General features: G+C 35.0%; 5 protein-coding genes and 2 long non-coding RNA genes across 8 annotated transcripts in view; 5 read left to right on the top strand and 2 right to left on the bottom strand.

The window, feature by feature from the left end:
* LOC106444560 (paraxanthine methyltransferase 1-like) overlaps positions 1-1,303 on the top strand; it is a 1,536-nt gene extending 233 nt beyond the window's left edge. Inside the window, exons 2-3 of the mRNA XM_013886015.3 lie at positions 18-671; positions 785-1,303. Of these exons, the coding sequence (XP_013741469.1) occupies positions 18-671; positions 785-1,120 (990 nt within the window). The 3' untranslated portion in view covers positions 1,121-1,303. The remainder of the gene's footprint in view (positions 1-17; positions 672-784) is intronic.
* A 19,196-nt stretch (positions 1,304-20,499) lies between these two features.
* On the bottom strand, positions 20,500-21,031 carry LOC125582078. The gene is made up of 2 exons (XR_007319931.1): positions 20,914-21,031; positions 20,500-20,797 (listed from the first exon to the last, which is right to left on the bottom strand). It is a non-coding gene; the product is annotated as an uncharacterized LOC125582078 (long non-coding RNA).
* Positions 21,032-21,173: 142 nt separating this feature from the next.
* LOC106444558 (paraxanthine methyltransferase 1-like) lies at positions 21,174-22,749 on the top strand. Its single transcript, XM_013886012.3, has 3 exons — positions 21,174-21,365; positions 21,463-22,116; positions 22,231-22,749. The coding sequence occupies exons 1-3, from the start codon at positions 21,291-21,293 to the stop codon at positions 22,564-22,566; spliced, it is 1,065 nt and encodes a 354-aa protein (XP_013741466.1). The 5' UTR covers positions 21,174-21,290; the 3' UTR covers positions 22,567-22,749.
* Positions 22,750-35,644: 12,895 nt separating this feature from the next.
* Positions 35,645-43,995, top strand: LOC106444557 (paraxanthine methyltransferase 1-like). 2 transcript variants are annotated; one of them, XM_013886011.3, is made up of 4 exons: positions 35,645-35,792; positions 35,890-36,543; positions 36,658-41,452; positions 41,612-43,995. In XM_013886011.3, the coding sequence occupies exons 1-3, from the start codon at positions 35,718-35,720 to the stop codon at positions 36,991-36,993; spliced, it is 1,065 nt and encodes a 354-aa protein (XP_013741465.2). In that variant the 5' UTR covers positions 35,645-35,717; the 3' UTR covers positions 36,994-41,452; positions 41,612-43,995. The 2 variants fall into 2 exon arrangements, with proteins under 2 accessions (XP_013741465.2, XP_048604203.1); XM_048748246.1 differs by having other exon boundaries at positions 36,658-41,457.
* On the top strand, positions 40,354-41,056 carry LOC125582208 (glutathione S-transferase T2-like). The gene is made up of 2 exons (XM_048748784.1): positions 40,354-40,945; positions 41,031-41,056. Exons 1-2 carry the CDS (start codon positions 40,354-40,356, stop codon positions 41,054-41,056), a joined length of 618 nt encoding a protein of 205 aa, XP_048604741.1.
* On the top strand, positions 41,613-42,575 carry LOC111203596. Its single transcript, XM_048748783.1, has 2 exons — positions 41,613-42,174; positions 42,313-42,575. The coding sequence occupies exons 1-2, from the start codon at positions 41,613-41,615 to the stop codon at positions 42,573-42,575; spliced, it is 825 nt and encodes a 274-aa protein (XP_048604740.1).
* Positions 43,996-50,822: 6,827 nt separating the features above from the next.
* On the bottom strand, positions 50,823-51,510 carry LOC125581957. The gene is made up of 2 exons (XR_007319766.1): positions 51,342-51,510; positions 50,823-51,266 (listed from the first exon to the last, which is right to left on the bottom strand). It is a non-coding gene; the product is annotated as an uncharacterized LOC125581957 (long non-coding RNA).
* Positions 51,511-72,089: the final 20,579 nt, after the last annotated feature.

Below are 72,089 nucleotides of genomic sequence, written 5' to 3'. Positions count from 1 at the left end.
TTAATTTGGTTTCAAAGAGAGCACTGTTAGAAGCGGCAAAAGAAAAGATGAGCGAGGCTATCAAGGCCAAACTCAGCCTTGATTTGATCTATGATCGCTTCAGTGTGGCAGATTTTGGTTGTGCGAGTGGACCTAACACTTTTGTTGCAGTCCAAAACATCATTGATGCAGTTGAAGACAAGTACCGCAAGGAAACCGGACAAAACCCGGCCGAGAACATCGAGTTCCAAGTCCTCTTCAACGACTTTACCACTAACGATTTCAACACTCTCTTCCAGTCACTTCCTGCGGGCAGAAGATACTATAGTGCTGGTGTTCCTGGTTCCTTCTTCGAACGTGTTCTTCCTAAAGAGAGTTTCCACATAGGAGTTATCAATTACGCATTCCATTTCACCTCCAAAATCCCCAAAGGGATCACGGACCGCGACTCTCCATCCTGGAACAGAGACATGCATTGCACTGGGTTCAACAAAGCGGTCAAGAAAGCATATCTTGATCAGTACTCAGCCGACGCCAAGATTCTATTAGATGCTAGAGCCGACGAGCTCGTCCCCGGGGGATTGATGTTGCTTTTTGGATCGTGTCTGAGAGACGGAGTTAAGATGTCCGAGACCTCCAAAGGAATAGTGTTGGATGCTGTCGGAGCTTCTCTTAACGACCTTGCTCAACAGGTACATATTCAGTTTTCTTTTTTTGTAACATGGCTTGCATATTCAGATTACCTAATTAAAACCAAAAACGTACTACTAAACATCTAACACTAGCTTCTGCTTCTAATTAAAAGGGTGTTATCGAACAAGACAAGGTGGACTCTTTTAGCACGCCACTCTACTTTGCAGAAGAAAGTGAGTTGAAGCAAATCATAGAGGAAAACGGGAGATTCACAATAGAGGCGTTCGAAGATATCATTCACGCAAAGGGGGAGTTTACGCTTGACCCCAAGGTTTTGGCAGTCTCTTGCAGGGCATCCTTTGGAACTTTCCTATCTCAACATTTTGGAGAGCAAGTCTTTACCAAAGTCTTTGACCTCATCGAGGCCAAGCTACGCCAAGAGCTTCCTCGCCTCCTGAATGCCAAACCCGGAATGCAGTACCTAATTGTGCTTCGAAAGAAAAACTAATGATCCAAAACTATTATTGTGTTTCCATTATTGTTCTTTTGTCAGTCTATTGATGCTTTGTCTTCTTCTACTTCGTTGCTATGCTACGTGTTTGTATTCTCAGTCCTACAAATTAATAAATGTCTCTCTACGGGTCATCAACCATATAAAAACATTGGTGGTCAATGACAATATCATTCCTGATATGCTAGCGTGTTTATTCATTATTTAACTGCATATTTGCCCACTATATTCTTTTAAATACAAGGTTCAGGTCCGAATCCTGTAATTTCCCAGATTTGAAACCATAGTATGTAATATTAGTTTCATCTCAGTGGTCACTCAAATTAAGGACACAATTGCCAGAGAAGGTTAACATTGTCCCCGACGCAAGAATAACACTCACAAAGAGTATCTGGGTTTTAAGTCTAAAATTTGAGTTTAGGATATACAGTTTGGGTTTAGTATCTAGGATTTAGTTTAGGATATAGGGTTTAGATTTAAGGTTTACGGTTTGGGATTAGGGTTTAGGATTTGGGTTTAGAGTATATGGTTTGGGTTTAGGGCTACGACTTGGGTTTAGAGTATAGGGTTTTGGTTTAAGATTTACAGTTTAAGGTTGAGAATTTAAGATTTCGGGTTTACGGTTTAGCTGGCGGCGTCAGCGTTGTCAAAATTAGCATTATTTTTTTCCAGTTATTTTTAAATAAATTTAATATTTTTTAATTAATTATCTACAAGACACTTTGTTTGGTTCAAGAAGAAGATGTGAATTTAAAGATTCACCCTAAGATAAGGTGAACCTAAGTTTTGCTCAATTAATAAATACTTATTCTTGGGTTCAACCCCTAGACCAACCAATATGATTGTGTTATTCATATTCGATATCTTTAAAAAAAAAGAAACAAAATATTGTCAAATTATATTATGTTCTTAAAATTAAAAGGTAAAAAAAAATAAGTAAAAAAATAGTGAATACCTTAAAAAAATATTTTTAACGTCGTCAGCAAAACACTAAACCATAAATCGTAATCCCTAAACCCTAAACCCTTGGGTAAACCTTAAACCCTTGGGTAAACCCTAAACCGTTGGATAATTCCTAAACTCTAAATCAAAATCACTAAACACTAAAACACTCAAGGGTTTAAGGTTTAGGATTTAGGGTTTATGGTTTTAGGGTTTAAGGTTTTTTATTTAGAGTTTAGGATTTATCCAAGGGTTTAGGGTTTACCCAAAGGTTTAGGGTTTACCCAAAGGTTTAGGGTTTAGGGATTAGGATTTAGGGTTTATTGTTTTGCTGATGACGTTAAAAATAATTTTTTTTAATTCTTTTTTTCTGTAACTACTATTTTTTTTTTTACTTTTTTTTAAAAAACATAATATAACCTGACAATATTTTGTTTTCTTTTTTAAAATATATCAAATTTGAAATAATGAAATCTTATTGGTTGGTGAACCTCCTAAGGGGTGAACCCAAGAATAACTCATTAATGAGTTAATTTTTTTTTTTTTTTTTTTGTAATTACTACTATTTTTTTAATTTTTTGTACTTTTTTTATTTTAAAAAATAATATAATTTGACAATATTTTGTTTCTTTTTTTAAAAAAATATCGAATATGAAATAACAGAATTCTATTGGTTGGTGAATCTAGAGGTTCATCCTATGGAAGTTCATCCTAAGGAGTTAACCCAAAAATAAATCGTTGCTCAATGACAATATCTTTCCTGATATGCTAGTTTGTTTATTCATTAATTTAACTGTATTGTATTCTTATAAATACAAGGTTCAGGTCCGATTCCCGGAATCCTGTAATTCTACAGATTTGAAATCATAGGAGGGAAATTGTCACAAATATCATATTCATTAGTATATTTTCATGTTTACACTAACCACTTTTACCGTAGGGTTTAGAGTTGAAGGGTGGGTAAGGTTTTTGGAATATGAAATTTAAGATTCTAATAAATATATAAATAAATACTTAAAAAATATATATTTTTTAAAAATAGTTTCAAACATAATTTTTGATTTTCAAAAAAAATAATTTAAAAAAAATTTTGAACAAAAAAAATTTCGAAAAACAAAATTCAAAAAAAAATTTATAAAAAGTTCGAATTTGAAAATGTATAATTCGAAAACATAAAAAAAAATTTAAAATATAAGAAAACATTATTTTTATTTATTTATTTAAATAATTATTTATTATATATATAGAGAACAAGAGTATAAGAATCGTTTGCCACTTAATGAAAAATGTATTTTTGAAAATGTCTATTTAATGGTGGTAAGGATAAATAATGGTACAATAAAAGGGGTAAACATGAAATTCTCTCATCAACGTAATATTAGTCACTCAAATTAGGGACATAATTGCCAGAGAAGGTTAACATTGTCCCCTGCACAAGAATAACACTCACAAATCGAATATTTGCTGATTGTAATGTAAACTCAAGCTATCCTTTCGAAGATTTGATTATAGCTATTAGGCCTGGGCATTTTAACCTGGACCCGAAAACCCGAATTAGAACCGACCTGAAAATATCCGACCAAAAACCGAACCGAAAATTTATAAGTACCTTTTGGGTCTAAATTTATTTTGCCCGAAAGAATTGGAACCAAAAGAACCAACCCGAATAGATCCAAACCCGAAAAGAACCGACCCGAATAGACCCGACCCAATAAGAACCGATTTGTATCCGACTTAAAAACATGTATATCCAAAACTATGATTTTTTGTGTTCTATTTTATATATACTAGGAAACAAACCCGCACGAAGGGCAATTAAATTCTTTACTAAAAACTAAATTATTTAATATTCATAAAATGTATATATTTAATAATTATATATATATATATATCTAATACTTTTTATTTTTCATTTAAATACTGAATATATTAGCTTAAAATAATAAACTCAATAACATAAGAAAAAAGATGTAAAATGCAGGTAACAAATTAAATATAAATTGACTGTTGAATTTAAAAATAGATATACATTTTTATTAGTAAAATCGGTTGAGACAATGACAAAGACTGGCTGAGACAAGAAGCTCATGTTCAGTATTTGAATACCAACCTTTGTTTAATATTTGCAGATTCCTTAATCTACGGGACAGCTGTCTCGACACGAATTATTTTTTTCCTTCTGTAATGTAGAAATTAAAATTAATTCCTGTCTTGCGTGTTTACTATTTCACCGCCAATGTGTTCATTGGAGTAAATCATATTCTATAAATATGATATTTATCTAGTTTGGTCAACTGGACGAAGCAGAGGGCATAAAGTCACCGACTAAAGCATGAAAAGTAACTGCTTACAGACAACCAAGATATATGATATATGAGATTGATGATATCGATGAAGTTTATTTTCAAATTTCTATTTTTAGAGTTTGGGAGCTCTTCATCTAAACAAGTATTTTACAGAGGACTCTGTTTCAGGTCTTGACATTGGCATAACAAAAGACATCCTCGTCGCAGCAAAGCCCATGTACAGTGATAAAAAAGTAGACTCACTTTGTATTTTTCGTACCTATAATCGGTATTTTTAGCATGTGCAACCATCTAACCAGAGACCAAAGCAAGGCTCGAAAAAATAGACTCCCCTCAACTAATAAATGCTAGTTGGGTGTCATCCTTGACTTGTTGTGCAGTTTCCTAATGTTCCTCGCAAAGGATTTGGTTCAGAGTATACTTCTTTACCGATAAATGTAAATCTCTTAATTTAGAATTTGATCTCCAGGCATTTTCTTGAATTAGATGGGGTATGCGTTCTTTTTTTTTTCTTGAACAAACCATATTTTCATTACTACTTTAAATCCAAGGTTTAAGGAGCATACAAAGGTGATTTAGCAAAAGAATCAGCTTCAACATTCTTTAGTCTAGGGACATAATTAAAAGAGATAGAAACAAGGGATCCACAAAGGACATACATGTCTTGAAGAATGATTTGGATGTCGATAAGCTTCTCCTTTGAAGACAGATCTGAGATGAGTGTTCTCGCGTTCTCGAGTCAGACCATAAGATGACCGAATTTAGCCCCAACGATACTGCATCCAACAGAGAAAATTTAACCGCAAGAACTTCTGCGATGAGCTTAGAGCCGACATGTCTGCGGTTTGAAGACATGGATCGTGTAGATCCTGGTAAAGGGTCCTTGAAGATCCACTCAAAACCTCTCATATTAGTAGCCGAAATCCATACTTCATCAACAAAACATTGTGTCTTTGCTAGCATGGGAGTAGATAGGGACAATTTACTATCAGTCGGTCGAGGGGTTGGTGCAATTTTGCGCTGATTTGCTGCTTGCCAAGCTCTGGTTTTCTTCACCACGAGTGAGACTATTTCTTGTTTCGAGAGCTTGGTATTTTCAGAAGCAAGTTTGTTTCTTGCCATCCAAAGGTATCAGAGGATCCAAACACTCTTTTATATGTTGTTTCCTATAAATAAATATTCTTCCCCACCCCTTGACTTAAACCATCAAAATACATATTTTCACAAAAAAATGTCACTTAAATAATACACCAGTTGAAATACATATAATGTTTTTAAAGTACATAAAAATAAAGAAATAGTTCTAAATTAAAGAATTTGAAAATCTGTCAAAAGGACAAAGGAAATATATCATATGTGGTGTTGGTAACTTAATTTTTAAACAAAAAGTTCTTTGTAATTACACTAACAATTAATTAAATTTAAAGCATGTAACAAAAATGAAGATAGTTTAACATCTCAATTTCAAATTACTATAAATGAAACAATTGTTTTTATGAATTTTGACTTTTGTCAAATATTAGGTTACACAAATTTTTTTTTTAATGATAAGTAAAGTTTATCTTTTATCAAAACTAAGGGGAAAATGGTTCATTCCCCTATGAACTAGTTGTTCCCGGCTTTTTCACACACGAACTTTTAAGCCATGCCAAAAACCTCATGAACAACGGAAAAATAATTTATTCTCATATGAACTAGTTGTTTCTGGCTATTTCACACACAAACTTTTAAGTCATGCCAAAAACCACATGAACAATTCTATTTTTTGAATTACATACACAAACTATTGATTTTAAACTAATTCTCCTAAAACCGTAAATGGTGTTGTTTAAACGTTAACTTGGTTTATGACAGGTAGATAGTCGGTTTCATTTAGGTTGATAAAAGTAGAATACTATGTCGTTTTGTTCTTCTTCTTTTTGTCAAATGCCCTTCTTCTTCAGAAATCGTTTTACTCTTCATCATCAATTGAGGATAAAAAATTTTATTCTGCGTTTTCGAGTTATATGACATAGTAACTGGTTGGGTAGATATTTTCGAGTTATATGACCTAAAGCATATAAAGAGATTATATGACATTAATTTCTGGATTGAGGAGAATATATAAATCCCTGCAGGACCGGAACCAGAGAGTAACATCCACTTACGGAACCAATCAAGCATCCTAGACTACGCCAATTTTGTAGTTTCTTGTGACAATACATGGAGATTGGTAAGTTAGTATTTGCTGCTCTTCTTTCTTTAAACCGTCTCTCCACTTATCATAAACCAAGTTAATGTTTAAATAACACCGTTACGGTTTTAGGGGAATTACTTTAAAATCGATAGTTTGTGCATGTAATTCAAAAAATAGAGTTGTTCATATGGTTTTTGGCATGACTTAAAAGTTTGTGTGTGAAATATCCGGGAACAACTAGTTCATAGGGGAATAAGTCATTTTTCCATTGTTCATATGGTTTTTGGCATGACTTAAAAGTTTATGTGTGAAAAAATCGGGAACAACTAGTTCATAGGGGAATAAGCCATTTTCCCCAAAACTAAGATACAAAAATATAAATTGAATTTTTAATGTTTGTATGCGATTCTTCAAAAGTCTTCTATGATCATTTAGATTTTAAAGTAGTTACAATGGTTATTTTTTAAAAATTGTAATGATTTTTATAAATAGTTGTAAATCTTCATCTAAGGAATTGCAATGATTCATTTAAATGGTTTTATCCATTAAATCTACAACAGAACATTATATGTTCTCAACCTTTTGTTGTGCCTAAATATGATGATTTTATTAGGTATCACAAAAATAGATCCATTTATATTTGGACATGGACAACCAGTGGTCATCCCACCCATTTGAAAGCTATAATATTCTGAACTTTATTTTCTTTTATTCTTGTTTCTATGATACTTCCGAAATGAAAATAACTACTCGCTTTGTTTCATATTGTACGTAGTTTTAGCAAAATAAATTTGATTCATAATGTGAGTAGTTTTCATATTTTAATGGACATTTTTTACTTATTAAATATAGTTTAGCCAATTAAATAATGTGAGTTTTTTTACAATTGTTTGAATTTATTGATTAAACTATATTTTTAAATTATTTACATTTTGCTCCTTTTGTTTCATATTAAATGTCACTTTAACATTTTTTTTCTTGTTACAAAAGAGTGTCATTTTAAAATTTCAATCCAACTTTCAGCTCAATATTAATTACAAATACATCGATTTTATAAATAATTTCATTTATCTCAAATACTATTGGTTGAATATGTGTAATTAATAAAAACTTAAATGCATTTCAATCATTTTTTAATTTGCGTGAAAAATGTTAAAATTCCCTATTATGGAATGCTTAGTTGATTTTTTTTAGTCTCCTCACAATGCAACAATAACCTGACATCAGATTTGTTTTTTGCGACCTCTTCGCCGCACTCCACTCAGGTTCCTGTCCCTTGTAGAGTAAATAGTACTCCCTCTGTTCCCGAAAGTAAGATTTTTTAGAATACTATTGGTTGAATATGTGTAATTAATAAAAACTTAAATGCATTTCAATCATTTTTTAATTTGTGTGAAAAATGTTAAATTGACATTTTTTACGGAGAGTAAAACATAGGGAATACTATATACTCAGTTCCTTATTATGGAATGCTTAGTTGATTTTTTGAGTCTCCTCACAATGCAACAATAACCTGACATCTGTTATAAATCATGGAGTGGATTGCCATTAACCAAGACAAGAGAAGAAAGCCCATCGGCCACATCAACCCCAACCGCGGACGCAAGGAGGAGAGAGAGTCGGCCAATGATCTAGCCGACTTAGAACTTAGGATGTTTTCCTTTTCTATGTTTTAGTAGTTTTCCTATTTCCTGTTGGATTAGGATATGTACTCTTTCCATTTATCTTTATCTTGTAATCCTTATATAAGGAACGCCCATTGTTCATTAATAATAACACAGAAATATTCAGTCTCTAAACTCTCTAATTACAACACGTTATCAGCACGATAGACTCCAAACCCCTGAGACAAAACCTAACCTAAAATCCGTCACACATAAACCCTAAATCAGGCGTAACTTAAAATCGATCTATCTCTCAAACCCTGAGGAATCAGACGACGAGCCATATATCAAATTGAATCTCTTGACGAGACGAATCCATCAGCGCAAACCGTTCATCGATCCGATCTTAGACGCGCTCTCACTCGCAGGAACAATACGCGGCGCCGTCTTGGTCTTTTGGAACCCTAATCCGAACCAACAAGTTTTTCTAGCCAAATTCAAATCCTGTGAAAGATAAGTTTATCATACCTTAGTTGTTTGATGATATCTTGTTCAGATTATGGTGTTCATGTAATCTAATACTCCTTGTTTTTATTTCATGAGCTGAGAGGAGTTGGTGCAAAGATCTCAACACAAAGATGTTCGCGATCCATAACATGACCATGAACCGACGATCTCAAGCTTGAACAGCTCACGGTTCTTCTCATATTGGTGGTCCATTCAATCCTACTTAAGGTTGAGGTAATTCGAAATCCTTTAGAGAACCCATATCGAATTTGGATTGCTTGAAACTAATTGGAACCATAAAATCCTAATCAAAAACCTAGGATAATAGATCAATCCCTAATGAGTAAATCGAAGCTCATTATCTTAAGTTCGATATCCCATTGAGATTGATTAAATCAATTAAAATCGAACCTTAATAGGTTTTGAATCTCAAAATCCTAATGATCTAATGATCAAATAGAAAACCCTAGAAACCCTAAAAGCTTAAATCGGTTTTGACTTCATCTGATCTATTGATCATTGAGGTTTCTAAATTGTTTGATTGTTTGATTGATTGATCTGAGATTTTAGGATTGATAGATCTAATCTCAAAATTCGAAATCCTTAAGGCCTTGAAACCCTTAATCTCGTTTGAAATTCCTAAAGGCCTTGAAAACCTTAAATCTCACATTGCTTGAAAGATTGATTTAAAGATTAGGAATATTTACATATTGAATGTGAGTTAGGTTGCTAGATTACTTGATTCTAAAATCTAGCTGAAACATTACCAACCTTGAAATTGGTAAACTTAATTGATATGGATTGTGTGACAATGTGTTACGAAACATACCAAACGGCCGTGTAGCCTAATGCACTGCTCACACTTGGGGCCTTGTGCCCTTGATTGATTAAAAGCCGTGTGGCTTAGTGAATATCAAAGTGACCGTGTGGCCTAGTATCCGGATGGTTATATAAACTGGATTGCATCATGATCTGATCCTTAAGATCGTTGTATCTTATAATGTCCGTGAGGTATAAGCATTACAATGCAAAGCCGTATGGCCTAAGCATTATAGAGAGACTTATGAAATCATGTGCATTGATTATTTAAATTGGTTGCAAGAATTCTAAATCAATGAATTGATTGATAATATGATTTCAGATTCCGAGATTTGAACCCATAGATTATGCCATTCTAAATCTCCCTGGAGATAATTATCTAGAATGGGCAATGAACACTTCAGTTACCCTGAAATCAAGAGGACTCGGAAAGAGTATCATTCAGGGTGATTATGTAACTAGAAGTGAAAAGTTAAGAGCCATTACAATAATGCGCCATCATCTCACTAAGGAACTGAGAAATCAATATCTACATATTGAGAATCCTCGTGAACTTTGGACAGAATTAAAGTCCAGATACACTATGGTATTATTACCAAAGGTCAAACATGAATGGATGAGTCTCAGATTCCAAGACTTTGAGACAGTGGCCGAGTTTCACTTTGCCTTGTCTAGGGTCGTGTACCAACTGAGATTATGTGGAGAAGAGGTAACAGATAATGATTGTCTATTAGCTCAAGACATACTCCACATTCCATCCAGAAGATTTGTTGTCAAAACATATCTATATAGAAAGAGGTTCTACCACTTACAATGACCTGATCTCTTGCCTAACGGTGATTGAGAATGACAAGGTACTAAAGAAAAGCAGTGAGATGAAATATCCTGAGGAAATGGATCAAGATGAATCCAATGAAGCCGTGTCCAATGCAATAGATGGACAGGCCGGTTTATCTATTTAACTAAAAGGATCTCGACATGATTTTATTTTAAGTCTTTGATTTTGTAATTTGCTTTTAAACCTATTTGATGTTTCACGATTTTATATATACAATGGAATTGGTTTTGAATTCATTATCTTGCCTGATCTTACTTGAACATATGAATGATTCTATTTTTGTCTAAAGGGCATAAAACCAAGTAAGAAATCATGAATGGGTATAGTAAGCATAGTAAAGAAACTATGGCTAAGGCATTGCCTTAAAAGGCATTATACACACCCAAAAGAACATGTGACCCATTGAAGTTATAATGTATGGTTTCCAAGTAGAAACAATGGGTAAGGAAGGAAACAAGTTCCTTTAGAAAAACGCCTAAGACCTTGAAAGAAAGTGGTCGAGACTATACCTATGATCTCTACTGATCAAAACTATGCTACAGATCAGTTGATAAAGAGGCAAGAGATGTGGTAACCATATTGAGATAACACCACGAAATTTTACACTATATGGCATGATAGGATTATCCTAAAATCTATACTTGATGCAAAGATTGAAAAGGCACAGAGTTATCCCGTAAAAGATCTCACGTTGTGAAACATGTACACAAAGGGAAACTCATTAGGCTTAATTGTCCCAAGCACCACGACCTTATAGTATGGTCATGAGGGGGAGAGAGGATAAACCCATGATCAATACTACAAGTTTGTGTACCAATATGGTCTAAAAACCATGTTATAAATGGCTCGGCCATAAAAGGTCATTCCTCGGCCGTAGAGGCCATGTTTTAAAACGGCCAAACCATAAGGCCATTACTCGGCCAAAGAGACCGTGTTATGAACAGGTCGGCCGCAAGGGACATAACCGGCCAAAGAGGCCATTACCTATAAAAGGTTCGGTCATGTAAGCCATTATCTATAAGACTAAGATTCTAAAGTCTATAAGCTTGGGGACATTATGTTTTACATGTATAGAATGATAATATGATCATATGCATCAGGCCATATAAGTGAGCATAGATATATTCCCATCTCAGATTGAATACGGGTCATAAAACCAGACATACACCATCTTAAGAGATTTTGAATAAACCACCACATACATACATGTGCCGTCTAAGATGGAACCTCAGAAGAGGATTGGGAATATATAAGAATAAGATCTTCTCCACGAATTCAAAAGACCGTGAGCCAAAACATGGGTGATTAAAATAGTGGCCAGGTACGAATTGCATGAAACAAATGAATCTGAATATTAAAGGAGAAAGATTATAAGCTGGATAAAGAATGTTAAAAGTACGAATGGTTTTAACCATCATTGTCTTGGCAAAGATCCTCGGACTAGAGATTATAATTTAAGACGTCCAAAGAAAGATTATATAAAGCTAGCTAATTGAGAAGCTAATCGAAATGCCAGACACTGACCCGAGAAATGACTTATCAGCTTAGCACCAAATGAATGTCCTAGAAGAGACATAGTCAAGTTGCTATAGAGTCTATACAATATAGACCAAGTGTTCCATAAGATAAAGGAATTTCAGATAGAAAAGAATGGTGCATAGAATACAGATCCGAGATTATAAGAGAAACCATACCAGACATTGAGAAAAGGCTGCGCAGCTACACATCTAAGGTACCAAACCATGTGGCTTGGGACGCCAAGCTACTAAGTAATAAAGGTCCTGGATAATAAGATCTCAAATATATAGATCATGTCTGGAACATAATGGAACCACATGAAAGTGTCGACACACACACACATTTGTATAAAGATACATAAAGTTATAGCACTTGAACATAAAGAGATGAACGAGGATCATGAACCCACGAATGAGTACTCATACAATCATAAAAGATCATAGAGATTAGTAAAGATGAAACGTGGAGGTTCAAAGTATCTAAAAGAGAGATGGGCGTATTGGCCATATACATATACAGAAACGCCATCTGATAAACCAGTGAAATAGATGGATCTTGTGAGATAAAGAAACCGTGAGAGAAGGCACGTGATCACGAGGTCTAAGAGTGTTCATGTCTTCCTACTTAACAACATTAGATTATAGCTTGTTACACAAGGTACTCACAGAGACCAAAGGAACAGATTATAAGGAGATAAACTCCTATGTGGTGGATGCTGCTACAGATTTTTGAAATTGAAAATGGTCTGGTCATAAGAATGAAATTAGATACAAATGATGTAGTAAGCAGCATATGGATCACTGAATAAGATAAAAGAACAGCTTTGTTCCTAAGTTGATTCATGGACTGAAACATAAAGCAGCTGCATATAGTATGTAAAAGAAATTGATCTTAGAGTTGTATAAAAGACAATCCAATACAGTCCATATATTTGAAATTCCTTGTGATTATACTAAACCTAAAAGAGGTTAGTAGGCATAGAATAAATCTATGTGGGTGTCCGACCATAAGCGTCCGGCCCCGGCCCTTCAAACTAAAGATGTCCGACTCTGTCCGTCTAAGGGCGTCCGGCTCTTCAGCAAAGAACGTCTGGCTCTTCTACTAGACGCGTCCGGCTTTTAAGACTAAAAGGCGTTTGTCCCTTCTTCTTGATTACGGGCTAGTAGAGACAAAAGATCAACCGGATACAAATGTATTGTAGTCCATAAGCTTGTGAGAGCCGAGATCTATGACCTAATAATATATATTTCAGTGTGTGATAATCCACATCAACAGAGGTCATGAGACACCATCAAGAGATGGATAAAGGACTAAAATGTCCGAGATAAATACATATGGTATTGCCTAAAGCAAGAAAGATCGATGACCATATGTATGGATCATGAATATGTTCTGGCCAATAAGCCATAGTATGGTAAAATTATAAAGCCATTGATATACATCTGTGTATAGAAGATACACCGAGACATAGGTTCATGATAACCATGTTTAGTACATTGTCCATGAGTACTTGGTTTATCCGACCATAGTAAAGAGTTAAGAGTAGACGATCACGTCTAGACTATGGACATATGCAAACACGATTTTCAAAGACCCAATAGTGATCCCCGAGAACAATATGGTTCACATTATTTAGCACACATGCTTTACCGGGACACTCAATGTCAAAGGACATGAGAAACGACCTAAGAAGTCGAAGTGGTCTAATTACGGTTCAGTAATGATACCGGCCGATTACTCCCATCCTATACATACAAGAAATATCACGCACCAAGATGCGTAGAATGTAGAACCTACACTGAGGTTCACATCAGGGGGAGTAGTGCGTGTTGTACTCTTTTTCCTTCATCATGGTTTTGTCCCACTGGGTTTTCCTGATAAGGTTTTAATGAGGCAACATGAAGCGTACTACAAAACCTGTATGGTTATGGCATTCAAGGGGGAGTGTTATAAATCATGGAGTGGATTGCCATTAACCAAGACAAGAGAAGAAAGCCCGTCGGCCACATCAAGCCCAACCGCGGCCGCAAGGAGGATAGAGAGTCGGCCAATGATCTAGCCGACTTAGAACTTAGGATGTTTTCCTTTTCTATGTTTTAGTAGTTTTCCTATTTCCTGTTGGATTAGGATATGTACTCTTTCCATTTATCTTTATCTTGTAATCCTTATATAAGGAACCCCCATTGTTCATTAATAATAACACAGAAATATTCAGTCTCTAAACTCTCTAATTACAACAACATCAGATTTGTTTTTTGCGACCTCTTCGCCCCACTCCACTCAGGTTCATGTCCCTTGTAGAGTAAGTAGTACTCTCTCTGTTCCCAAAAGTAAGATTTTCTAGAGTATGCATGTTTATTAAGAATTTAATAAATGTTTATAATTTAATTTAATTTTTATTTTATTATACATTTTTCAATAACTTTCCACCAATGAAATTCAACCAATTCAAATATTATCAATTAATGTTCCTCAAAAGTATAAAAAAATATCTTAACAATATAGAAAATCTATTTCTCGGGAACAAAAAAAAAATCTAAAAATCTTACTGGAACAGAGGGAGTATGATCTTTATAATTGTTATCGTAGCACGTTTATCTTGTTCTCGAAATATTATATACTACATTTTGTATACGTGTGGATTAACACTAAGATTAAACAATGCAAGGTGACGACAGAGGCACAGCACACAGCAGGTGGCTATAGGCCTGGGACGGATCCGGATATCCGAAAAATTTAGGGTACCTGAATCTGGATCCATATCCGTCGGATTCGTGGATTTAATATCCGGATCCGGATTCGTGGTTTCCGGATTTTGGATATCCGTCTCCATATTCTATTACCCACGGATATCCGGATCCGGATTCGTGGTTTCCGGATTTTGGATATCCGTCTCTATATTCTATTACCCGCGGATATCCGGATCCGGATCCGTAAAAATAATTAAAAAATATTTTTTTTTAAATACTACATTTTTAAAAATAACACATCAATTAAATATTTATACAATATTTATAAATATACATATGTTTATAATATTGTAAAAACTGAACATAATATTATAAAATTAATTTATATGTATAAATATTAATATATAAAATATAAATATGAATGAAATTTAAAATTTTAATGTGTTTTAAAAATATGGATCCGGATCCGGATATCCAGACCTAAAAATTAAGATATCCGGATCCTGATTCGGTTTGGACGGATCCAAGATTTTACTATCCAGATTTGGATCCGGGCACTCCGGATATCCTATTTCGGAGCGGATCCGGAGCGGATTTCGGATCGAATCCGAATCTCGGATAATAAGTCCCAGGTCTAGGTGGCTATTATCGTTAATATAAAACCGTATATGTATATTTAATTTATTAATTAATCACATTTTTTTCTTTAAGCAAGGAAATATCACGGCGCACCTTAGTATAAAGAGTGAGTTATACAAAAGAACACTTTTATCTTTTTTACTACACAAAAGAACACATCCCACTTGGTGCACACAGATTGATGAAACTGATGTGTGCTTTATACCAATTTACCTTTCACTGAATTAATGTGCTTGTAGTTAGAAAATGACGAGATTTTATTTTTTCTTCCTAATTTTTATTTTTTATTTGTGTTCTCCTTCTTCCTTTTCTACCTACAGTATCCATAACATCATAACCTCCATCTCCGTATCAACATTCATATCCACAACCTCCGTATCAACTTTCGTATCCACCACCTCCGTATCTATAACCACTGCCACCTCAACCTCTGTATCCTTCACTCTCACCTCTCCTAAATGATGAAATCTCACGAACCCCTCCTGTAAAGACCCTCATGAACGGATATAATTTTGGTCGAGAAAAATCCCAATCGACAAGTTTGGAGTTGGTTCGACCAGAATTAAAAATAAAAAAATCGACCCGGTGATTAATGTCTCGACGGGACTGTCCTGTGGCCGATATATCTACCCTTGATAGTTCTGATCGAGTTTTAATTATTATGGTCGAGTTTTATTCAAGCTGAAATATTTTATATAAAAACAAGACAAGATTCGATGGACTAGTTTGGTCGAGAGCTGGCTAGGAATAGTTTGAGCTGCTTGTTAATTTAAATCAGTCGTGTGAGTTGCACCAGCTTGTGTGCTTGCTTGCTTGCTGGTCATGTGCCATGCACCTTCTTGCATGCCTTCTTGTTGAATGATCAGTCATGTGCAAGGCACACCTGCTTGAAGTTTATTTATGGGAGGGAAAGGTCAGCTGCTTGCTGCTGGAAGTAATGAAACAGCTCACCACCTGTCTCCTCTCAGCCTTGCCTTGTGTTTTGTGAAACTCTCACCTGAAGTAACTTCCTGACATTTAACTCTTTCTCCACCAGTTTGGTCGTGCATAAACCTGTGAGAAACACAGAAAAATCAGAGAGAGAAGAGAGAAAAGTGACAGAAAAATTCAATGAAAAATTCATGAAAAATTCAGAAAAAAATACAGAGAAGAGAAGTGAGCATGGACAACCCTTTCTCACCATCCTGTGACTTTAATCAGTGTGTTATTGTGTGGTTAAGAGCTGAAGGTTTGGCATCCAAGAATTTAGAATCACCCAAGTTCTTTAGCCTTGGATTTAATCGGTAAGAACATATGGGTTTGATGAGATCAGTTTTGCTTGAGCTTCAGTTCTTGTTATGTAACCAAAACGATTTGGTTTGTTTCTGATCTTGAACCTATCATGGATATCTTGTCCTGATCAGGTTAGACGTGTGTTCAGCTTGAAGTTTATATCAACCAAGTTCATCTTAAAGCTTGAGGAAATCGGTAAGCCATAGCTACTAGTTCAGAGAAGTTTTGTTTGGAACCGGTGGACGGATTTGTTAAGCTTCCTCTCCAGATTAGTTTTTAATCCCTTATGTGGATTGATCTTGGTTCAATTATGTCGCTTAGATATTTTTTTAAATGGCCTAGCTGAACTGAATTATCTTTGACCGAACTGAACTGCTTGGAACTAAGCTGAGTTGAGTTTCTGTTTGAATCGACCTGAATGATCTTGTATCCACACATTCTGAATCAGGAGTGAAATGGAGTGTTATTAGTTGAGCTCGAGTCTAGTCTTCCTTAGCCAATCTCATGGAATCAAAGGTGAGTCTAGATAGATGATTGATGAGTAGTGAATGAATATTTCTTGATTGAACGTACTGATGGTAGATGATTGATAGGCTTTGTCTCTTGATCAATATTGAAATGGGTGAGGTGTTTACTTAGTGTAAACATTTAATAAATATTTATGAATGATCGTAGAGGTTTATTCCAAACCTCAGTACTTGTTCCCAAGTACTAATATATATGTATAGTATTAAATATATAAGTATAAATCATGTGAAGTCTTATTGTATACTCACTCTCCCGAAATTTTCCGCACTACCGTGCATTGTTCCTGCGATATGGAACAAGGTTAGAAGACACGATGATGGGGTCGCACCCTGGAGGCCGTGTAACTGCATGCAGCGTTAGATGTTCGATCTTGGAATATCTAATAGAGATGGTAGTTATATTTATTTCCCCGCTAGGCTCGGTTAGCCTTGGTGGTTTTCCGAGTTTAGGCTATATATATATTATAAATATGAGTGAATGGCGGGTGTCGTTGGAGGTGATGTTTAAGATACGATTCACATCGATGAAATGATAGGCCTTATATATGCATTCTTATTAGTTATGGAATATATTTCCACTGCGTACAAATGGAGTTGATTGCTCAAGATATTACTAATATACGTTGGGGTGTGGGACTAGGCTCACTGAGTAAACCAGTTACTCATGACTCATTTGTGATGCAGGTAACCAGTAGACGGGAGACCTTACTCTAGGACGGGAAGGAACAGCATTAGCCAGCGGTAGTTTTATTATCCTTGCAAAGGCGTTTTGATATTTCTTATGTGTACGGTTTGTTGACCGAAAACCTCGAGGTTAATTTATAACAAATTTTGTAAGATGCTTTTAAATGATATATAAAGAACGTTTTTAAAGTACGGGTTCCATATAATATTAGTCCTTATCCAGACGAACTAACTATCAGATAGTTCTTTTTCGGGTTGAAAAGCCTAGAGTGATATTCGATAGGAGCATTGGTGTTCTTTGGTTGTTGGTCTAAGGTGATCGGAAGTATTATGAGAACCTCGGATCGACCATCGAGGAACATGGCCGTGTCATTTCCGGTCATCTACGATCAGAGGTGTCACAAAGGTGGTATCAGAGCATGGTTATACGATGCTAGAATGGGACTGGTTTCAAAAGTTTTTCGAGTCAAAATGAGTCGCAAGGATAACTAGGATATTCTGGCTGGTTCCTTTATTTTAGGATAGATAGTCATGGGTAGTTACCTAACCGTAATCTTTCATAGCAGAAGCACCGAGACAAGCTTGAACGGGTGGACTGTACTTACCAATGTTACTGTCCTCATGCTCGAGTTTGCTACCCTCACGGTCGAATTCACTACCGTCATGTTAGGAGTCAGTAACGTCATGCCTTCCTGTCGTTCTTTTGAGATCTAGTGGGGGATGCCAATTCTTTAGAGAGATATATGGGACAGAGTTGATACATGGAATACATCTCCGGACTCGTGTGTTATCAATGTCAAGTTGGGTGTTGTTTGTGATCCGATTCAGAGCGATTCAACTGCACATGATCACTCAGATGCACTTATTCTTCCGGTTTCTCAAGTCTATCCAGCTTATGCTGAGACGTACAAGCACCAGAGCCGTACAAGCCAAATTGTTCTGTATTTGTTTCAAGCTTAGCGTTGGACGAAGAGATAGTTTGATTCTATTACAAGATGATGGAAGCACCGGAAGCATTCTGTTTGCAATGAGACATCATGAAGCTCATGATGCAAAGAAGAAGAAATTGGGACCACAAGATACTGAAGAAGGACTAAACCGTTCGATGTATACATTGGTTTGAGGCAGATTTGAGATCCAACACTCAGAGCAGAATATTGATGTGGCCGTTGTTCAGAGAATTACAAGAAGGATTTGGCAGCAAGCTATTTGGAGATGAAAGCTATGAGTTGTTGGTCGAGAGTCAAGAATTACTTCAAAGAGTTGAGATCGGGTTGGACAGATTTTAAGAGTTCAAGACGTAGCATTTTCTACATAAGGTGTGAGACCGATTAAAGATTCAGTTTACGGAGTTGGTACACTAAGATGTTTCTGCCAGGAGGTTCAGGCCGAGTTAATCATATACAACAATTTCAGCATCGAGATATGTGGTCGAGTGAATTTGATTCATCAATTATGTTTTGGAGAATAAGCCAAAGATCAGACAGAAAATCTTTGGGAGCTTAGCCAAGAATTTTGCAGTAGATAAAAAACCATGGAGGTTTAGAGCTTCGAGGAGATGCTAGAGTATGACGTGAATATTAAAGAATTTATTGCTGAAGAAGTTCACCAAATCCTACATACAGTTTAATTTCCAACCAGTGAAGATCAAAGGCCAGTTTCAAGTTGTGGATTAAGTCGATGGTATGATTTTGGGTGTACATTTCATCAGATCAAGATCGAGGAGCCCGAGTTGTTATGGTGGTGACTTCCCAGGACAGTATAGTCGGGATCGTCCAAGTGCGAGAAATTTTTGATTGTTTGCATCATTGTGCTTCGGTGATTCTCTTGTGAAGAGTAAGGATGATTATTTTACCCTTGTCCATGAAGTTACCCGGTTCCTTCACCTATACCTAGGGTACCAATAGTTGAACTTGTTCGCGCTTCCTTACCATTAGTCTTGATCCAAGTGTTAGGCTATTTGGGTAGAGCCTACACTTTATGGTTGTCTGGACCGTCAAAACCCCTGAAAGGTTCAATCACAGGTTTGCTTCTTATTCCATTGTGTGTTGTGTGCATTTAAAAAAAAATTATGAATGATTGAAATAAAAAAAAAATGTGAATTGTGATCAAGGTGTCGTAAGAGTCCTTGCCTATGAATGGAATTTTCTGCCCATATTGTGTTTGATTCGGGAACCACACATAGTTGTACTTCCCGAGTAGTGTCATAGTTGTAAGTAGGATTCACTTTAGTGAATTCAAGTACCCATTCTTATTTCTGGAAGTACTGGCTGCCAATTAAAATTTATGGTATGTCTTTCCCCATTCCTTAGTATTTCCATTAGAGCGGTATGTTTCTCTCTAGAATGAGATTGGCTATCTAGTTACCGAGCTCAATTAGGATGTCAAGGAAAGAAGTATTTGGAAGAAGACCCGTCACCGTTGGCCTACAATGGTACACTACCAAGTGTTTGAGCATCACTCATATCAGTCTTGCAAGTTGAAAACCGTTTGGAAAAAAGGTGAAGAAATGTACTCTAGTAACTTGACGTAGAAGATGAAAATGAGCAGAGTAGAGGACAGTCTGATAATCACGGAAGATGAAGATGTGTTTAAGGCATTGAAAGGATGGTCGACATCCAAAAGTAACCCGTTTAGTATTTTTGTTGAACCTCGGATTGACCATCGAAGAACATCGACCGTGTTTCCGGTCATCTACGATCGGGGGTGTCACACCTCCAAAACGGATCACAGCCCAATGAAACCTTACAAGAGATACAAAAGTTTCTTCAAATTCATTTGAACTACCAGACTAGAAGTCTGTTCATTCAACATGAATCTCAATTCCCAATCAAAAAGAGGAAACATAAGCCAATAATAACAATAAGTTCTTAATTAGAAAAGAAAGACTCATCAAACAACATACATGTTTCATCACCACAAACGATAAAAAGCTTTAAGCTTTAATAAAACACATCAACACATACGTATTCAATTAAACACCACACGACTAAATGTTCCAACTTTGAAAACAAAAGCTAGCCACATAACTGATAAGAATAATCATCAATGAACCAAAAATCTTAAATAGCAAGAGACCTGTCAAAAAGAAGCAAAAAGGTTTCACCTTGCTCTCAATGGCTCCCAGACATCGAAAATAAAAAAAAGTGTTCCTGTTAATAATCAATCTCAAATCTTAACTTTCGAAACAGAATGGCCACATGAATCAAGTTAGCATCCATTAACAGAGATTGAGATTTAAATCGAGATTAGGTTTGTGAATTGATACCATATTTGGGAAAGTAACTTTCTCTGGGTTTCAAGTATGGATAAAGGAAGAGGTTTAGATCAGAGAGAGAATAACTTTCGTTGGAGAGAGGGCTACGAAAGTGAGTTGCTTTTTACAGGGTGTTTTCGTCTTCATTTGTTGGAGAGAGGGCTACGAAAGTGAGTTGCTTTTTACAGGGTGTTTTCGTCTTTGAAGAATAAGAAATTGTGTAACAAGTGAGAAGTGTCTTGCTGTGATATTGCAAAGTCAAAAAATGCCTATGAGTAGTGTAATTATTTCTAGTATAAATATGCAGAGATGCATCCACAAATGATCACAGTTCTCATCAAACGTTAAGTATTAATCAAGAGAAGAAGAGTTAGAAGAAGGGATAGATCATGGCAACTACTCCAAAATGGATCATGGTGGGAGGAGAAGGTCCTGAGAGTTACAACCAGAACTCCTCGTATCAGGTATATATTTATATAAATGATTTTGAAACATTGTATATGATTTATTTTATGTAAGTAGGCATGTATTAATAATTACCTCTTTAATTTGGTTTCAAAGAGAGCACTGTTAGAAGCGGCAAAAGAAAAGATGAGCGAGGCTATCAAGGCCAAACTCAGCCTTGATTTGATCTATGATCGCTTCAGTGTGGCAGATTTTGGTTGTGCGAGTGGACCTAACACTTTTGTTGCAGTCCAAAACATCATTGATGCAGTTGAAGACAAGTACCGCAAGGAAACCGGACAAAACCCGGCCGAGAACATCGAGTTCCAAGTCCTCTTCAACGACTTTACCACTAACGATTTCAACACTCTCTTCCAGTCACTTCCTGCGGGCAGAAGATACTATAGTGCTGGTGTTCCTGGTTCCTTCTTCGAACGTGTTCTTCCTAAAGAGAGTTTCCACATAGGAGTTATCAATTACGCATTCCATTTCACCTCCAAAATCCCCAAAGGGATCACGGACCGCGACTCTCCATCCTGGAACAGAGACATGCATTGCACTGGGTTCAACAAAGCGGTCAAGAAAGCATATCTTGATCAGTACTCAGCCGACGCCAAGATTCTATTAGATGCTAGAGCCGACGAGCTCGTCCCCGGGGGATTGATGTTGCTTTTTGGATCGTGTCTGAGAGACGGAGTTAAGATGTCCGAGACCTCCAAAGGAATAGTGTTGGATGCTGTCGGAGCTTCTCTTAACGACCTTGCTCAACAGGTACATATTCAGTTTTCTTTTTTTTGTAACATGGCTTGCATATTCAGATTACCTAATTAAAACCAAAAACGTACTACTAAACATCTAACACTAGCTTCTGCTTCTAATTAAAAGGGTGTTATCGAACAAGACAAGGTGGACTCTTTTAGCACGCCACTCTACTTTGCAGAAGAAAGTGAGTTGAAGCAAATCATAGAGGAAAACGGGAGATTCACAATAGAGGCGTTCGAAGATATCATTCACGCAAAGGGGGAGTTTACGCTTGACCCCAAGGTTTTGGCAGTCTCTTGCAGGGCATCCTTTGGAACTTTCCTATCTCAACATTTTGGAGAGCAAGTCTTTACCAAAGTCTTTGACCTCATCGAGGCCAAGCTACGCCAAGAGCTTCCTCGCCTCCTGAATGCCAAACCCGGAATGCAGTACCTAATTGTGCTTCGAAAGAAAAACTAATGATCCAAAACTATTATTGTGTTTCTATTATTGTTCTTTTGTCAGTCTATTGATGCTTTGTCTTCTTCTACTTCGCTGCTATGCTACGTGTTTGTATTCTCAGTCCTACAAATTAATAAATGTCTCTCTACGGGTCATCAACCATATAAAAACATTGGTGGTCAATGACAATATCATTCCTGATATGCTAGCGTGTTTATTCATTAGTATTGGGTACACGATTTGTTTAAAATGTGCACTAAACTACAAGCACAAACATCTGCACATCGATATAATATAAAACTAACCGGTTTCCTTGTAATTCTTTGATTTTTTAGATTTTATCCGTAACATTCCAATACCGGCCCATAAATTTTTTTAAGGGAAAACGGGCTTATCTACGGCTCATTAAAAAAAAACTAGGGTTTCTTCCTTCCATCTCTTATAAATAAAGTTTACCCTCTCCTATTTGTCTCATTCACATACTCAAAGCAAAGCTCTGCAGAGAACTTTCGGAGACATAAAGCCGTAGTGGGTGTACCACCTATATGCAAGGTTATAAGATTTGCTCTTCCTGTCTTCCAGTGGGGTAAGCAGCCCCAAAATCAAACTATATGGAGCCGTTACATGTACAAACTTTGAGTTTGGATACAATACTCTGATTATAGTGATATATAATGCTTAAGTTATGCAGATGACAATTCTAGAACTCGATGTCTAATGCAAAAGATGTCCAGCTTTCGGTGCGAATCAAATTTGTTGGCTAAGTCCAATATCTTAGCTGTTACTTGTTGATAGAGATCGAGCGTCGATCGATGCTATTGAGTTAGCGTCGATCGATGCTATTGATTTAGCGTCGATCGATGCTACCTTAGACAAGTGTTAACGAGCTGATCGATATGTTCACTAGTCTTAACTAAATCAGCTGTCGCTTGTTTCTACCAATCCTAGCTCATGAGAATTTATTCTGGTGCAGAATCTATCGTCATAGTTGTCCACAATCCTAAAATCAAGGTCTTAGTTAGCTACTTTAGAACATAGTCATTAATAGCAATTCTTTGAAGGTTGTTTAATTATCACTTTAGCAATTCTATAGTTTTGGCTAATCCTTCATAACCCTAATAAACCTTAACTCTAACAAGGAAAACTACTCAGACATAGCAAAGCAGAACAAAGCAAATATCTGAATAAAATGCATAAATAGAATAAGGTAAAAAAAACTATAGTTCCAATACAAAGCTCTGAAGGAGTTTTGGATCTTCTGTTCAAACTACTAAAAACCCTAAAAACCTTATGTTGTGAAGAACAGAAAATAAGAAAGCGTGTGTTGCACAATACAATGACAGAGCACATAAATATTAGGTTAAAGTCGGCCAGTAGTAGTTTTGTAATTATTTGAAACTTGAGCTTCAAGTCAGTCATGAACTAGCGGCTCGCTCTCGCGCTTTGTTGTTGATCGACGACAAGTGATGTTTGTCGATCAACGGTTGACTCTGAATGTCGACTTTGGCTGGTTCAATGAACAGCTACGAGTTTGTTTTGTCTTTATTTCTAAAATGCTCCAAAATCACCACATTGCTTCAAAACATACCTAAACCTGTAAAGACTCCAAAAAATAATAAATAGTTTTAAACACTTATATACAATGACTAAAAATTGGTAAAATTCATGGTATATTAGTTAATGGTTGACTAAATTTTGTTATAGTCAATATAGATTTATTCACTTTTTAAAAAACAAGATAGTTTTTTTTGAATTATAAATGAGTTGAGGTTATATTTAACACTAACCACTTGTTTAGCTCGTATTTAGCGTGACTGAAATTGTTAGGATCAAAATAGTTCCTTTGGTCCAAGATAGTATATTTAATGCATTTTCACCAAAGATATGGGTGCCTTAATCGAAATCAATAATCTCAATGTTTTGAAACCTTTCAAATCTATGGAAACAATACATTTTCCAGTTTGGTGAAGCACTTGAAATGGTCTTAAATGATGAAATTTAAGAACAGATCACGGATTTGAGATGAATGCATAAAAAATTACATCAGCGTGGGTCATTATGGATGCAATTATAATCCGCGTGGGTCATTACGGATACAAATATACATCAATCATCTCAAATTACGTATACGCAGTATATTGACCACACAGATGAATGTATAAAATTGCATCCATACACTACAAGAAAACAGCGGCATACTGAGGGAAAAAATCGTCGGTATGTCATCGGAATAACGCTATTCCGACGACATACCGACGACAAAAGTCCTCGGAAATAACTCCTCGGAAATTCATTTTTCCTCGGAAATCTCTCGGAAATTTCCGACGGAATTCCGAGGAACTGAATTTCCGGGGAAACTCCGGGAACCACTAGATCGTCGGAAAGTTCCTCGGAATATACCGAGGGAGGACTTCCTCGGTATATTCCGAGGAAATTTCCGATGGTCCAATCCTCGGAAGTTCCGACGATATATTCCTCGGAATTTGCATCGGGAATTTCCGAGGAATGTGGCCCTCGGAAATTTCCGAGGAACGTAGCCCCTCGGAAAATTCCGAGGAACATCCCCTCGGATTTTTTTTTTAAATTCCGACGACTTATTCCGAGGAAAAGGTCCTCGGAAAATTTCGAGGAACATTCCCTCGGATTTTTTTTGTTAATTCCGACGACTTATTCCGAGGAAAAGGTCGTCGGAAATTTCCGAGGGTGCTTTTCCTCGGAATTTGGAAAAAATTAATTTTTTTAATTTTTTTTTTTTTTTAAGATTAAAATTTGTGAAAATTAAATTCGAAAATATAAAATTAAAATTAAAACTGAAAACATATTAGATAATTCAAAGTTCTACAAATAAAAATAAAACATTCCGAGTTTTTGGTTAAAAAAAAAAAAAACTACGGGTTTTGAATGTTCGGGAACACCTCGTTCGGGTACATCCTCTTCATCATCTCCATCATCTGCTCGTTCAGCCTCTTCTGTATCTCATAGCCCGCCTGTTGAGCTGTCATCTGGGTCTCCAACGCAGATAACCTATCATCCTTGTCCTTCAGCTCAGCCGTAAGAACTTCTGGATCAACATATGGCGGTGGTGCAGAAGAAGGGGCAGCCGACCGGGAGCGACGACCCAAACCGACCAAACGTCCCTTCTTCTTTGAACCGACTAAAATATAAATAGCCAAATTTAAATAATATAAATTGATGATAAAATAAAAATCAAGAAATAAATAAATTGAACTTTAAAAAAAAGAACTTACCGATTCAACGATTTCGTTGATTCGAAACCGGGACAAGTTGGTCGAAGCCGTCGAAGCGTCATCCTCGGTTTGAAGCTGAGACACTTCGTCTACCACCTGAGTTTGGACCAGGTCGACCACGTCCCTCACAAGACCGTCATCAATCTGGCCGGTCTTCTTGTTGGTATACGCCCTCTTCGTTAGGGCTAGATCATCAACCGGCTCGCCATCATTTTCTTCCGCCTTGAAAAAAAACATAAATTAAAGAAACATTAGAAATTAGAAGAAATTCACAATAAATTAAAATTTTGAAACTCAAATAATTGAAGAAAAAGCGGTTGAACTTACCATGCGATCTCCCAGAGTGGCAATAGATTGAGCACCCAAGTTATGCTTGTAGATGCCATTCCCTTTACGGTCGCTCCTGCGGTTGGTGGAGTTGGTGGAAGAAGTTTCTTTCGTCTCTTCCTTATCCAATTGCGCACACAACTCCTTCCAGACCGTGTGTCGTTCATCGACTTTGTGACCTTTTAATAAAAAAAAAGAAAATAGTTTAATAAATAAAAAAATAGTTTAATAAATTAAAAAAAAATTTAATAAATTAAATCGAACCTTATTGATTTCCCACTTCTTCTTCCACTCGTGGATCTGCTTCCCATAGTTGTCCATAACTTTATGGACGAAGTGGTGATAGATAAAGAGCATCTCATCGGAATTCCAGTTGAACTCTTGCTGAAAAAAAAAACACAATTAGTAGAAAATTTATATTAAAGATTAAAAATATAAGTAAAAAATTAGAATACTTACCGCAAACTGACGAAACCACATATGCTGCTTGTCGGTAGGGAAGTGAGTGAAAGTCGGATGTCCCCTGTCGAGGGCCGAGTACATCATACGGTTGATCCATGCGCTGATCCCGTTCCCGGATCAGTTGAACCTAATAAAAAGAACAAACGGTTAATAATGAATCCAAATTTAAAGAAAAAAAATATGTTTAATTACCATGTTTGACCCCGTCCATGTGGATACGGAGTGAGATAGGGAAGATGGTCACGACCGGGCTGTTGAACCAACTCCGCAACACTCATCACTCCCGGAGGACCCGAAGGAGCAGGAGCGGATGCAGCAGCGGGAGCGAGAGGAGCAGGAGCGGCTGCAGCAGAGGGAGATGTATGGTAGGAGCTGTGGGGCGAAGAGGAATCCTGAAAATGGCTGGAATCCCGAGACTAGTTCCCCGTACCACCACGACCACGACGCTGTCGAGGCCGGGTCTGATCATCATGAGACCTGTAAATTAAAAAAAAATATATTTAATAAATATAGAAATATATAAATTAATTTTTTTTTTTAAAAAAATCCCAAATAATAGTTTTTAATCACAAAAAAAGATTTATAAATATTAAAAATGTTTAATAAATATATAAAAATAGTTCTAATAAACAAAAAATAGTTTTAATAATATTAAAAATGTTTAATAAATATAGAAATTTATATAATATATATATATATATATATATATATATATATTTTGTTTAAAAAAAAAAATCCCAAATAATAGTTTTTAATCACAAAAAAAGTTTTATAGATATTAAAAATGTTTAATAAATATATAAAAATAGTTCTAATAAACAAAAAATAGTTTTAATAAATAAAAAATAGTTTAATAATTACAAAAAATAGTTTTAATAAAAAAAAAAAATATATATATATATATATATATATATATATATATATATATATTCTTTTTAAATCCCAAATAATAGGTTTTAATCACAAAAAAAGTTTTATAGATATTAAAAATGTTTTGTAAAATCCAAAAAATCGAATTTATATACAAAAAACATTTTGTAAAATCCAAAAAAATCGAATTTATATACAAAAATCGTTTTGTAAAATACAAAAATCGATTTTATATACAAGAATCGATTTCATAAATACAAAAAAAAAAAAAAATTATTAAAAAATTCTAAATCAATTCAACAAAACAAATTATTCAACCAAATCACAATTCTAAACCTATTATTCAACCAAATCACAATTCTAAACCTATTATACAACCAAATCACAATCACCCTAACAAAAATCTATCAAAACTACACAAAAACCTAACAAATAGAACCTAAGAGAGTGGGATAGGGTCCTTACATGATTTGTGTAAGAGAAGGGGGAGATCGCCGGAGATATCGTCGGATTTCAGTGGGAAATCGCCGGAGGAGTCGCGCAGAGGAAGAAGAGAGAAATGGGGAAGAAGAAGCGGCTCGTGGTTATAAAACCTAGGGTCCGACGGATACTATCCGTCGGAATTCCGTCGGAATTCTAATTTCAATTTTCGCGAAATATTTGCCCGGTTAAATGAAAATATTCCGAGGAAATTCCGACGGATAGTAAAATATCCGTCGGAATTCCGTCGGAATATTCCGAGGAAATACCGAGGAACTAGTGTTTGGGGTTTCAAAACATCAATTTGTTTTTGCCGTATTTCATTTCTTATACAATTGTAATGCATACCATTGAGGATTCTTTGTATAGATGAGCATAAACCATGAAATAACAAATTTCAAAACGAATTGTAAGTATTCCCTTTACCGTTCATTAAAGTGTATAAGTGTTTCTCTTATGTTGTGGGGATTTCGTTCATACAATCGGAAAAGTGTTTATTATAGGGTAAGAAACAAATTTTTGACTACATAATAAGTCTAAGACACTTAATAAGGGTTATATAAGTGTTATTCAAACCGAAAAATGTTGTTTTCGATTTAAAAACCTTGTTTCCTCGGAATTTCCTCGGAGGGAATTCCGAGGAAACCCTTATCTTCCTCGGAATTCCGTCGGAATATTCTGAGGAAATACCGAGGAACTAGTGTTTGGGGTTTCAAAACATCAATTTTTTTTGCCGTATTTCATTTCTTATACAATTGTAATGCATACCATTGATGATTCTTTGTATAGATGAGCATAAACCATGAAATAACAAAATTTCAAAACGAATTGTAAGTATTCCCTTTACCGTTCATTAAAGTGTATAAGTGTTTCTCTTATGTTGTGGGGATTTCGTTCATACAATCGGAAAAGTGTTTATTATAGGGTAAGAAACAAATTTTTGACTACATAATAAGTCTAAGACACTTAATAAGGGCTATATAAGTGTTATTCAAACCGAAAAACGTTGTTTTCGATTTAAAAACCTTGTTTCCTTGGAATTTCCTCGGAATATTCCGAGGAAATTCCGAGGAAACCCTTATCTTCCTCGGAATTCCGTCGGAATATTCCGAGGAACTAGTGTTTGGGGTTTCAAAACATCAATTTTTTTTAGCCGTATTTCATTTCTTATACAATTGTAATGCATACCATTGATGATTCTTTGTATAGATGAGCATAAACCATGAAATAACAAAATTTCAAAACGAATTGTAAGTATTCCCTTTACCGTTCATTAAAGTGTATAAGTGTTTCTCTTATGTTGTGGGGATTTCGTTCATACAATCGGAAAAGTGTTTATTATAGGGTAAGAAACAAATTTTTGACTACATAATAAGTCTAAGACACTTAATAAGGGTTATATAAGTGTTATTCAAACCGAAAAACGTTGTTTTCGATTTAAAAACCTTGTTTCCTCGGAATTTCCTCGGAATATTCCGAGGGAATTCCGAGGAAACCCTTATCTTCCTCGGAATTCCGTCGGAATATTCCGAGGAAATACCGAGGAACTAGTGTTTGGGGTTTCAACACATCAATTTTTTTTGCCGTATTTCATTTCTTATACAATTGTAATGCATACCATTGATGATTCTTTGTATAGATGAGCATAAACTATGAAATAACAAAATTTCAAAACGAATTGTAAGTATTCCCTTTACCGTTCATTAAAGTGTATAAGTGTTTCTCTTATGTTGTGGGGATTTCGTTCATACAATCGGAAAAGTGTTTATTATAGGGTAAGAAACAAATTTTTGACTACATAATAAGTCTAAGACACTTAATAAGGGTTATATAAGTGTTATTCAAACCGAAAAACGTTGTTTTCGATTTAAAAACCTTGTTTCCTCGGAATTTCCTCGGAATATTCCGAGGAAATTCCGAGGAAACCCTTATCTTCCTCGGAATTCCGTCGGAATAATCCGAGGAAATATCGAGGAACTAGTGTTTGGGGTTTCAAAACATCAATTTTTTTTTGCCGTATTTCATTTCTTATACAATTGTAATGCATACCATTGATGATTCTTTGTATAGATGAGCATAAACTATGAAATAACAAAATTTCAAAACGAATTGTAAGTATTCCCTTTACCGTTCATTAAAGTGTATAAGTGTTTCTCTTATGTTCTGGGGATTTCGTTCATACAATCGGAAAAGTGTTTATTATAGGGTAAGAAACAAATTTTTGACTACATAATAAGTCTAAGACACTTAATAAGGGTTATATAAGTGTTATTCAAACCAAAAAACGTTGTTTTTGATTTAAAAACCTTGTTTCCTCGGAATTTCCTCGGAATATTCCGAGGGAATTCCGAGGAAACCCTTATCTTCCTCGGAATTCCGTCGGAATATTCCGAGGAAATACCGAGGAACTAGTGCTTGGGGTTTCAAAACATCAAGGTTTTTTGCCGTATTTCATTTCTTATACAATTGTAATGCATACCATTGATGATTCTTTGTATAGATGAGCATAAACCATGAAATAACAAAATTTCAAAACGAATTGTAAGTATTCTCTTTAACTTTCATTAAAGTGTATAAGTGTTTCTCTTATGTTGTGGGGATTTCGTTCATACAATCGGAAAAGTTTTTATTATACGGTAAGAAACAAATTTTTGACTACATAATAAGTCTAAGACACTTAATAAGGGTTATATAAGTGTTATTCAAACCGAAAAATGTTGTTTTCGATTTAAAAACCTTGTTTCCTCGGAAAAGCTTCAGAATATTCCGAGGAAATTCTGAGGAAAAACAAATTCCTCGGTATTTCTTTAAAAAAAAAAAAAAATGTGATCGATCGATCGAGTATATCAAGTTTTCCTCGAAATTTCCTCGGTATTTCTTAAAAAAAAAAAAAAAATCAATGGTAGTCTGTTTCCGAGTCGTCATCACCAGATGAATCTGAATCTGAATCTTGGTGAAACTCTCCAATCACTGGTTCATCCTCTACGTGAACGACGGCTTCCTCTCCGAAGTCGGTTAAATCGACTACAAGGCCAACTCCAGCTAAATCTTCGGCTGCACTTAAGTTGCCGGATGTGCTTGGTTGTAGTGGGTCTTCCAGCTCAGAACTTCCCTGAACTCGGCCTCTCGGGTTGAGTCTTGTAACAGTAACCCATGGATCATCTCTGTTCCTTACCCGGGGGTACTTGATATAACAAACCTGTAACATTTAGAAAATTATTAGTAAAATTATAAATTAATACACATGATGATGAATGATTCTGAATAATTAACATTTAATTACCTGATCGGCCTGAGAAGCAAGAATGAAAGGATCATAATATTGCAGCTTTCGCCTTGAATTTACTGATGTAACACCAAATGCATCTGTTCTCACACCTCGATCTGGAGTGTTGTCGTGCCAATCACAATAGAAAACAATACAGCGCAATCCAACCATGCCCAAATACTTGATTTACAAAATCTCATGTATGTGTCCGTAGTATAAATCATATTCTGATGTAGAACAAACGCCAGCATCATAAGTCGTACTCGAACGTCTCCTTTTCTGAGTTGTGAATGCATATCCTCGAGTACAAAATCTCGGATATGACTTCACAACAAAGTTTTGTCCAACGACCATCTCACGTATCCAATCGTCAAATGTTTCACCTCTGGCCAAACCAGCAGACACCTATTAATAGCACATATATATATGTTATATCAATAAATGTGAATTAGTATAAATATGTGATAAAATATATTTTAATTTGTTTAAAGCACTCACATAAGTAAACATCCATCCAGTAAATTCTCTCTGCTTCATTTCTTCTAGTTCGTCTTCTGTGGCGTATCTATACTCGAACCGCTTTTCTGCCATGAAAATCCTGTATATGATGACAATAATGTAATTAATTAAGATTTAAATTTCAACTTGTTAAAATAAAAATTTGTAAGCTAATTTATTTACCTCTCATATTGAAGAACGTCTTCGCAGTTGGTGAGCAAATATGTTTGCAAATGACTGCGCTCCTGCTCAGTAAGTCGACGGTCTTTTGGTTTTCCGCTAAGTCGTCCAACGTCTGTGAAAATGTCTGGAACCGTAACATGATATGTTGCCCGTTCGCCTCTATCATCATGCCGAGCAGGTCTTCTGTTTTTGGTCTGAACTTCTGTTGGAAAGTAGTACTCGGCAAAGTTTGAAGTTTCTTGATTGATCATCTGTGCGACTATAGAACATTCCACCCTACTTAAATTTTTCACCATCTTCTTCAAATGGAACATATACCGCTCATACAGATACATCCATCTATACTGCACAGGACCACCAAGTTACAATTCTCTTGCCAGGTGAATAACAAGATGCTCCATAACATCAAAAAATGAGGGAGGAAATATATTCTCAAGGTTACACTGAATCACGGCTATGTTAGTCTTCAAATTTTCAATACCTTCAAGGGTCACTGATCTCGTGCATAAATCGCGGAAGAAACCACTTATCTCTGCAATTGCTTCATGAACATTCCGTGGTAATAGTTCCTTGAAGGCGAACGGAATGAGGCGCTGCATCATTACATGGCAATCGTGGCTTTTCAAGCCAGTAAACTTTCCTTCCTTTCTGTCGATACAGTTACGCAAATTTGATCCGTAACCGTTTGGAAATTCCACATCGTTTGAAATCCAATCAAAGAACGCATCTTTTCCCTCTGCATCAAGTCGGTATATGGGAAAAGGAGCCCTACCATTCTCATCAACATGAAGTTCTGAACGAGCACATATATCGACTAAATCCAGTCTTGACTTCAAATTATCCTTTGTTTTACCTTGAACATTAAGGATCGTGTTCATGAGATTGTCAAAAAAGTTCTTCTCAATATGCATGTCATCTAAATTATGCCATAGCAGATGATCCTCCCAGTAAGGCAGATCCCAGAAAATACTTTTTTTGTGCCAGTTATGTAGTTCTCCAACAGCATCTACCGGAAAATGCTCATGTCCACCGACGTCTGGCGTCCTTTCTGCAACCAAAATCTCTTAGTTGTATCTTCAAATCTTTCCCACAAATTTCCGGAGGTGGACTGTCAAACACCCTCTTGTTCTTCGTAAACAAATTCCTACTCCTACGATATGGATGATCAGGTGGTAGGAATCTCCTGTGACAGTCAAACCAACATGTTTTCCTTCCGTGTTTTAGTTGGAAAGCATCAGTGTTATCTTGACAATATGGACATGATAGCCTTCCATGTGTTGTCCATCCAGACAACATACCATATGCTGGAAAATCACTTATTGTCCACATTAGTACTGCCCGCATTTGAAAGTTTTCTTTACACGAAACATCGTATGTTTCAGCACCTTGAGCCCATAATTGTTGCAACTCATATATTAGTGGCTAAAGAAACACATCAAGTGATCTCTTAGGATGCTCTGGTCCGGGAACGAGAATCGAGAGAAACAAAAACTCTCGTCGCAAGCACAAGTTTGGGGGTAGGTTGTATGGTGTAAGAATGACGGGCCATAGAGAATACTGTCTTCCACTCTTGCCAAACGGACTGAAACCATCAGTACATAATCCAAGGTAGACATTTCTTCTCTCATACGCAAAGTCGGGATACTTTGATTGGAAATGCTTCCACGCTTTTGCATCTGAAGGATGTCTGATCTCACCATCTGTTGAGTGCTCCGCATGCCATCTCATTGGTTGCGCTGTGCGTTCAGACAGATATAACCTCTGCAACCTTTCAGTCAAAGGCAAATACCACATCCTTTTATATGGCACTGGAACTCTTCTACTCGTATCTTTATAACGAGGCTTTCCACAAAATTTGCATGTAACCCGCTATTCATCCGCCCTCCAATAAATCATGCAGTTGTCGCTGCATATATCTATTACTTGATACGATAAACCAAGACCAGCTACGAGTTTCTGAACCTCGTAGTATGAACCAGGAGCTACATTATCCTCGGATAGAATACCTTTTACAAAATCAGCAATCGCATCCACACAGTCTTCAGCCAAATTATTATCTGTTTTAATGCCCATCAATCTTGTAGCAGATGATAAAGCTGAATGACCATCTCTGCAACCTTCGTACAATGGTTGCTTTCCAGCATCCAACATATCATAAAATCTCCTAGCTTGTGCATTGGGTAAATCTTCCCCTCCAAAATGATCATTTACCATCTGCTCAGTACCTATACCATATTCTACATCTGTTCTAATTGGTTCTTCTAATCTAACCGCTGGCTGAGGTTCGCTAGTACTACCATGTTCATAATAAGTTTCCCCATGATGATACCAAATTTTGTAACTTCGTGTAAACCCACTCAAATATAGATGAGTCCAAACATCCCACTCTTTAATAACCTTTATATTTTTACAATTAGAGCAAAGACATCTTAACATACCTGTTTTTGCTTCCGGTTGTCGGTGAACTAACCCCATGAATTCGGTTATACCTCGTTGGTATTCTTCCGTAAGCAATCTCGTGTTCGGATCCAAATGAAGTCGATCGATCCAAGAACGAAAATAATTTGAAGAAGACATGTTTTTTATGAATCAAATTCGTGTGTAAAGAGAGTAAGAGGGAGGATGAAGATATGGAGTGAATGAAGAGAAAGAGGGGTGCTTGTATTTATAGTTGAAATCCTGCCGACAGACCGAGAAATTCCGACAGAATTCCGACGGAAACGGCTAGTTCGTCGGAATTTCCTCGGAATTTTTAAAATACCCCAACGGCTCTCTAACGGCTATAATATATCCTCGGAATTCATCGGTTTTTTCCGAGGAATACGTTTTTCCTCGGTATTCCATAAGAATATTCCGACGGATTAGTATTTCTTCGGAATTCCGTCGGTATATTCCGAGGAAATTCCGAGGAAACCAAATTTTGTGTTTCCTCGGAATTTTCTCGGAAATTCCTCGGGATATTCCGAGGATTTCATTTTCCGTCGGAATGTCTATTAGAATACCGCTGTTTTCTTGTAGTGATATATGAAACACGTCTGCATGGGTCAAAATTTTGTAAACACTTAATGATTTTAAGTGAAAAAAATATAAGAACAATAGACCTAATTAAAAGTATAATATTCAAAATTCGGAAGCTAAACTATATTAAAATTTAAAACAGTTAAACATAAATCAATAATTGTGAAAGTAATAAGATACGTCAAAATAATTTAACTCTCAATTATAGACGTCAAAGCCCAAATGTTAAAATTCAGATGTTATCCCGTACTTTCAATAAAACTAGAATGTAATTATATAAAGTTTTCCCCGAAATATTATTCTGCGCTTGTCAAAATCTAAATCTATTTGTATTTTAAAGTTAATTATTGCTCTTGAGTTGTTTAGTGTTATCCCTGATTTCAAATTTTGGTGAAATCGATCTTTGTGTCGACGGATGACATTTCACATGCAATTTTTCAATGCTTTGAGAATATAGCTTTTAGCAATTTCGAGAACAGATGTACATTCTATATACTATTGTAGCACGTTTATTAAGTATTGGAAATATCATATATTACATTTTGTATACGTAGAATAACACTAAGATTAAAGAATTCAAGGCGACGACAGAGGCGCAACGCACAGTAGGTGGCTATTATTGTTAATAAATAAACCCGTATATGTATATTTAATTTATTAATTAATCACATTAATCACATTTTTTTCTTTAAGCAAGGAAATAGCACGACGCACCTTAGTATAAATATGCATAGATGCGTCCACAAATGATCACAGTTCTCATCAAACATTTAAGTATCAATCAAGAGAAGAAGAGTGAGAAGAAGAGATAGATCATGGCAACTACTCCAAAATGGATCATGGTGGGAGGAGAAGGTCCTGAGAGTTACAACCAGAACTCCTCGTATCAGGTATATATTTATATAAATGATTTTGAAACATTGTATATGATTTATTTTATGTAAGTAGGCATGTATTAATAATTACCTCTTTAATTTGGTTTCAAAGAGAGCACTGTTAGAAGCGGCAAAAGAAAAGATGAGCGAGGCTATCAAGGCCAAACTCAGCCTTGATTTGATCTATGATCGCTTCAGTGTGGCAGATTTTGGTTGTGCGAGTGGACCTAACACTTTTGTTGCAGTCCAAAACATCATTGATGCAGTTGAAGACAAGTACCGCAAGGAAACCGGACAAAACCCGGCCGAGAACATCGAGTTCCAAGTCCTCTTCAACGACTTTACCACTAACGATTTCAACACTCTCTTCCAGTCACTTCCTGCGGGCAGAAGATACTATAGTGCTGGTGTTCCTGGTTCCTTCTTCGAACGTGTTCTTCCTAAAGAGAGTTTCCACATAGGAGTTATCAATTACGCATTCCATTTCACCTCCAAAATCCCCAAAGGGATCACGGACCGCGACTCTCCATCCTGGAACAGAGACATGCATTGCACTGGGTTCAACAAAGCGGTCAAGAAAGCATATCTTGATCAGTACTCAGCCGACGCCAAGATTCTATTAGATGCTAGAGCCGACGAGCTCGTCCCCGGGGGATTGATGTTGCTTTTTGGATCGTGTCTGAGAGACGGAGTTAAGATGTCCGAGACCTCCAAAGGAATAGTGTTGGATGCTGTCGGAGCTTCTCTTAACGACCTTGCTCAACAGGTACATATTCAGTTTTCTTTTTTTTGTAACATGGCTTGCATATTCAGATTACCTAATTAAAACCAAAAACGTACTACTAAACATCTAACACTAGCTTCTGCTTCTAATTAAAAGGGTGTTATCGAACAAGACAAGGTGGACTCTTTTAGCACGCCACTCTACTTTGCAGAAGAAAGTGAGTTGAAGCAAATCATAGAGGAAAACGGGAGATTCACAATAGAGGCGTTCGAAGATATCATTCACGCAAAGGGGGAGTTTACGCTTGACCCCAAGGTTTTGGCAGTCTCTTGCAGGGCCTCCTTTGGAACTTTCCTATCTCAACATTTTGGAGAGCAAGTCTTTACCAAAGTCTTTGACCTCATTGAGGCCAAGCTACGCCAAGAGCTTCCTCGCCTCCTGAATGCCAAACCCGGAATGCAGTACCTAATCGTGCTTCGAAAGAAAAACTAGTGATCCAAAACTATTAAAAGCAGCGGATCTTTCGTTGATTCTTCCCTCGCTTCCGTTAAATTTTGTGACGCTCATCTCGATCGCAGCGTTTAAGTTACGAACAGGGCTATTGTGTTTCCGTTATTGTTTCTCTTGTTCTACTTCGCTGCTATGCTACGTGTTTGTATTCTCAGTCCTACAAATTAATAAATGTCTCTCTACGGATCGTCAACCATATAAAAACATTTGTTGCTCAATGACAATATCGTTCCTGATATGCTAGCGTGTTTATTCATTATTTAACTGCACTGTATTCTTTTAAATACAAGGTTCAGGTCCGATTCCCGGAATCCCGTAATTCTACAGATTCGAAATCATAGTATGTAATATTAGTCACTCAAATTAGGGACACAATTGCCAGAAAAGAAAGGTTAACATTGTTCCCTGCGCAAGAATAACCACTCACAAACGAGTATTTGCCGATTGTAATGTAAACTCAAGCTATCCTTTGGAAGATTTGATTGTAGCTATCCGTTGAAAGATTATAGATTTTAGGAAAATATATTTAAGTTGAACAAAAAAAAGGAAAATATATTTAAATTTTGACAATGTCTTCATCCTTTCTTTTTCCGTTTTTAGATGCTTTGGAGGTTCATCTTTCCTCACGAGTATATGACTTCATAAAATGTGGAAGGTGGCAAAATTGGTGCGCAACAATGACTAGACCTGGGACTTCGGATATTTGGGTCGGGTACGGGTAAAACCCGATCGGATCCGGGTCTTTCGGATAAATAAATTATATACCTAATGGGTACTTATAAGATTTCGGTTCGGGTTTCGGGTCGAGTAGCACCGGTTTCGGGTCGGTTCCGAGTATCTCGTCTGAAACCCGAAATGTAAATATATTTATATACTTTGACTAAAATATAGAGTTGGTTAAAGTGTCCCAGCGGCCGTGAAAGTTTGAAATGTTGTTGCCCACCAGAGTTAAATCACCTTAGATGTTTTTTTTAGTTTATTTATTTATTTTTCTTTAATGAATGGCAATTTTATAATTTCCTCATCTTCTTCCTCGTGTCTCCCTTTTCTAAACCCTCCTCTTTTCGTGTTTCAGACTTAGAAACATCAATTTGATACATGTTTTTTTTTTGCCATTTACACATAAAACTTCAAGATTTGACATATAATCACCGGTTATAAACTTGGAAAGCGAAAAAGTTATCTATGATTCATGTTCTTGCACAGAGAATTCGGATTAATCGGGCCAGAGCCATTCTGGGTATTAACCGAACCCTACCCGATACCCATGGATATTCATATCTTTACCCATCGGTTAGATCCCTTAGATCCGACGCCGAACCGAACCGGTCCATTTCGGGCCGGATCAGGTTCGGATATTTGGTTCCGGGTTAAAGTCGCAGGCCTAAGAGCATGTACAACGGTAAAAAATGTGCAATCCTTAGTCAAAATCCTTAATGCTTTTTTAAAGAAATATTAAAAGAGGAGGGCAAAGTTAAGGATGATCCTTAATTAAGGATTAAAACACCGTAGTCCTTATCGTGTTGGCTTCGTATGATTGGTCCGTGCTTGTGTTGTCTCTCGTTAGGGGAGAGAAAAAACACGCGAGCCGACCTCATTGTATCTCGAACCCGAAAAAAAAAAGCAGAGAAGACGGAGAGGCGATAGAGAGGCGACAGAGAGGCGATTTGCGATCCCGACTTCTGAAGGTAAAATTCGATCTTAATCTTCTTTTTTTTTTTCCTTTTCGAGTTTATGCATGTTGATTTCATCTCGTTTTAGGGTTCGATTGTGGTGTTTTAGAAAATCTAGGTTTGAAATCGGATTGGGGGTTTTTTTCGATTTAGGGTTTTGGTCTTGGTTTGATTTTTTTTTTGCATTTTCGCATCGGTTCTTTTTTGTTATCGTCTGGATTAGAGGTTCTGGATTGGGTTCACAATCGATTTAGGGTTTTGGTTCTTGATTTCAAATTTTTTTTTTATAAGAATCGTCTCGGTTTGTTTTTTTTTTCATTTTCGCTTCGGTTGTTTGTAGTTATCGACTCGATTAGAGGTTTAATCGATTGAGTTCACAATCGATTAAGGTTTTGGTTCTTGATTTCAAATTTTTTTTTATAAGAATCGTCTCGGTTTGTTTTTTTTTTCATATTCGCTTCGGTTGTTTGTAGTTATCGACTCGATTAGAGGTTTAATCGATTGAGTTCACAATCGATTAAGGTTTTGATTCTTGATTTCAAATTTTTTTTTTATAAGAATCGTCTCGGTTTGTTTTTTTTCATTTTCGCTTCGGTTGTTTGTAGTTATCGACTCGATTAGAGGTTTAATCGATTGAGTTCACAATCGATTAAGGTTTTGGTTATTGATTTGATTTTTTTTTTTCAGATTCTGAAATGGATGAAGAACAACGAGATATGAAAGCACACAAAGCATACTACCAGAGGGTTGATTTCGTATCAAATTCGCTGCAGGGGATTCCCCAACTGTGCCCCTGTGGATCAATCACAAAGCAAATTGTAGATAAAGAGGATACATATGACTACCTCTCTGGGAAAAGATATTTCATCTGTAAAGACTTCGAGGTATGAAGTTTCTTTCTATCTCTTTCATTTATTACGGGTTATATGTTTGCTATTTGACAATTTTTTTTTCCTTTTGGCAGAATGACGGTCTGCATTACAGGCAACCATGGGTTATTGGTGTGCAAGAAGAGGTTGAGAGGCTCAAACTGAAAGTTCTCCGGCATGAGAACCTTCTTAGAGAGTGTGAGGCACTTAAGGTGAGTTTGTGTAAATGGCCCCAACTAGAGTTTCATAAAAATTGTGTTTCTACTATCTTTCTAACCAATGTGTTTTGGTTTGTCTTATATCTCTTCAGGAACAGGTTAAAATGTTGGTCAAGCGGGTTTCTGAACTTGAGGTTAATTTTTAAACTCAACCGCAATAGTTTCCTGGTTAGAGAACATAGCTGTTAGAATTGAAACGGATAGGACTGTCGGTAACTGTGTAGTTAGGAAAAAAATACTTCATTAAATAGACCTTAACTGCATTTTTGATAGTAAAACTTTATTAAATTGCTTGTAGCTGTTCTGATAAGACAGTTTTCTACTAGGATTCAATGTAGAATCCCTTATTTAATTCTAGTAGAACACTAGTAGAGAATCACACTTCATCTTAAATGGCAAGCTCTAGTTTTGTTAATCTCTTAGCGAGCCAAGGGTCAGTCGACCTTGACTCTGCAGAGACTCCTTTGTTTAGTACCCAAACTCCTACCCAAACACCGCAAGAACCAAGTGTTAAAGAGAGGAGAAAGTGGTCTGTGAAGGAGGATTTAATCCTGGTGGGTGCTTGGCTCAACACTAGCAAAGATGCAATTGTTGGTAACGAACAAAAAGGTGCAGCCTTCTGGAAGAGGGATTGTCGAGTTCTACAACTCCAGTCCTCTTCTCGTTGGGACAGTGCCAAGAGAACTAGGGCAATGCAAGCAAAGATGGGCTAGGATCAATGATTTGGTCTGCAAGTTTGCTGGCTGCTACGACACGGCATTGAGGGAGCAGAGAAGCGGTCAAAATGATAACGATGTGATGAAGGCTGCCTTGGATATCTTCAACAGTGACCAGAACATGAAGTTCAACTTGGAACACGCGTGGAGGGAGCTTAGGCATGATGTCAAATGGTGCTCCACCTATCTGGAGAAGGACAAGGATAAGCGCAAAACCGCGGATACTCCGGTTGCAGAACCAGAAGATAGACCAATTGGGGTTAAGGCTGCGAAGGCTGCGGGTAAGAGGAAGAAAACAGGAAAAGATGAAGAATTAACCAAGCTTGAAGGGCTGATGGAGATTAAAAAGCAAATCTCAAGGCAAAGTTTGCTTGAAAGTTTGCTTGCAAAGCCTGAGCCACTGCCTGATATGGAATTAGCACTGAAAACAAACTGTTATCTGAAATGTTGTCTTGATGGTTTGTTAGCTTTAGATTAACTTGTTTGCTTTATTACTTTGCTTTGTTTCCTTTACTGACTCGTGTGGTTGTTGCTTTGTTTCAGGATCAGTAAAGACATGTGCGAGATGAAGACAAAAGATGGTGTCCCTTCCTTGTTCAGTCACGGGTCATTTCATTTGCTTTTTCTGTATGCTTGCTTATGGTTGTATGTGTCACGGGATGTATGTGTCACGGAGAGTCACGGGTTGCTTTGTGCTTGTTGTTGCTTTGTATTTTGAACTTCTATTTATAAGTCAGTGTCTATTGCTTTGTAATTTGAACTTCCCTTGTATCATCTCATCAATGAAATCTCTTTCTTCTTATTCCAAGCTTTGAAGCAAACTTTGCTTGTATCATGTCACGCCAAGAAAACCAACAAGTGATGAAACTTAAACCATTCTTTCCTCCTCTTCTACTTCTCTAAAATTCACGGCAATAAAACCAACAAGTCAAGACACAACTACTTCTCAAATCACAACTTATCAAGTAAAGTAATTTTTTTTTAACTCTAAAATGATTCTAAAAGCTGATTAGTAACTTTTTTTTTAACTCTAAAATGATTCTAAAACATGATTAGTAATTTTTTTTATTTTTTTTACTCTAAAATGATTCTAAAACATTATTAGTAATTTTTTTATTGGGCAGTATGGGAGATGAAGTCGATCGAAGATTGAATGCGGCATTGGATAAGGCTGTCGATGAATATATTGAAGACACATACAACAACATCGTCAACAACCAAACAAAGAAACAAAGCAAACGTGCATATGTCGAACGAAACCGCGAAGAGGGCCACTCAAGACTATGGAATGACTACTTTAGTGAAAATCCTACATTTCCGCCTCATTTATTCAGACGACGTTTCCGCATGAACAAGGCGGTATTCATGCGTATTGTCGATCGCCTCTCAGAAAATTTTCCCTTCTTTCAACAAAGAAAAGATGCAACTGGGAGGTTAGGTCTATCTCCACTCCAAAAGTGTACGACGGCTCTTCGTATGCTTGCTTATGGCTGTGCTGCTGACGCCGTTGACGAGTATCTCCGACTTGGAGAAAGCACAGCACTTTCATGTTTAAGCAATTTCACAGAAGGCATAATACAGTTATTTGGAGATGAGTATCTACGAACGCCCACTCCAGAGGATCTTCAACGACTACTCGATATTGGAGAGATACACAGCTTTCCTGGGATGATAGGAAGCATCGACTGTATGCATTGGGAGTGGAAAAATTGCCCAACCGCCTGGAAAGGACAGTACACACGTGGATCAGGAAAGCCAACAATTGTCTTGGAGGCTGTAGCTTCACAAGATCTTTGGATATGGCACGCTTTTTTTGGTCCTCCAGTTACCTTAACCGATATTAACGTCCTCGATCGGTCTCCTGTTTTTGATGACATTTTACAAGGTCGAGCTCCAAGGGTAAAATATGTGGTCAACGGGCACCAGTATGATTTGGCGTACTACTTCACAGACGGCATATATCCAAAATGGTCAACATTCATCCAATCTATCTCAAACCCTCAAGGTCCTGAAGCAGAGTTATTTGCTAATGTTCAAGAAGCAACCCGAAAAGATGTGGAGCGTGCTTTTGGAGTTTTACAAGCTTGATTTGCAATAGTGAAAAACCCGACTATTTTGTGGGACAAGAGACATATAGGGATGGTTATGCGAACATATATCATACTGCACAATATGATAGTAGAAAATGAACGCAATGGATACACTCAGTATGATACATCAGAGTTTGAAGAAGGAGAGTCGAGTAGAAGTTCACAGGTGGATATGTCATATTATCCGATGCCTTCAAATCTCCGTACTATGCTTGACATACGAAGTCGTGTGCGTGACCCGCACATACATAGACAATTGAAATATGATTTGATTCAAAATATTTGGAACAAATTTGGTAATGATGAAGATGTTTAATTATTGTATGTTTACAATTTGTTTTTCAATAAATGAAAATTTTAAATTTCAAATTTTAAAATTTTAAATTTCAAATTTTAAAATTTAAAATTTCAAATTTTAAAATTTTAAATTTCTAAGATTAACAAAAAAAAAAAAAAATTTAAGGATTCCATATTGGATAACACCATTGGACCTATAAATTAAGTTAAGAGTCCTTAACTATTGAAAAAAAAAATTATATATTATAATATACCTAAGGATTCCAATGGTGGGTAACGCCATTAGACATGCTCTAACAATGACGTTTTTAATTTTTTTTTGAGAATGTAAGCATTTAATTAAATTTCAAATGAAATAATGGTGCATGAGACGCATTTATAAATAGCGCCACGCGGACGCCGCCGAGGCTCTCTCCTCCGCCAACTTCAGATTTATTCGGATCTTAGGTTTTACGTCCACCTGAATCTATTGTTGTGCACAATTCTGATAAGGAGGAGGAGCCAGATGCTGATGGAGGATAGTCAAAGCTTGGCCTCCAAAGCTATTGGGACGCTGCTTATTCCGGTGAGCTCACTAATTTCAGGGAGCATGGCTATGCCGGCGAAGTTTGGTAACGACTCCTTCGTTTAGAGAGAGAGGATCCTTGGAAGTTGATTTAACTTCTTTCATTTTTTCTTATGGTAACATTAGGTTTGGAGATGATGTGATGGCAATTGTTACTTGTTGGACAAAAGATTTGTGCATTGATATTTCTTAAAAGTCAAAAGGAGATGTCTGTTTATGACAACGGTGAGGTGAATGATAAGTATTTGTCTTGCTGGAATGTGCTTGGCCTTGGTACCGGTAATGGCTTAGTCTTTCATCAACTTGAGGGCTGAGCTTCTAATATTCTTTATTTCATGCTCTGGCGTTTAATTGCTCAACTATGTCTTGTTACTATAAGGTTTGTGAAAGAGATGATTTTCATTATACGTAAGGTGTCTACATTTATACAAGAATAGAGAGAGTAAGTAAGTAAAGATAATATTATGTATTTACATTGAGATATACGATTGCGTTAATGTCGCCAATCATATACTCTTGAGTATCTATAATATGCCCCCTCAAGATGGAGGTGGTTGCGAAACTCCAATCTTGTGTCGTGTAGCAGTGAACTGTGATCTTGTGAGAGGTTTGGTTAGGCCGTCCGCGAGCTGATCATGTGTTGAAATGTGTGCAATCCGTAGTTGTCCTGCCTGAACTTGCTCTCGTATGTAATGGTAGTCAAGTGCTAGGTGCTTCATTCGAGTGTGGAAAACAGGATTTGCACAAAGATATGTCGCGCCATATTATCACAGTATATGACAGGAGTGTTGGTTGTAGGAATTCCCATTTCAGAGATTAACGAACATACCCAACGAACTTCTGAAGCCGTGTTTGCGATGGATCTATACTCAGCCTCGGTTGAAGATCTTGCAATCCCCTTTTGCTTTCTAGATGACCACGATATTGGCTGATCACCAAGGTAAACAATGTAGCCATTTGTTGAGATGTAGTCTGAGGGATCACCTGCCCAGTCAGCATCTGTAAACACGTGAACAGTGAGGTTGGTTGAACGGCTGATGAAGAGACCATGTGTTGCTGTGCCCGTCAAGTAACGTAACACTCTTTTGGCAGCTTGCCAATGATCACAAGTAGGGAATTGCATGAATTGTGAGAGCTTGTTTACAGCATATGCAACATCAGGCCGTGTGAAAGACAAGTACTGTAGACTTCCAACGAGCTGACGAAACTCTTTTGGGTTGGAATGTTGTGTACCTGATCTTGTAAGTCGAGGAGAAGAAGCCATAGGCGTTGCCACAGCTTTGGCATCTTGCATATTGTGCTTGCCTAGCAGGTCATGAATGTATTTTCTCTGATTCAGGTGAAGGCCTGTTTTTGTCCGAACTGCTTCAATGCCAAGAAAATATGAAAGATTCCCCATATCTTTCACTGAAAACCGAGTTGCAAGGTTTCGAATGACTTCCTCGACAGCTCTGGTGTTGTTTCCCGTTATAATAATATCGTCCACGTATACGAGGACATAAACCAGGAGCTTGTCTTGCTGAAGAATAAAGAGCGATGTATCTGCCAAAGAATTTTTGAAACCCACAGAGACTAGATACCCTTTGAGCTCCATGTACCACGCTCGTGGTGCCTGTTTGAGGCCGTAGAGGGCCTTTCGCAACTTGCAGACATAGTCCGGTCTATCAGGATCGACAAAACCCGGAGGTTGCTTGACATAAACTTCTTCATTCAATGTCCCCTGGAGAAAAGCGTTATTTATATCTAGTTGACGAAGACACCAATCGTTACTTACAGCGACTTTGAGAATGATACGGGTTGTAGTGGATTTGATTACGGGGCTGAAAGTCTCCTGAAAATCAATTCCTTGTTGTTGCTTGAAACCTCTTGCGACAAATCTCGATTTATATTTGTCAAGCGTTCCATCGGCAAGAAGTTTAATCCGGTAAATCCACTTTGTATCTATGACGTTTTGAGATGGTGATGGTGGTACCAGGTCCCAAGTATGGAGAGCTATTTGGGAATCGTATTCCTTTGACATTGAGTTGCGCCAGTGCTTTTCCTTGAGCGCTTGGTGATGGGTACGAGGTTCAATGTCGATGAAGTTTGGTTTGGCTGCTGTGAGAGCGTATCTTTTGTTGGGTTTGGTTATGTGATTCTTGAGGCGGGTTTGCATACGATGTTGATTTTGGGGTTGGTTATTTGCGGTTTCCTGATTTGGGTTTGTAACCGGTTGGGTCTGGGTAGGATTTGTAATTTGGGTTTCTTGGTTTTGAGTAGTTGTTGGGCCTGGTTGGAATTGATTTTGTGGTTGGGTATTTGTGGTTTCCTGGTTTGGGTTTATAACGGGTTGGATCTGGGTAGGATTTGTAACTTGGGCTTCTTGGTTTTGGGTTATTGGGCCTGGTTGGAGTTGATGAGTTGACTCAGTAGAACCAGAACTTGTCGACGAGGGAGAGAGTTGAGAAGATGACGACGATGATTCCTGAGGAATTGTGCTTATCGCTGGGCTCGACTGGTCAGACATCTGAATTTGATCGTTGTTCATAGGCGAGGAGGCTGAGCCGGAGGGTCCAGATTGCAGCGGTGGTGTAGCAGATGACTGAGCGTCTACAAGTGGCAACGGGATGGTGGTGATAATGGGAACGAAAGCAGTTTCGGTGGTTGTGCTATTATTAGGGAGGATGAGGGATTGGTAAGGGAATTTTGATTCATCAAAGCGGACATGCCTGGATATGTATATGCGGTTTTGGGTTGGTTCGAGGCAAATGTATGCACTTTGGGTTAGAGAATATCCCAGTAGCACACATGGTTTGGAACGCGGTTCGAGTTTGTGGTTTGCATAGGGACGAAGCCATGGGAAACAGAGGCACCCAAATATGCGAAGTTTGTTGTAGTTTGGTGTGGTCTGGAAAAGAGTTTGATAAGGGGATTTGAGAGATAGAGTAGGCGTAGGCATTCTGTTTATGAGGTATACAGCAGCTGCGAAAGTATAACTCCAATAAGTGTTTGGTATTGTGGCTTGGGAGAGTAGAGTTAGGCAAGTTTTGACTATGTGGCGATGACGGCGTTCTGCGAGACCATTATGTTCGGGGGTATGAGGATGAGAAGTAAGATGAGAGATGCCTTTAGAAGAGAGGAAGTCACGTAGAGGAAGAAATTCTCCACCATTATCTGAGAATAAGGTACCAATTTTTCTTTGGAAGCGATTTTCGACGAGGTTGGTGAAACGAATGAATGTCTCACGAACTTGAGATTTGAGTTTAAGTGGGAACAACCACACATATCGTGAGTAGTGATCAACAATTACTAAGTAGTATTTGTAATTGTCAATAGAGAGTATAGGGGAGATCCATAGGTCTGTGAAAAGGTATTGGAGAGGATGAGTTGAGGATATTGTAGTTTGAGAGAAAGGAAGTTTCTGACTTTTATTCAATAAGCAATCACGACAGCAAAGTGTTTGGGAAATAGAATCTGAAACATGCAAAGAAAATTCAGAGATAATGCTTTTTAAAATAGATGGTGATGGGTAGCCGAGCCTCGCATGCCAATCAATGGTGGTGGTTTTGTTGTTTGAGGTGATGGTGTGGAAGGTTTTTGGAAAGGAGGTTGGCCACTCATACAGCTCATCCTTGGAATGACCTTGCAGCAATTGGACCCCCGTTTTCAGATCCCTCACCTGAAAATAAGAGGGAAAAAATTGTACAGATACTTGATTAGTATTGCACAATTTGAACACTTATGAAATGGTAAGCATAGATCCATCAAGCCCATCGTATAGGGTAATTAGGTATAATTACATGATGCATTCGAAAAATCAAAAATATGTAACAAAAATAGATTGCAAAAGTATATTGAAAACATCACAGAGAGAGAGTTTTTTTTTTTGTCTCTGTTTTGGTGTGGTTCGAATTTACCTCCCGAATCTCTAAACATCAAAATGTTTTATTGAGAGAATCCAGAATGATAAATACTTACTGAAATTGTTATGAAAAACTATGACTATGACTTTACTTTTTTTTTTTCAATGAAACAAATATGACTATTGTCTAAACCAGCCTAAATTTTAATCATTATTAAAAACACTGTTAACTAATTATTTAGTCTTAATTTTATCTGTTAGTCTCTCTTATCTTTCGTAGTAACTAATGGATATTTTTTTCTGATGCTCATTTTGCCTTTGATATTGTCTTTTGTTCTTCTGTGTTATTGAATAAGATCTTTTAGAAGTTTATTTTGATTCATTTCATTTGTTTTTTATAGTTTTCATGCATAAAGCTTGTGCCCAATTTTACAACGCTATATACTTTATTATTTCTAGTTACATATTGAACAAATGGAGTTTTAGTTGCTACTGCCTATTTCATAATATTTGTACAAATTAATTTATAAAAATAATATGTAATTTTCAAAAAAAAAATTTATAAAAATAATATGTACTATTATTTTCTGAACAAATATATATATAGACTTAACATTCAGACAAAAAGTAGAAGAGATTGAAGCTAACTACTGGCATTGAGAAATCCTAAATCGTGCACAATTGAATGCTTGTATGGATATAAGTTAATCACTGAAAGTCAAACTCTTTTGGTAGAAAGAGTAAATTAAGAAGGTCAACTTGAGTGACCATGCAAGTTGTCTAAAATGATGAATTCAAGTTGAACTATCTCATTAAATTTAGTGGGTTTTTTAGAAAAGATACAGAGAACCTAAATAAACTTGAGAAAATTACCGAAAGAGAACAAAAAAATAGCATGGTTATCCTTTTGGTATAAAATCATTTTTGTCCATTTTGCCTTCTTTTTACCCTTTTAATTTCTGAAACTTAATGAAATAAATAGTTTCATGAATCAAAAAAATTATTAAAAATATAAATAATTAATAAAACATTCATATTCACAAATCGTATTTTTGTCTAGTTGAAAAACTTAATAAATAAAAAATTTAAATTATGTTCTACTAAAAGTAGATTTTGTCTTCTACAGAAAATGGATTTGTAGAAAACGAATTCTAGATTATACAAGTTCATCTACGTTTTTTTAGAACGAACAATCTACTTTTAATTAAAATTCTAAATATGGGGAATGCGAATTCTACTAATTGTAAATATATATACTTTTCTCCATAATGCAGTTTATACTTTTATGAAATATTCTAAAATTCTCGGAATGCGAAATCTTAACACTACTCGTACGTGTACATGAGGTTCAAATTGCATTATGAACTTTATAAGAATAAAAATAAAACTTTATAAGAAAGTTTTTAATAAAACATTAAATAAACATTATAAAAAACGTTTTACATAGTTTTGTTTTTATAAAAAATTTAAAACGTTTGTGAACTTTTTAGTTTTATTAAACTTTTTAATAAAAAATAAAACTTTTAAATTAGAACAATATTTTCCTTTTTATTAAACTTTTTAAAGTTCAGTTAAGCTTTTAAATTGTGTTTAATGTATTTAATTTAATTAATCAATGGTTAGTTTTGGTATTATGAAAAAAATTATATTAAAGGGACAGCTTAATGATGGTATTATACCAAATGGACAACCATGCTATTTTTTTTGTTCCGTTTGGCAAATTTCCCAATAAACTTTTGGATCTTTGGATGGAATATGTTGAACTAATAGTTATTTTATTAGTTAGCCGCTTTTTTTTACCAGCCCAAATGAAAAATCATCTCTTTAATTGTAACTAGATTCGAACCCGCCCAGTCGGGCGGATATTTATTAATTATTTTGATTTGTATTTTCAACTGTAAAATTATTTTTATCGACTAAATTGATAAATTTTGTTTAAATTTATAAAAATTGATTTGAACAAATTTATTAAATTGATTTGAACACACAGAATTCATAAGTTTTATACTATAAGGTTTTTCATAATTTTGTGTAGATTATTTATTTTACTTGTTTTTATTTTTGTTCAATACATTTTTTGGCAGTATAATTTTTTTTTAACTGTGCCACAAATAATGCAATTATATTAAAAGCTTTGCATAAAAGTTTTGTAATAAGTTTTAGATTAATTATATTTTATATATTTATAAATTTTGAATTTTCATATGTTTAATCACTACAAGAAAACATATTTTTTACGAGGGCGGTATTCGTTGTAAATTCGTCGTAATAGGGGCTTTACGACGAATTAACATCGATACGCGTTTCGTTGTTAAACGCTCGTCGTAACGGAGGTTTCGTCGTAAAGTCCTAGTTACGTTTACGAGGAAGTCAATTCCTCGTAAAGCGGAAGGAAACTATTCGTCGTAATGCCCTCGTAAATGACGATGTAAATACCTCGTAATAGTTCGTTGTAAAAGCCACGTAAGGCTTCCACGTAAAGTCGATGTAAATTTTACGAGGACTTTACAACGACTTCATGTAAATTCCTCGTAAACGTTACGAGGACTTAACGTGGAATTTTACAACGAATTTACATCTCCATATTTAAAATATTAATTAATTATAATAATTATATAAATTTTATAAAACAATAATTTTAAAATTTAAAATATTTGAAATAAAATTAAATATGAAACCAAATAATTTTTTTAAAAAAACTATAAATTCATTAATTAAATAGAATTTAAATTTTTTATACAAAACAAAAGAAATTAAAAAAGGAAACTAAAGGCCAACATCATGGTCATCGAAGTAGTTGGCTGAGGGGTTCGGGTCTGTAGACGTTCCTGCTTCGGGATCCGGCTGGCTCATCCCGAGAGCTGCTCGTCTCTCCGCCAAAGCTCTCTGCAAAGTTGGATTTCCCACCGCCATCACATCCAGCAAACCCTCGAGAGAGTCCAAACGCTGCTGCTGGGTATCCATGCGAGCCTGCATCCGGTCGTTGTCCTGGTCCCGTCTCGAATAGTATGACGAAGTCGCCCTTGCAACTTCGTTAACGGAACCTATTCCAACCGTCCTTCCCTTCTTTCTAGGAGCCACCTATATGTATATATATAAAACCGTATTTAGAGTTAATAATAAAATAAAGAAAAAAAATTAAAATTATTAAATTTTACCTCCTCGAAGATCCGGTCGACCTCTACGGTTGACAACTTGACGGGTAATCCATCTGCAGACTGTTGGGTAAGTTGCGTCTCTTGCTCTTCAACCCGAGACGCCACAGCGTTGAAGAGTTTCTCGGATGCAGGATCCACAAAAACCCCATCTGGTGAGGCGTGAGTCATCTTGAATAAGTCCGAGAGAGATGGCAAAACTCCCGTCTTCTCCAACTAATAAACAACAATAATAAATAAATTAAATATAATTAATAAATACAAGTTTAAAATAATGAAAATTATAAATTTAAATAAAACTTACAGCTTCGAGACGAATTCCGGCATGGGGTTTTTGGCCGGATCTATGAACCATGGGCAAATGGCCATCTTTATCCCTCGTTCTTCGGGAAGCGGAGCAGGAGTTGGCTTTGCGGATGGAGCTGGGTTCGTTCCAATAGGTGATGAGGCCATCCCATGCTTCCTTTGTGACCCCGCTCGGCTTCCCCTCATAGCCGTAAATCTCCCACTTGTCCTTCCAATCGGAGACGGTGTTGCAAAGACGAGTTTTCGCCTTTGCAATAAATTCGCTCTTCACCCTCTCGGTGATTCCTACGGACCAGTTCCACCTTTGCTGAAAAAACAAACATTTTAAAAGATTAGAAAAAAAAATAATAATTATTTAATTAACAATATAAATATTAATAATATGTAAATATAATTACCGCAAAACATTTAAACCACGTCGTCTTGACGTGATCGGGAGTCATGGTCCAGTTGGGATAAGGGCCGTCATAATATCCCTTCATCGTCTCTGAAACGCTCCGGCTAACACGGTTGTTAGCCCCAAACCTGCAAATATAACAAATTTGTTAAAAAAATTGATCAAAGATTTTAAATTTTAAATTAATAATTTTATGTACTTACCAATAAGTACCCGGGGGTCTATCGGGGTCCAGAACGTGTAAACCCTCTCGTCCGGGCTGGGCAAGCAAATCCTCGACGGTGTATCTTGCGAATGGTGCATGAGCTGGCACCCGCAAATCGGGATGAACTGCAGCCGGTGGGGCAGGCTGATCCGGGGCGACAGGTGGAGCTCGTGGGGGAGGCATCTGAGATGGAAGAGGAGGAGGGGTCGAAGGAACTCTCCGAGATGTGTGAGAGTCTGGAACTGTCCCGGAAGAAGACGATGGACCGCTAGAGGAAGATCCATCGCCAAACAAATCCGCATACGTAGGTGCAGGAGCTGCTGGTCTCGGTCTAGGAGCCATCTAGAAAATTTAAAAAAATTAAATTAATATATATCCTAAACGAATTGTTTAAAATAATTTTCTAAACTAATCATCTAAACTAATTCCGTTAACTAATCACCTAAACTAATTCCCTAAACTAATCACCTAAACTAACAACCTAAACTATAAAAAAAAAAAAAAAAGATAGAGAGAGAAAGTTACCTTAGAGGGGGAGAGGAGTTAGGGAGGAAGATACGAGCAGTGCTCGTCTGAAAGACTTCTCCCATATATATAAAAACGGTTTCCTCGTAACTTCCTCGTAACATTACGACGAAGTTACCAGGCCCGTGTTTTTTAATTTACGACGAAGTTACCAGGCCCGTGTTTTTCGATTTACGACGAAATTACGTCGAAACATTGGTTTACGACGAATTTACAAGGCCCACGTTTACGACGAAGTTACCAGGCCCGCGTTTTTCCATTTACGACGAAATTACGTCGAAAAATCGGTTTACGACGATTTTACAACGCTTAACCCTAAACACCGAGAATGAAATCCCTAAACCCCAAAGTCACATATCATCTAACATCATATCTCTTCTTCTCTACTACTTTGTGCTCTTTCTCCAACTTAAACTCTAAAACCCTAAAACTCCAAATAATTTTTTTAAAATTAACACAAATACATATTATATAAAACAACATTTGTTACACATACATTAGGATGGTAAAAAAACAATATTTCTTTAAACATACGTTACAATAGAGAAATACAACATCAGAGACATATATTACATCACTCTAAATCGTTTTCGTTCTCATCAATATTACATCACTCTAAATCGTTTTCGTTCTCATCACTATCATTACAATCATCATCGTCGCTTCTCTCGAACTCGTCTTCACGTGCTTCATCTGTCGCATCTTCGGGAATATCTTCATATTGAAAGTTTTGCGGGTCGATCAAAAGGATTTCATCAGTTGGTTGTTCTGGTACCTCAACTTCATTGATAGCGTCTTCTTCTTGCAAGGGCGGTTCTTCTCCAGCGACAATGCGTCCACGAGGTGTAATTTTGATAGCAGCTAACCAGTTTATCCCGGAAGTTCGAAGCCGAGGATAAGGAAGGAAGCTTACTTGCTCGGCTTGTGAAGCTAAAATGAAAGGCTCAAATTTGTTGTATCTTCTCCCAAAATTGACATCCACAACACCAAATTTGTTATACCGAATCCCTCGGTTCACAACAGGATCGAACCATTCACATTTGAAGAGGACGCATTTTAGCTTCAATAACCCCGGAAATTCCACTTCAATAATCTCCTGCAAGATCCCGTAAAAGTCCGTTTCACCTTTCACACATATTCCGTAGTTACTCGTTGCCCGATGTCTCCCATACTCGTATGTGTGAAAGGTAAATCCTCGTGTGAAATACATAGGTGATGTGGTGACCTTTGCAACTGGACCTTGAACCAATTCGTGAAACCATACGGGATAATAAGGATCGTCGTAATCAACCTGCAAAAAGCAGTTATTCTTAATTAATATTGAAGTATCAAAACACTTACTTAATTAATCAATGTATGAGATATATTACGTACCTGTGATTTTAACCACTTGACAAAGTGCTTATCTTTACGTGTGTCCACATCAGTTGCAGATATTCCTGGTATTGCTTCTTCAACTTGAGATACAAACATGCTGCAAATTAAACAAATAATCAAGTCATACATAATTAACTGCAATTCATATAATTAACATTCACAAAAATATTTACCTTTCAAAGTAACGGGTCATTGCATCCTCGCAGTTGAGCAGAATATAAGTGTGGGCACTATGTTTATCCTCTTCACATGACCACCATACTTCTTTCGTTTTACCACCAAACCTTGCAATTTCGCAGAAAATGTCAGGAACACCATCAATTGGATATGATGTCGGTACTCCACCATCATCATATCTTCTAGGAACTCTTTTCCTCGTACGAACAGTTGGAGCAAAGTAGTATGATGTGAAGTTAGATGTTTCGGCTGTCAAACTTCCCGCAACTATTGAACCTTCCACCTTTGCAAGATTTCTTGCTTTCCCCTTCAAATGTTTCATCTGTCGCTCATACGGATACATCCATCCGTTGTGAACAGGTCCACGAAGCAATGCTTCATATGGTAGGTGGACAACTAGATGCTCCATGACGTCAAAAAATGAAGGAGGAAATATCTTCTCCAGGTTGCACAATATGATCGGAATGTTATGATGAAGTTGTTCGATGACTTCTTCCTTGAACGTACGTGTGCTGAGATCTCTGAAAAAAGCGCCGATGGCTGTATATTGCAAAAGTAATCAAATTAATAACATTTCATAACATATGTATATATATTAACGTTTTATAATTACCTGCAAGTGCTTCATGGACATTTGCTGGAAGGAGCTCGGCAAAAGCAAATGGAAGAAGTCGTTGCATAAACACATGACAATCATGACTCTTCATTCCGGAGAACTTTTGACCTCGTTCAACACATTTTGACAGATTTGAAACATAACCATCAGGAAACTTAACTTCTGATGCAACCCAGTCAAACAAGGTTGTTTTGGCTTCTGATGACAACCGGAAGATGGGAACAGGAACGTTTCCATTGCTCTTGATATGTAACTCACTTCTTGAGCAAATATCAGGTAAGTCCATCCTTGACTTTTTGTTATCTTTTGTCTTCCCAGGGACGTTAAGTAATGTATTCATGATGTTCTCAAAAAAGTTCTTCTCAATATGCATGACATCCAGATTGTGGCGTAAGAGAAGATCCTTCCAATAGGGTAGCTCCCAAAATATACTCTTCTTATGCCAATTGTGAGACACACCATATCCATCAGGCATATTTCCAGGAACATGCCAATTTCCTCCAACTTTAACTGTTTCCTGAGCTCCGTAATAATCAATGTCTGCTTCGATCTGCTGGCCGGTGAGATATGGAGGAGGACCGTCTCTGACAATTTTTTTGTGCCGAAACAATGTCTTATTTCTTCTGTACGGATGGGCAAGTGGAAGAAAGCGACGATGACAGTCAAACCAACAACTCTTCCTACCATTCTTCAGTTGAAAAGCATCCGTCGATCCAAGACAATATGGACAAGATAATCTTCCATGTGTTGTCCAGCCAGACAACATCCCATAAGCAGGGAAATCACTTATCGTCCACAGCAGAACTGCTCGCATCGTAAAATTGTTTTTCAAGGAACAATCGTACGTCCACACCCCTTCTGACCACAATTGCTTTAGCTCTTCTATCAACGGTTGAAGAAAAACATCAAGAGACCGTTTTGGATGCTTCGGCCCAGGGATTAATATGGTCAAAAATAGAAATTCTTGTTCCATGCACATATCCGGCGGTAAATTGTACGGCGTAAGAATGACTGGCCACAAAGAATATTGTCTACCAGACATTCCAAATGGAGAAAATCCATCGGTGCATAACCCAAGATAGACATTCCGAATATTTGTAGCAAAATCTGCGTGTACCTTGTTGAAATGTTTCCACGCTCTTGCGTCTGATGGATGTGCAACCTCACCATCTCTCTGGACATGTTCCGCATGCCACCTCATCGATGCAGCAGTCCTCTCAGATTGATATAATCTTTTCAATCTGTCTGTAATTGGTAGGTACCACATCCTTTGGTACGGTACCCTATTCCTCCCACGGCCTTGCGGTTTGAATCGTGGTTTTTTGCAGAATCGACACTCTTCTAACTTGTCATCTTCTTTCCAGTAGATCATGCAGTTGTCGATGCAAACATCAATCATCTCCGAAGGCAACCCAAGACTATAAACCAATTTCTGAATCTCATAATAAGATTCAGCAGACACGTTGTCTTCTGGCAAATACTCTTTAAACAACTCCGCCCATGCATCCATGCAATTCTCAGGTAAATTATGATCCGTTTTAATATTCATCATCCTAGCTGCTAGAGACAATTTAGAGAGACCTTCTCTACAACCAGTGTAGATTGGTTGATTTGCAGCATCTAGCATTTCATAAAACCTTTTTGCATCCAAATTAGGTTCTTCTACATTTCCAGTTCCATCAGCTATTGTTGTAGTTGTTTCTAAAAATGCATCACTAATCATATCTTGAACCCTATCATGATCTACCATCTGCTCATGATCTTGATGATAATTATATTCATTATGCAAATGATTCGGTTCTTCACTATGATGACCATCCTCAAAATTATTATTACTACTACTAGCTTCATTTCCCCCATAACCCTCTCCATGTTGATACCAAATGTAGTACTGTGGTGTAAATCCTCTGTTTACTAAATGCTTCCATACAGTTTCACTACGTGCAAATTTTGAATTCTTGCATTTCCGACAGGGGCAGAACATCTTACCGCTTTCCTGTGTGATCGGTGTACAGCCCGCCTGGTGCATGAATGTCTCTAGCCCGCTCAGAAATGCGTTTGTCACCCTCCCGTCGGAATCTTTGTGCAAATACATCCAACTCCGTAACTCGTAAATACTACCGCCACCGGCCATTTTTTCTTAGATTTTTTTTTCAAATTTTTTTTTTTCTGATTTTTTTTCGGATTTTTTTTCTCCCGTTTGTGTGTTGTGAGGAAGAGAGTTGTGGGAAATGACATATATATAGAGAAATTTTCGAGTTGGGTAGTTGAAAAATAACAACGATTTTACAAGGAATATTTTACATGGATTTTACATGGTTTTAACATATTATTTACAACGAATTTACGACGAAATTAGGTAAGTTAAAGCACATTGAATACACGTTTTCACCTAAATATAACGGTAACATGATTCGTTGTAATGTCGATGTAAAGTTTACTTTTCGACGTACTTGCGTCGTAATATTACATGGCGTTTACGACGAAATTTTTCGTCGTAATTGCGTTGTTAAGCCACCAGTTACTATTTCTAAGACGACGATAAGGAACCTGTGTCGTTCGTCTGTCTGCCAATTCAGTGGAATGACAAGGAGAAAGTGGACGGAAGTGCAGCTGGTTTGTACTTGAGAGGAACCTTTGACGATGGTCGGAGGTTCCTTTCAAGTATAAACCAACTGCACTTCCGTCCACTTCTCCTTGTCGCTCCACTGAATTGGCAGACAGACGAATGACTCATGTTCCTTATCGTCATCTTCGAAATAGTAATTGGTGGCTGAATGAGGAACAGAGTCTAAACGCCATCAGGTTCGAGAGGAAGAGAGTTGTGTGTTGTGAAGAAGAGAGTTGTGGGAAATGACATATATATATAGAGAAATATAACAATGATTTTACAAGAAAAGTTTTACATGGATTTTACATGGAACATTTACAACGACTTTACAACGAATTTAGGTAAGTTAAAGCACATTGAATACACGTTTTCACCTTTATATAACGGTAACATGATTCGTTGTAATGTCGATGTAACGTTTACAACTATTTCGCATTCCACGTACTTTCGTCGTAAACTTACATTGACTTTACGACGAAATCCTTTCGTCGTAAATTACCATGGAGTTTACGACGAAATAATGTCTCGTCGTAATTGCGTTGTAAAGCCCATGTAAAGTTACGAGGAAATAATTTCGTCGTAAACCGCCGTTGTTACTGCTACGTTTTCTTGTAGTGAATACCAACATATATAATGTACATATAATTATGTAATATAGTCAATATTTTATGTGTATAATTTTTAGTCTAAAATATAGAGTTTAAAATGATTATAGTTGTGCCAAATAATTTATGATGTTAATTTTCAATTTCCTTGTGCACCTTTTTGTTGCTCAATTTAAAGTCAAAAATATAATATACATAATTACCTATCTCTCTGATTAAAACAAAAAAAAACATAAAATAATTTTGAAGTGTTGAATTAAGGGCCATGATTTCATAAAATTATGCCAGTTTGAATTCTCTGTATTTATGAACTTCAAATTATATACTGAAAATCACATCTTCCTAAATAGGTATGGGTGTTCGGGTCTTTGGATCGCGTTCGGACCAGTTTCTTTTGGGTTCGGACCTGTTCTTTTCGGGTTCGGGTTCGAGTTCTTCATGTCTTAATCTTTTGAGTTGTCTTAATCGTTTGAGTCCTATACACTTGGTCCCAATATATACTTGTAAAATTTCGGTCAATTATTTCCGGTCCGTATTTATTTGAATCGGTTCTTTTTGGATCCGGATCTATTCGGGTCGATTTTTTTCGGTTCCGATTAGAAGAATTTTTGTACCCGGTAATATGAAACATATATGTATTAAATACATATGAATTTTTTATCGAGTAACTTTATAATTAAATACTTTTCAAATTCATTTTACATTCTGCAACCAAACACATAAGTATTTTTTAACGTTACATTCAGTATATTTTTAGAATGATGTATAAAATATATGATGTGGGTAAGAGAAAGGTATAAATCAACTTAGAACAAAGTTTCATCTATGGTAAAAGAGGTCCAAATAAGAGTTATTGTATTACTAATATAATTGTATATACAATCGGTGTACTTTAATTTTAGTGGAACATAATTCGTTTGGTTTACTTAGAATAGAGTAGATTATTGGTTTAATCTAAGTTGTCCGATTTTAATGTAGCAGTAGCGTTTAATATAAATATATTGTAACTAACTTGATATGATCCATAAATTAAGTAATATACTAACAAACTTGAAACAGTACAAAACATAAATAATAACTTCAATAGTAGATAAATTTAGGACTCCATTTTAATGGAGTAGATATTATTTGAGTAAAAGATGATTGGTTAGTCTGTAACACTTTCACATCCATTTTTTTTTACGTCGAAAATTTTGTTTACAACTATAAATTTAAACCAATCAAATTTTTGTCTTCTCTAAAACACTCACAACCCAAAACTAAACAAAATGTTTTTTTTTTCTTTCTTGCTGTAGAAGCATTATCTTACCAAATAAATAATCTACGGAATATAGCAACACATGTTTTACTTTAAAAATAGTTATATATAAAATATTACGGATATAACCAATAGTGATACACATAAAAATCTACGGCAAAAAAAAACTAAAGCTATAATATAACAAAATATGTACTATATATTTAGGAAAATTCTCTCAAATAACATTTTTTAAGTTTTTGTCACAAAAATAGCACTCAAGAAAGAAAATGACCAAAATAGCTCATTTTATTTTAAATTTTTTAATATTTATTTTTTTTAATTTGAAACTCTATCCCCAAAACTCACTCCTTAACTCTAATTTTAGATTAGTTAACTCTAGAGCAATTTACTCTTTAATAAAACTTATTTTGGTCATTTTCTTCATTGAGGGTTATTTTGTGAAAATAAACTAAAAAGGACTATCTTAGGAAATTTCTTATATATTTATATAAATAACTTTAGCTATATGGGTTAAGTAAAGTTTTCGTGTTTTTCAATCATGGTTTATCATAGAATTGAAATCCAAACACAATCACTGTTATTTATGTGTTATTAGTTCTGTTATATGTTAATAACGTTCAAAAATTCTACATTCAAGTGTTATTTAGCTATAATATAAAAAATTATTAAAATTCCATGAAAAAAATAAATTAATTTTGAATATTTATATATTTAAAGTATTAAATTTTGTGTAATTTTTATTTTGTAAATTAACACGTTAATTATAGTAGTATAAAATCAAGATATAATAAAAAGTATTTTGCATTCCTCGCATTATTTATATGAATGGTTCCCACAAAAATAATTTTCATAACAGAATAAAAGAGTAAATCTGTAAGAGTATAAAATACTTGGAGCAAATTACAAATCAGTATGGAATAAATTCCTTACACCATTTCTAACTCATCTCCATTTTAAAATTCTTATATTAGAAAAGAAAAAATAAAGATGCAAATTTTGCTTAAATATATTCTTTTATAATAGAGAAATACTATTATTTTTTTATTTATAGATAAAACTATATTTGCTTCTAAATATAGAGGACAATATATAGAGGAAAATATAAATAGAAAAATATAACACTCACGTATTATAGAAAAATATATTGGAGCAAAACCTCAGCTCTATTTTAGAATTCCTTAATCACAGAAGTAATATAGAAGTGGATCTTAGCTTCATAATTTTTTTTGCACAAGCAAGCAATATATTTTAGACCATATTCAATAAATTTTGATATTTTTTATTTAAAACATAGTATCTCTATAATAAATGTATAATATTCTAATGTATTTCTATAAAACAATATCCCTCTAAACATAGAGTAAAAATAGAAAAAATGATATCTTCAAAATATCGAGTAAAAAGGAAAACTCTGTTTTAATGAAAAATTAGAACTGGATTGAGACAAAATTATTTCTAACACTATTATAAATATATATATATGAGTTAGAGATACTACTATTACAAGTTTAAATATCTATCTTATTAAAGTATATCTACAAAACATAGCTTATCTATTTTTAAGTGTTTTATTACATCTTTTACATTTTTTTCACTCATCCTAACTATTTAATTAATTTTTATCATATGATAATTTGACAGATATTTACTAACCATTTTGTGTATTTATTACAACTTTTATCACTAAGATATTATCTACTCTTAGATTTCATCCTTGATTGTCTTTTTGTCATTTAAAACAAACATAAAACTTACATAATTTGCTATTCTAACTAATTACTATTCTGATTTCTCACTAGCCATTTATTATGTTAATCAAACTAATTAATAATTTGCTATTCTAACTAATTAATAATATATATATTTAAATACACTATACACTTTTAAAAGGCAATCTAATATATTTACATAACATTCATAAAATATAGACATCCAATTCACAACATAATCTCATATGTATATTTTGTAATTACACAGAACACAAGTACTTATCTTTATATCATAATACAAGTACTTATCTGTATGTCTCGACTTTTAATAATTTATTAAAATTGTACATATTTATTATTTATAAAAATACATAAAAATAACTAAAACAGTAAGATATTTTTTGAAAACAATATATATTTTTTTCTCAAAAATAAAGCATTTAATAATAAGGTTTTTACGGGGTTTCCCTAAAATTTACTGAATTAATGGGTGAATTTACTTTATTTTCATAAATATAAAATTATTTTCTTTAAAATGTAAAATATAAATTGTCAATTTAGATAGTATAGAACTAAAATATAAATTAATCTATCAATATATTATCGTATGCATATTTTCATATAAAAAAATAGCCTAATACAAAATCAATAAAATAAATATATGATAAGAAATGTGAGTGATATAGTTGACGGCTTAAAAAAACAAAATGAAATCACTCAATAAAAAATATAAAATTATTGTGTTCAGAAATATTATATTACACAGTTATTTGATAAGGATAAATGCTACAAAAATATAGTGCCATTTATACAAAGTAAATTATTTACTTACAAACAAATAAAATATATATCTGTGATGGTGCGTTAGTCAAGCCCTAGTCATAAATTTAAATTAAAGTTCATACAAGAACCTATTTTTGACAACCCCCCTCCCTCTTTAAAAATCATACAAGAGAGTTTTTTTTTGTCATCCATACAAGAGAGTTATCTTGTTAAAATAAGAAATTATTTTGGAAGCAATTACTTCTTTTGTATTTTAAGAAATGATGTTTTAAATTTTTGTTTGTGTTTATAAGAATGATATTTTAAAATTATAATAAAATGTAAATAGAAAAATAGAGTGGTTAATATTTAATGAAAATTAAAACAAGAAAACGTAGTAAATAAATAAAAATATTTATTGTTAAATAATATGCGTAAAAACTTACAACATCTATTATACATTTTTTGAGAAACATTACAATACTTTAGCTATAACACATGTTATCACGAGAATATTTCTCATAGTCCATAGTCCATCTAAATATATATTATACTTTTCAATAACTATCATAAATTAATTAATAATTTAAAATTTATTTTTCTTTATTTCCTTAAATAAAAGATATGGAATTACCTAATATTATATATATATATATATATATATATATATGACAACTAATTATATTAATAATAAATATTTGATAACAATTTGTTTATCTTCCATCATTAAGTTTAATTTATATTATTAAAATAAATTGAACAATCATATTAACCATATAATAAAAATTATATTTTTTCGTATATGTTATTTAATTTTTTAAAACGACTATAAATTAGTAAAACTCTTAAAAATCTCACATTGAAAATTATTGTGATCAATTATTTAAATTTTTTATTATAATAAGATATGAATAAAATACACAAATATTTTAATTTCAAAATTTTCATTTAAAGAATTAAAAAAAATAATATTTAATTTCAAAATTTGTATTAATTTCAAAATTTGTAGTAAATTTTCAAGAACGATTATAAATTATTAAAAGCCACTTATTGAAATTTTTGTGGTCAATAGTTTACAATTTTTGTTGTAAAAAGACACAGATCATAATACCATATGATTAGGAAGTCTAATTTAATAAACATAATTATATTATACTATCTATGTTAATATTATTTAATTATGTACCATGGAAACTGATAAAAGTGATTGTTTAGATCTATTTACTATAAAATGATTGTAAATAAACAAAAAATAATTTCTTTGATTTATGTGCTTGCGATAACTAATTATGTACGTAATATTTAATTGTTTTTCAATTAGTTAATATATATTTATTATTCTGTTATTTTATAATATATAAAAAATGTAAAGCAAGTAATGAAAAATAATTTTTATATACAAAGATCTTAAACTAGTTATCCCCTATATATTATTTGAGAAACATTACAACTTCTTTTGGTAGCCACGTGTCATCATTAGGATGATTCTTAGAATCATTAGAGAAATAGGTTGGTCCATTTAATTATATAATAAGCTTTTTATTAAACTAACCATAAATTAATTATTAATGTTCTTTATTATTTCCTTAAATAAAAGTTACAAAATTTCCTAATATGGCTAAAATATATATGGCAATTAATCATTTTGAATAATTAAGATTTAATAAAATTTAATGTATCTTCTATCATAATTGTTTAATTTTAAACTATTAAAATAAGTTAAACAACCACATTAACTATATAATAAAAATTTAGATTTTTCTGTATATGTTATAATTTAAATTTTAAAAAACGACTATAAATTACTAAAACTGTTAAAAGTCTCACATTCAAAGTTTTGTGATCCATGGTTTAAAATTTTTGTTATGAAAAAATAAAAATGTTTACAAAATTATATAAATAAAAAGTCTAATTTAATTAATTATTAATATTAAAAGATATATATTTATATATCGTTTTAAAATTTTAAAATGTTAATTTTTTTTAAAACATAATTTCAAAAATAATTTTCGAATTTCCAAATAAAATTTGAAAAACAAATTATTAAAAAATTTTAAATTAGAAAAAATATAATTTGAAAACATAAAAAAATAATTTTAAAATTTTTCTAATGTTTTTATTTATTTAATTAATTAATCAAATGTATGTTAATGTCATTTAAATGTTAATTTTAAGACATACGTAAATGTATGTTAATATCATTTAAACGTACTTTTATATCTTATCAAATAGAAAAAATATTGTTTGGATTAATAAAATTGATTTATATGTTCGCACTAATTTAATTATATATGTAATAGTTATTAATTTTTAATTAAATGTATATTTATTTCATTATATGTTAAAACATATAATTCATAAATAATTTTTATATATAATGTTTATTTCGCGCAAAGCGCATATGTTAACCTAGTTTTCTATTACTAAGAGAGGATAAATAAAGAAGGCAGGAATCTTTATAAAAGGAATCGAGAGCTATAAATGCTCTTAATGACAGCAAATAACTACAGAAAGCAATTAAAAACATTTGGACTATTCACTTTAATCGAGACTATTAACATACACTGATTGCTAATACTCCCTCCGTTTTATATTAAGTGTCGTTTTAGAAAAAAAATTTCCTTACAAAATAAGTGTCTTTTTCGATTTTTAATGCAAAATTTATTAATTTTATGCAAAATTTATTTTTCTATTGGTTGAAATATGGTTAGGTGTATAGGTAATAGTGTTTTTTTATAGGAAATGTACAAAATTAATTGTTTCCTTAATCTGTGTGCCGAAACCTAAAGCGACACTTATAATGAAACAGAGGGAGTACTAATTATTCATAATGGTCTCCTCTTAGTTTTATGTCTAGAGAAAGGAATACTGGCCTAATGACTTTATGCTTTAACATGGATTCACAGTATTGTTTAACATGGTTGACATAGTGTATTTATTTAACATGTTTATCTTTTTAATCAACATAATTATGAAAATTTATTAACAACTGTTATGAACCAGATTGTGGATGGCTCATAACCAAGATATTATACTATCAGCGGCCCAAGAAAGAGAGAGTCGGCCAGCTTTTACTTTTCTTTATGTCTTTATGTTTTCCTTTTTCCTAGTTGGATTATGATTTGTACTCTTTCCATTTATCTATGACGGTCTAATCTCCTATATAAGGAACCTCTAGGTTATGAATATAGATAGACTTTTCCATTACTTTCACGACACGTTATCAGCACGATTGATCTCTAAAACCCTAAGCTAAAATATCGACCACAAACCCTAAATCTCTCTCCAATGCTAAAACCTTAATCTCTATCGATCACCTCTCTTTGATCATGACCCTGATATGTATTCGACCACTGATCTCAACAAGATCGATATGTGGACTGATCTATGCAAGTTTCAATACGCCTCAACTATTCCAGATTGTGCGATCAGCATGTTCCAGTCCGTGATCAAACTGTTCCAGATCTACGAGTTCTTTGACTGCAAGTACCAGCTTGCGTACCAACGGTCCCGATCAGCTCAACCTAAGCTCGCGGACTGCAAGGAAACAGTTTGGACCAGTCCGCGTAAGGTTCCAGTTTGTACCAGTCCACGTAAGCTCATTCTCTTGGTGGTCCATTCAACCCATCAAAGGTTTAAGGTATACCTAAACTCTAAGAACCCAGAATCGAATGAACTAATGTTCAAAGTGAAAACCTAAAATCTGTAAACCCTAATTTACGTGTGCATGGATTGTTTTATTTGATTGATTGAATGCTTCTTTGAGGTTTAAATCCGTGTGAGTTAGGATTGATAGTTTTTATAACCTGATTGAATGATTTGAGGTTTAATATTGTATGTTAGAATTTGTTATAATATACACCCTAATTCGAATTAATAAGCCCTAAAATAGAATTCGTGTATTGCATAATCTGAATTGAATGTTTTTGAGGTTTCATATTATACTAGGTTAGTAGTTTCATGATATAATCAATTGTTCTGAGGTTTAAGATTATTTGCTAGAAGCTGATTCATTGATGAAACCCTAATTTCGAATTGAAACCCTAAACCCTAATTTGCGTATTCCTAAAATCAGATTACTTGATTCCATCTTGCTAATATTAGCCTTGAAACTGATAAATATCAGCCTTGAAACTGATTAATAAAATTGATAAATATCAGCCTTGAAACTGATTAATAAAATTGATAGAATCAGCCTTGAAACTGATTATTTTGGTTTTTCATGATTGAAACCCTATTTTTGGATCGAAACCCTAAATTTTGTAATGCTTGAATCCGTTTGATTATTTTTGATTATTGATCCAATTGCTAGTCTTGATAAAACCTAATTGAATCTGATTGTTAGTCTAGCTAAATCTCATACCTGAAACTGATTGATTAATTGCTAAACCTTGATTGAATGTTTTAATATTACCCTTGCACATATAGAATCTGATTGCTAAGAATGAGTGCATCATATCTACTTGGCCGTGTGGCCAGTTTGCATCATATATCATCCTGACCAACATGTTTATGTTATGCGCATGATCTGATTATTATCACATTTGCATGATCTGATTGTTTTAAATTGAGGTTCCATAATTCCACTCCTGTACATATAGAATCAGTATGCTAGGTTTGCATTATAACCATATGGCCGCATGAAAACATATAGAAATTGCTTGTTTGGTAGATACTCTTGCTTGATAAATCTGTGTGACTTATTATGCATCATATATCACTTTGGCCGTGTGGCCTTATTGCATTATATCACCTTTGGCCGTGTGGCTTGTTTGCTTATAAGAAATGTATTGACTTGATAGCATGTCTTGTTTATGGCCGTATGTTAAATATTTTATGAGATATAAAATTGATTGATATATGATTTGAGATGTCGAAAATCAACTTGGATTTTGCTGCCCTAAATCTCTTAGGAGATAATTATTTCAAATGGGCACTGGATACTGAGTTTATCCTAAAGTCAAAGGACTTGGTGAATGAATCACAAAAGACGATAATGCCAAATGAGAAAGATTGATACAGGGCAATATTAATTATTAGCCATCATCTTATTAAGAGTCTCAAAGATCAGTATCTGACTATAGAGAATCTTCTAGACCTTTGGACATAGTTAAAAAAATCGAGATATGATCACCAAAGAACAATGTTATTACCAAAGGCCCTATTTGATTGGAAGAATCCCAGAATCCAGGACTATAAGTCCGTGGATGAGTCTATTGCTAGCTGGGAAAAATAATGGATTACTGATGAGAAACAGTGAATTGAGACCTCCTGGATTAACTCCATTACCTGATACCAATAAGGCCGCAGAAAAAAAAGAGGTAACTACGTCCAGAATGATAGACCACACGGCCATGGCCGTGGAGGGTCGAAAGGACGTGGCCATGGCCATTATAACACATTTGGCCGTGAGAATCACTATGGCAGTGGCCGTGGTATATCCTTTAAACCACAAAGCTCGACCAAATCAGTGTGCCATAGATGTGAAATGGGGAACCATTGGGCTAAGATATGAAGGACTCCCAAAGAGAGTCTGAAAGGGAAGAATCCTGAAACCCACTTGGTCTATAAATATGGTGAAAATAATTTCGAACATGATCAAGATGATCTTAAGGAATATAAGACTTATTATTGCCTAAAAGAATCAAGTTGATAATCTGATTTCGACATCAAACTTGTGTGATTGCTTTGCTTGTATGCTTTCTCTGATTTTTATCTCCTTGAATTATTTCTATTACATTGTCTGCTTAGATTAAATGAATGAATGATTTTTCTATATGAGTACACCGAAAAACGCCAATATAAGGACAAAAGCAGGTATCGTCAGTCTGAAAGAAGACTATGGTTAGGCTAATATATTATTGCCTAAGGGTATGCATCTAGAAATCAGTGATGCCTTATATTCACTCAGCTCTAAGAACAAGAGCAACCTATTGAGTTTTAAAGATATAAGAATGAATGGTTTCCATATTGAAACAATGGGCGAAGGAAACAAAGAGTTCCTTCATATATATGTATAAAATCTCCCAAGGCCATAATAAGTCCTAAAGACTATACATGCATTCTCTACTGACCTAGACTATGCATAGATCAGTATGATATAGGCTAAAAGTCTGCGAAAATATACACTTTATGGCACGACCGGATTGGCCATCCTGGTCCAAACATGATGCACAAATTGATATTCAAAAGGCATACATTAAAAGATAAGAAGAGTTATCCCAAAGAATCTCACGTGAGTAGCATGTACACAAGGGAAACTCATTAGGCCATCACCAGTAAAACGGCTACGAGCCCCTTTTTCGTAATAAAGACTATACTGGTGAATACATGTCCCAAGCGTTTAAATGATTATGGTATGTCCATGGGGGTAAGTGTGGACAATTCTGTGATACATGTCCATACCAAGAACGGCTTGGCCGAAATCTTTTAAAACGCAAATAGCTGATTGATAGACAATAACTTATGAGGTCAAAACTCCCATTCACAGCTTGGGCCACACAGAATTTATATGCACCTAAGTTAATACGCATCAGGCCATTTAGTGAGCATAGATATCCCCTATCACAATTATTAACGGGTCAAGAGTCAGACATACCCCATCATAAGACATTTGGATGTGCTGTCTATGTACTAATTGCTCCACCACAGAGAACTAAGATGAGACCTCAAAAAGAGGATGGGGATATATGTTGGATATGATTCTCCCACAATAATAAAGTACTTTGAACCAACTATGGGTGATTATATTTGAGGCCAGGTACACAGGTTATTTTAAGACCAGGAGGAGAAAAATAATAAAGCTGGTAAAAGAATGGTAAAAGAAATAGAATGGAATCAACCATCAATGTCTTGGCAAGATCCTTGGATTAAAGAATGTGAAATAGACGTCCAAAGATTATACATTTACAAAGCTAGCTAATCAAATGCCAGATACATTTGCTGACCCGAAAAAGAATGACTAAGTCATATATAAACCAGCTTGTAAAGCACCAACGAATTTAATGTCCAAGAAGAGACACAGTCAAGTTGCTACAGAGTCTAGACAACGTATGAAACGTGATAGACCAATAGATTCCAAAAGATAAGAATCCTCGGAAACAAAAGAAAGGTGCAGAGAATGATAATCAAAATCCAAATCCGAGGTTACTAAGGAAACCATCCCAGACATGGAGATAAGGCCGGCCGACTCTAAGGTACAGGTACCAAACAATGTAGCTTACGACGCCAAGCTGCAAAGTATTAAAGGTCCTGATAATAATGAATCTCAATCGATTATATCATGTCTAGAACGTAATGGAACCAATAAGGAATGTCGACATAAGATGATTTATTTGAATACAAGGTAGCACTTGAATTTATGAATATAAGCGAGGATCATGAACCCACGTCAATATAATAGTGCGCACTCGTAGAACAGATTGGATTGAATGGAAACGTGGGGTTAAATAGTTTAAAGAAGAAAGGCGTATTTGGCCATATGATTAAGACCCATATGATGTTAAAACCAGTGGATATAAATGGGTCTTGTGAGGAATAGAAATCGTGAGATATAAAGCTGATATTGCACAAGGATTCTCACAAAGACCAGTAATAGATTATGAGGAGACATACTCCCATGTGGTGGATGCATCAACTTTTAGATTTCTCATAAGTCTGGCTATATAAGAGAGAAAATTAGACTTGCAGCAAATTGATGTAGAGATTGCATATTTATATGGTCCACTGGATAATGAAAGTACTAGAGGGTATTGAGCTGAAATTACAGCAAGTTCTCGAGAACAATATTGATAATCATCAAAGTATATGATCTGAATATCCTACGAACCTCTGGATACAATTTTCCAAACAGTTGAATATCTCAAAAAAGAGTTTGAGATGAAAGATCTTGGAAAACAAAGTTTTGTTTGGGATTACAGCTTGAGTACATTAACAATGAAATTCTTGTGCATCAAATAGCATATACAGAAAAGGGTACTCAAGAGATTTAATATGGACCAGTCTCACCCAATATCTAGTACATGGGCGTGAGATCACTTGTTTTGGACACTGATCCATTCGGTCCAAAGGTGGACGATAAAGAAGTCCGTTTAGTCCTGAGATGGACGATGCAGAAGTCTTGTTTTAGACACTGATCTGATTGGTCCATAAGAAGGACGATGAAGAAGCCTTTGATTTTGGTTTATTTTATACTAGCAGTCCAAAGAGGGGTTATTTGGTTTTGTTGATTTTTTTTCAGACAGGTTATGTTTTACACATGGTGGTACACGCATATCACAACAACATCATCCAAGATTTTGTGTGTGTGTATTTGAGGTCGATGACTCAATATGTTCGATCAGATTATGGCATGGCCGATGGTAAAGAAGAACCAACTATCATGTTCGAGGACGAAGCATATTCTGCTCAAAATTTTCATCACCCACGGATTGCAGAAAATTGGAGAGGTCCAAAGGACCTTCAGTAATGTCCAAATCAGGGAGAGTAATGTGTGTTGTACTCTTTTTCCTTCACCATGGTTTTGTCCCAATTGGGTTTTCCTGTTAAGGTTTTAATGAAGCAACATTAAAACACATTACAAGCTCTAAATGGTTATGACATCCAAGGGGAAGTGTTATGAACTAGATTGTGGATGGCTCATAACCAAGAGATTATGATTTGTAATCTTTCCATTTATCTATGACGGTGTAATCTCTTATGTAAAGAACCTTTATGTTATGAATAAAGATAGATTTTTTAATTATTTTTATAACACTCGATTATTATATAGGGGATACTTTATGATATCAAATCCAGCCTGCCACTCTCTTAATGACACATGGTTTGTGATTCGATATGTAGGATACGACCTGGAGATGTATTGTTTTCAACTCCTTTCACATAGTGACAATACATATAAAGCCCTGATCTAATTTGTACCATGTGCAGTTATATATTTATATAATTTTCTCCGTGAATAATTAGTTATTGGTGATTTAGTAATTATATTTTCCTTTTTTTATTAATGTTTGTATTACAAGTAAAAGAATATATTACACCTTGGGTCATATTCGGAGTCATTGAATATAACACACTCAAAATATTGTTGTGTATTTGCCTTCGATTAGGCTTACTAGAATATTTTTTTTTGTTTGAAAAAGAGCATGACTTACTAGAATATGTTCTTACTGTTTTTAAATTATTAGGATTTTATTTAGTTTAATAAGAAACAACAAAAACCTAGATAAAGGGTAGAGATACATATTCATCATATATAAGGTAGATTGATATTGGAGAAGCTTTATATGCTGTTGGAAAGCCGAAGTCCCGAATTCTTAAGATTGTGCAACTTTGAGGTTCCACCATAGTTGTGATTTGGTTTTTGGATAGAAATTTTTTTCAAGTCATATAAACTTCTTTGTTTCTGTCCGAAGTTTGAAAATCGGAACGTTCTGTCATCAGAACACTTACTTCGGTTCTTTTAGCCTTTCATATGGCTTAAATTTTAGTTTTCTAACTCATTCTATTTTTGTAGTTCTTTTAACTGTTTGGCTCAGAAAGAATTACAATTTTTATTTGCTATTGGTTCTGGAAATAATGTTTTTTTTTGCTGGCTTGTGTAAAACTTTATGTTTTTTTTAATATAATCCAACAAATGACAAAAAAAAATCCAAAGTCCCTTTCACAAATTCTTTATTTTTACATTTTAAAAATTAATTATTTTTGATAGACTGCAACACTTGTCTCTAGTCAATCCAGTTAATGCCTGACGAAATCATTTGTGGCTAGAACTGTCATGACAACGTAGCTTGTCATATTACATCACATTCTGCTAAACGTAATACGGGAGTATTATTAACGATATTATCCACTAAACTACTTATGCTAGGCATTATTATTTTGCCAAAAATATGCATAATTACCAAGTAAACAAAGGAATTAAGACTGTACGCTGAAGTGGCATGGCGTTTATATTTTAAAATTAAATATGAAATTTTATATTTTAAATTAAGGAGACATAATATAAAGAAAATAATTATTAACCATTAGTTATATTAGGAGAATCCTCATAGCAGGGCCGGCCCTGAGATTTAGGGGGCTGTAGGCGGTTTTTAAAAAATTCCAGCTAAAAAATTATTTTGGCAAATTTGGGAGCCTAAAAAAAAATTTTGGAGACTTTTTCTATGTAATTTTTTCCAAAATTTTTGGAGGCATAAGGCCAATGTTTCGTTAGGTTTTGCCAAAGACCGGTCATGCCTCAGAGGTATATCCTGAAAATCAACCAATTGATGACGTAACTAGATTCTCATCAAATTATTAGTTGATAATTTTTGCTATTATAAGCCTATAATTCTGTATCGATATAAGTGTTAAGGTCTATATAGTAAACATGCTCAAGCTTCTTCTTTTTTAACACAAACATTTTCAAGCTCTAGAAAGTAAAGGGCCACCTTTTTAAAATGTCCCTGATTATCTTTTTTTTTTCTGACAAAAAAGAATATTAACAATAAAGTCTTGTAGTTTTTTGGGTGTGCATAATGATGGACCGTAGCTTTAGTTGTGATGTTAGCAAAAAAAAAAAAAAACTTTAGTTGTGATAATTGCAATAATATAAAACGAAAAGAATAGTTAAGTAAAAACTAAGTTTTTTAAAACTTTGTAAAAACTAATTTTGTTGGGAAATCTGTTTTTTTTAGAGCAAAAAAATTGTAACTATGTCCCTTTAGACTAATTTATACTACTTTATGTCTTATTAGACTAATCTTTTTCAAAATGGCAGTAATGCCCTTAAAATTGTAATTTTTTTTAAAAAAATATATATTGAGTTCGACAAGGGGGATCGATCGATCTCACTTTACAAGTTATAGTGGATCGATCGATCCCGATCATTATTCAGAACAAAAAAACCCGAAATATATACTGATCGACCTGGTCCATTTCACTCGATCGGCGAAGGTCGATTTACACAGATCGACCGATCTGTAAGAATAGATCGATCGATCCCGTGCCGAGGAAAGAATCCCAAATCGATTTTTTTGGTTTTGTATGATTATATCCGGATTGATTCCCACTTGATTTGAACCGACCAAGCATGATTTCAACTCTTTAAACTCGATTTCTCTG

The sequence above is a fragment of the Brassica napus genome, chromosome C2, assembly GCF_020379485.1.
Source record: "Brassica napus cultivar Da-Ae chromosome C2, Da-Ae, whole genome shotgun sequence".
Taxonomy (NCBI): domain Eukaryota; kingdom Viridiplantae; phylum Streptophyta; class Magnoliopsida; order Brassicales; family Brassicaceae; genus Brassica; species Brassica napus.
The sequence above is the reverse complement of the archived record's forward strand: the minus strand, read 5'-3'. Positions and strand labels throughout refer to the sequence as shown.

Coding starts and splice junctions, on each gene's coding strand:
- LOC106444558 (XM_013886012.3), top strand. CDS start 21,291: ATGGCAACTACTCCAAAATGGATCATGGTGGGAGGAGAAGGTCCTGAG. Junction 21,366..21,462: donor ACCAGAACTCCTCGTATCAG/GTATATATTTAT, acceptor TTGGTTTCAAAG/AGAGCACTGTTAGAAGCGGC. Junction 22,117..22,230: donor TTAACGACCTTGCTCAACAG/GTACATATTCAG, acceptor TCTAATTAAAAG/GGTGTTATCGAACAAGACAA.
- LOC106444557 (XM_013886011.3), top strand. CDS start 35,718: ATGGCAACTACTCCAAAATGGATCATGGTGGGAGGAGAAGGTCCTGAG. Junction 35,793..35,889: donor ACCAGAACTCCTCGTATCAG/GTATATATTTAT, acceptor TTGGTTTCAAAG/AGAGCACTGTTAGAAGCGGC. Junction 36,544..36,657: donor TTAACGACCTTGCTCAACAG/GTACATATTCAG, acceptor TCTAATTAAAAG/GGTGTTATCGAACAAGACAA.
- LOC125582208 (XM_048748784.1), top strand. CDS start 40,354: ATGCAATTGTTGGTAACGAACAAAAAGGTGCAGCCTTCTGGAAGAGGG. Junction 40,946..41,030: donor TCTGAAATGTTGTCTTGATG/GTTTGTTAGCTT, acceptor GCTTTGTTTCAG/GATCAGTAAAGACATGTGCG.
- LOC111203596 (XM_048748783.1), top strand. CDS start 41,613: ATGGGAGATGAAGTCGATCGAAGATTGAATGCGGCATTGGATAAGGCT. Junction 42,175..42,312: donor GATGATAGGAAGCATCGACT/GTATGCATTGGG, acceptor TTGGTCCTCCAG/TTACCTTAACCGATATTAAC.